The 72,089-nt window shown below is 49.3% G+C and overlaps 1 protein-coding gene across 2 annotated transcripts; it reads left to right on the plus strand.

Annotated features, from left to right (window-relative positions):
* The first annotated feature begins 32,050 nt into the window (after positions 1 to 32,050).
* On the plus strand, positions 32,051 to 52,917 carry LOC147718516 (myosin light chain 3, skeletal muscle isoform-like). Of its 2 annotated transcripts, none has more exons than XM_086918421.1 (3): positions 32,051 to 32,190; positions 39,693 to 39,866; positions 52,668 to 52,917. In XM_086918421.1, the coding sequence occupies exons 1-3, from the start codon at positions 32,082 to 32,084 to the stop codon at positions 52,670 to 52,672; spliced, it is 288 nt and encodes a 95-aa protein (XP_086774547.1). In that variant the 5' UTR covers positions 32,051 to 32,081; the 3' UTR covers positions 52,673 to 52,917. The 2 variants fall into 2 exon arrangements, 1 of the variants encoding a protein (XP_086774547.1); XR_015295291.1 differs by lacking the exon at positions 32,051 to 32,190 and adding an exon at positions 38,904 to 38,966.
* The last annotated feature ends 19,172 nt before the right edge of the window (positions 52,918 to 72,089 follow it).

Below are 72,089 nucleotides of genomic sequence, written 5' to 3' on the forward strand. Positions count from 1 at the left end.
AACATAAACAACATTCTACATTGGTAAGAATAAAAATAGAGAATGTGACAGCCTGTAAAACAGGGTTGGACTTACAACTCTTTAAATGTGGTACTATAATTGGGACAGGCTGAATTTCAAATATGCCGACAGAGTTAGTGGTTTGTTCAGAGATGCTGTATCATTCTAAAAATGCCTTTTGGACCAGTTATTGTTTCTAATGAAAATTCTAATGGGATTCAGTGAAATCACACTGACCACTTCAGTGATGGGTGGATCTTATTCAAGATTGTTGTTTGCAACGAAGACTCTAGACACTTGCATAAAGAGGCTGGTGAGTGTCTGAGCATCGCATTGCAAACACCACCATTTCAAATGGTCATAGTTCGCCTGCATGGTTGCCAGTGTTGAGAATAAAAGATGTACTTGTAATTCTGCCAATCGCTGCATTGTGAAAAGATTTCCTGTCAAGGCTCCAGAAATGTGAGCATGAGTGAGATTTGGCATCCCTCAGCATCATTTTCTAACGTGGGCGGTCGAGAGCGGTCAAGGTGAGAAGGCTGCTTCTTGGGTAGATTTGTTGTGATGTGGTCTAACAGCTAGGTCAGTCAACCTCAAATCTGGGGAACTGGGCTCGGTCAAGGTGAGAGGGTCGCTTCGCGAGTAGATTTGCTGGGATTTGTAATAACGGCTATGTCGGTCGACCTCAAATCTGGGGAACCGGGTTCGAGCCTCAGCAATGGCGCTCAACATCCTGTGATTCTTGGCAAATCACTTAATCTCCCCGTGCCTAATAAAATGAATGTGTCCTTGTGTAACGTAACTGGTGCTCATGGAAAGAGCTTTGATACCTGATACCTTCGGATCAAGTGTGTGCTACATAAAACTCCCCTCCCCCCCAAAAAAAGAGTTGATTTTCTACTCGAGTGTCAGCAAAATCAATTTGAGTGGCTGCATGCTCTTATGCACCGCCTGGTGCTGTGCGTGCTGATTATTCAGCACTGCTCACGCTACTAGCACATTTTCCCCCATTGGCAGAATTCTGCTAAATCTTGTGGAGTTTTTATGTAAGTCTGTAGAATTCGGCAGAGTGAAAATACTCAAGTTACACTCACCTTTAAAAAAATAGGCCAGTGAAAAGAGAAACTTGGTCAATCTAACTTGCTTACTTCAGAAAATGTGCAAGTTTGATTGGATCAAAGGAATTCTGCTGTTGTGGTGAATGACACATCCTTTTCACCATACTATTAGGCACTGTTACACGTAGTACGTAAACCAGCCGCAGCCCGTGCAGGCAAGAGGGATGGGGCCAGGTGAGGGTGGATTTTGACAGAGGGAAAATTATTAAATAAATAAATTATTTTCCCTCGCCGTCATCTGTTGAAATCCCCGGTCCCACCGCTCTTACGAGCATGGGCCTTAGCTGACGTAAACAAGTAAATATAGGCTTGGATGTTGATAGTTTGACGTGGATTGAGAACAGTGTATGTGGTAACACTCCGAGATAGTTCTAAAATGTATACAAATTAAACTGGGAGAAGATTACTTTGGCCCTCATTGAGATTGGACCATATTTTCCATGCAAACCACCGCTCACAAACCTACACCACACCCTCTGTGAAGGAATTGGAGCAAGGTCACCAAGGAGAACCTCAACTCCCCCCTCAACGATGATCCCCCGGCCACGACGACCAACGTCAACTCTGCAGCCAAAAAACTAAACAGATGGATCACCAACTGCGCAGACAATCTCCCCCCCCTCTGCAACTCCGACAGACTGCGCCCCATGAAAGCCACCTGGTTCACCACCGACCTCCGAGAATCCAAACGCACCTGGAGATGTATCGAGAAAGTATGGAGAAACACCAAAACCCGCAAAGCTGGTATCATTAACAAGAAGCCATGTCAGAATACCTCCAATGCATCCACCAAAAGTACTTTCATCCAGAACAAAATCTTCGCCAACTCCAGCAACTCAAACTAACTCTTCAGCATCATTCAGGAAGTCACCAAACCCCCCAGCGAAGCCTCAGACGTTACACCTTCGCAGGACCTCTGCAACAAACTCTGCTCCTACTGCCATCTCAAGATCAAGCCCCTCTACGGCAACTTCAAGGAACAGACACCAGATACCAAAACCCCACCTACCTCCAGCAATGCCAGCCAGCCTATCATCTCTGCCTGGACCCCGGTCACAACCGAAAACACAGCCACAACCATGAAGAACATCCACTCAGGAGCCCCCATGGGTCCCTGCCCGCTGCACATTTCCACAGAGCCGCCGCCGCCATAGCACCCGAGCTACAATGCATTATTAATGCCTCCTTCGAATCCGGTGACTGGAAAAGTGCAGAAGTCAAGCCCCTCCTCAAGAAGCCCTCCGCTGACCCTATAGACCTCAAAAACTACAGACCCATCTCTCTCCTCCCTTTCGCATCTAAAGTCACAGAGAAGATCGTCAACATCCAGCTCACAAACTTCATTGAAGCCAACTCTCCCCAACCTGTATTCCGCAGCAACCACAGCACCGAGACTGCCCTCCTCGCCACCACAGATGACATCCGCACTCTTGTCGATCAGGGCCACACAGTGACCCTCATCTTACTAGACCTCTCTGCAGCCTAAGACACCGTCATACAGGGAACTGCCCTCAACTGGCTCCGCTCTTTCTTCACTAGCTGGATCCAAGAATCAGACTCCCACCCTTCCTCTCCAAACCCACTGAGATCAACTACTGGGTACCCTAAGAATCATCGCTCAGCCCCACCCTTTCAAAATCTATATGGCCTTCATCGTCAGACAGCATGGACTCAAGCATTGTATCCTACACCGATGACACCCAGCTCATCCTCTCCCTCACAAAACAACCTGACACCACCAGACTCAGTTTCTAGGAAGAAATGAAAGACGATGCATTCTGGATGAGCAGCAACTCGGAGAAGACATAAGTCCTTGCCCTCGGACCCACACCCTCAGCATGGGACAACACCTGGTGGCTCACCGCCCTTGGCAACCACCCCACTCGCACGGACCACACCCCGGCATCATACTCGACTCCTCCCTCACCAAGACCCGACAGATCAACGCCATCTCCTCCACGTGCTTCAACACCCTCCGCATCCGTTTCCCCACCCTCAGAACCTCACGGGTGAGTAGTGCACTTCACAAATCCCTAATTAATTGATTGATGCAGTAATGTCACCCGTGAAAAATAAAACTTTCTTTGCGTTTACCCTGGGGCAAAATAGGCTCACAATCCTCAAAAGAGAGATAACTGGGGGAGGCAGGACTATTTCACAAGATTTCTAGACAGTTTCCCCCTTTCCAAATTATTTTCTCTGCCCACATTTCACCAGCTGCTACCTGGTGAATGTGTGCTCTGGGAAAAAATGTAGGTGCTCGAGATGGCTTCACTTCTTGGAATACAGGTGTAAACAATGCCCAGGATTTCTGCTTTATCTCACAATTCGAACTGAGGGTGTTGGTGTATCCTGTGGGTCACAAGCCCTAGTGCAAGAAAGGAAATGGGCTCACTGAGCTGCTGCTGTCAGAATTCTGAAATGCAGAAATAATCTGGGTTCATTGCCCTACACCTGCCGCAACAATGGAACCCATTGAAAGCCCTAAACTGTGTGCGAGATCCTGCAGCTCTGCCTTGTCGTGAGGGTGGATGGTAATTGTTAGATTTGGGGGTCTCTAGTTGGCAGAGGTAGGTACCTTTCACCAAATAGGGACCCTTGTGTCTAGTCAGGTTATGGGGGTACACTCCTAAATTAACCCCTGCTCACTCCCTTGGTAGCTTGGCACGAGCAGGCAGGCTGGCTTATCTCAGAGGCAGTGTGTAAAGCATTTGTGAACACATACAGTAATACAATGACAACACTACAGACAGACACCACACAGGTTGTATTCTAAAAATAAGTATTTTTATATGGACTTAACACAAGACCACAAACGACAAAAATCCACAATATTGTACTTTAAAATGGTCAAATTGTAGGAATAGCTTAGTTCTCTTTAGATGGTAAATGGGGCACTTTACGTTCAATGTACCTTAGGATGCGTAATGCTATGCAAACAAAAGGAACGTAGGAACGGGGATGCGTTGGTTCCTTACTTCGGGGGAGATGATTGGTCGGTTCCCTACTGCTGCGTAGGGGACGGGGATGCGTTGGTTCCTTACCGGAGGTGAGGTGATGTGTCTCTTCTTCTCTGTGTGGGGAGGTGAAGCGTCCGTTTCTTACTATGGCGATGTGACCCGCAACGCCGTGATGCACTGAAGATCCGGTGCAACGAAACAAAACTTGCGTCTTCTTCTTGATGCCATAGCGATGCGTGCACGCCCGATAGATGTGCGGCAACTCAGAGAATCTTCTGAGCCCCGACAGGCCCTGCAACATGATTCTCCGGTGATGCAACGGCGTCTGCTGCAACTGCGACACTCTTCTCTGGCGATGCGAGGTGCTTCGGTGATGCGATACAACAGCGGCAGCGGCGACACCCTTCTTCAGTGATGCGACGACAATGGCTGCAGCAACGTCACGCTTCTCCAGCGATGCGACGGTGTCTGCGACACTCTTCTCCAGCGATGCGAGGCGATTCGGTGATGCGATACAACAGCGGCGACAGCCTTCTTCAGTGACGCGACAACAGCAGCAGAATCACGCTTCTTCGTGAGTTGCGTGTCCAGCTCCTTGCCACACGCAGTCCTTCAGAAGGCCCAGCACAACAGTAGGCACTTCAAGTTCCCAGCAAGGGAATTCAAAGGAACTGGTTGGTGAAGTCTGTTATCCCTGAGACTTCAGCAGGAGGCAAGCTCAATTTCCAAGCCCTTGGAGATCCTTTTAAAAGTTGATGAGAGTAGCACAAAGTTCCTTTCTCCTTTCTTTGGCAGTCATGCAACCACTGCAGGCCAATCCTACAAACAGCACTCAGCGTTAGGGATAGTCTCCTTCTTCAGTTTCTCTCTGGTTCCTCTCCTCAGCAAAGGCTCTTCTTGTTTCCCAAAAGTAATCTAAAGTTCTGGGGTCTGGGTCCCCTCTTTTATACACCAAAATCCTTTGTCGCTGAAGGCAGAGAGTGTCTGTACCTAGTCCAAACCAGTTCTGGTCAGTCTTGGAGCACTTTGTTTACAGGACTCCTTCTTTCCTTTGAGAGTGTGGGCCAGGGACATCAGAAGCACCACAGTAGGTGGAGCACAGCCCACCTACTGTGCAACTCCTTCCACCATGCTACATGCAGATAGCTCTATTCAGCCCTCTGCTGACTCACCATGTCTCCTGGAATCCCCCAGCCCCTGTCACTCAAACTCCAGACAAGGAATACATAACATAGCAAAGGCAGGCTTGGATAGTTAGGCAAGAAAATACCTACTTTCTAAAAGCGGTATTTTCAAACACAGAATGTTAAAACCAACTTCCCTAAAATATGTATTTTATCATTCTGAGTTCAGGCATCCTAAACTCGGATTTCTACCTAGTTCCCTGAGTCAGTTAGGATTATAAGGTGTTATAATCAAACTGACCATTCTGGCCCACTTGCAATAGTGAAAAACGAAAAAGGCTGTAATTCACTATTAGGACATGCCACACACATCAGGGCATGTCCTACCTTTTACCTACAATGCACCCTGCCCTTTGGCCTACCATAGGGGTAACTAGGATCACTGAAATAATATCGACTGACAAAATATCGACTTGCCAAAATATCGTGGACAAAATATCGACAGTCAAAATATCGAGTTTGTATCTACAAACAGGTAAGTACAAAAATATCGAGTACAAAATATCGTTAAAAAAAATATAGATGTAAAAAATATCGACTTTATTAAAAACAGTGTTAAATTAAATTAATATTACATTTTAATTACTAAAATATACTTAAAACGACTTAAATTAAATTATAATAATAAAATAATAACTGAAAATAATAAAAATAATTTTTTTTAAATCTTATTTGTTGACCCTGAACCCTAAAAATACCCCTTTACCCAAAAACCCAAAACTGACCCTGAACCCTAAAAATACCCCTTTACCCAAAAACCCAAAACTGACCCTGAACCCTAAAAATACCCCTTTACCCATGACCTGAAAACTGACCCTGAACCCTAAAAATACCCCTTTACCCATGACCTGAAAACTGACCCTGAACCCTAAAAATACCCCTTTACCCATGACCTGAAAACTGACCCTGAACCCTAAAAATACCCCTTTACCCATGAACTGAAAACTGACTCTGAACCCTAAAAATACCCCTTTACCCATGACCTGAAAACTGACCCTGAACCCTAAAAATACCCCTTTACCCATGAACTGAAAACTGACCCTGAACCCTAAAAATGCTCCTTTACCCAAAATTTATCAATATTATTTAATTACCAATTAATTATTAATTAACAATAACAATAAAGTAAATATATTAGAACATTAGGTGTAATTATTTTAATAATTAATATTATTTTTTCAAAATTAATTACTTAAAAATAACACAAAATTATATATATAAAAAATGTACTCTAATTAATGTAATTAACTAATTACAATTAATTAATTAACAATTATTTACTAATACAAAATATATTCAAAATTATATTAATTAATTAACTAATTAATATTAATTAATTATCAATTAATTATTAATTAAAAATATTAACAAACATATATTACTCAATTAATTATTATTAAATTACTTCCCACCCTATTCCCCTATAAACCCACAACCCGCTACAGAATTACATTACGCAATTATTATCAAAACAAAATTCATGTAATAAAATATTTTATAACATTAATACACACTATTCACACATATTATTACATAAAAATACACTATAAAATATTATATATTATTAAAAAATCGATATTTTTGCTATCTATATTTTATACAGTCGATATTACTTCACTTACCTGAAAAACGATATTTTTGTAGTCGATATTATGTCCAGTCGATATTTTGTCCAGTCTATATTTAAAACTCGATATTATGTCCAGTCGATATTTTGGAGTCGATATTTTGTCTCTATACCGGGTAACTAATATGCAGAAAAGGGAAGGTTTAGGGCCTGGCAAGTGGGTATACTTGCCAGTCAACATGGCAGTACGAGACTGCACACAGGCTCTGCAATGGCAGGCCTGAGACACACTTCACAGGCTGCTTCTGTGGGTGGCACAATCAGTGCTGCAAGCCCACCAGCAGTATTTGATTTGCAAGCCCTGGGCACCCGCAGTGCACTGTACTAGGGTCTGACAAGTAAACCAAACCAAGCCAATCATGGAGTTACTAATCCATACATCAATTTACCATCGGGAGCACTTGCACTGAATAGCAGTGGCACAATACCCAACGCATCAAAAACACATGAGGCAACAGCCAAAAATGGAAGGGAGACCCACGCCAATGGTGCCAAGTCTAACAGTAATTCACTGAATTTATTAAAAACTCTACAGTTCTATGTTCTCGTTAAATATGTATATCAAGCCAGGGCGGAGGAAGTTCAATCACAGAATGCTATGTGAAAGTGGCCTAGGTTAACTCAAGGTAAGATGAGCACCATTGGACTGTGTGTTGCTAAACTAAGTCAAGCGCTGAACTAAGACAAACTGAGCTTAACTATGTCCGAGTCACTGATATAAGTAGTAATAAAAACTAAGTTGGCCTGGGCTACGCTGAACTAAGGTATTATTACTAATGTTATATAACTAACCTAACCCATACTATGTCAAAGTGAGTTAATTTAAATTCATATCAAAAAATGTTAAATACACGCAAAACAAAACTATGCTGTTTGGTGCTAAGGCACACAAAACAAGACAATACTATGTATGTAATAGTATCTAATGCTATTTTACGGCCTGGTGCGATATGGCGTCAGATGCTATTGTATGGTATGTATGGCACGTCATGGGATATTGCGATAAAGCATGGTCAGCTGTTGCATGGTTTGGTATAGCAGAGTATGGTATGATATGTCAGTGTGTGATATGTTATTTCATAGGATGGTACAGTACACTGAAAGGTATTACATTTCTCCGCATTCAATATGGGATGAAGAGAGCACACAAAAGTGTCACTGTATAAACACTAAATACAATCCATGCTATAATTTCCACAGATTCCTGAACGGTGGTATGGAGGACTGTGATCTCGAAGCCTTTAAATGGCCTGAGTTTGTCTGTCTAGCAACCCAGGGTCTTCTTTTAGATCCACCAAAAGCTGCCAGATTCGAGCTGAGAGCTGCTGCGCACTGACACTCTGTGCTTTATTTAAACGCGAAATTGAATAATAAATGTAAAGGGAATTAGTGATGAAAGACCTTCTTTACGCTGATGCATTCCCGGTGGAATAATTCGATATCATTAAAAGCAGCCGGCGAGAAGAGCAAGTTGAGGTTATCAGCCTCCCCACCTCAAGGTCGAAGCCTACGACAGGCGCGTGCCAGCAGCTGCAGCCTGCATGGAGAGGCTGCACCCAGGAAGGCCTAGACCCCATCACCCTGTGCTCATCTGCACCAAATTAGACTCTGCTACGATGGCACCGTCAACTTGGCTTTTCATCACAATCGGGCTGGACATTTAAACCATGGTCCTGGGAACAAGAAGGACAAGTGTGCTGCAGAGAATAGCGAATCACAGATGCTGGTTTCAGGTGGTAAGACTTTATTAAATGCCATCTAGTTGTAAGAGGCAGCCAAGGGAAGTCCCTTGGGTTGAATGAAACAGTGTCGGACAGCCTCTTGGCACCCACAGTCCAGTGCCACCTAACAAGGCTAAGGGGCAGTGAAGAGGGGCCTGTCCACTGGATTTACCCTGTCGCAGGATGCGGGGCCTGAAAGGACCTCTAAAGCCCGCAGCTCACTGAAGGCTACGCCCCTCTCTCCTCCTACTGGCAGCTCCTTCTGAAGATGACTAGCCATAGGCGCTAGACAGCCCATCGAATCGAGGCCAATAATTAAACGTTATTCTTCGGCCGACCTTATTGAAAGGATTTCAAAAGCAACTATTTGTGATTGGTTCTATTGTCCTTGCAGATTGTTTTATCTTTGAAGTATCCTCAATAAAGCCAGAACCAGAGCTTTTTAACATGCAGTCACAGCTCCCAGGGTGCTCCATAGCCACAGAGAGGCTCCCTGGCAATGCACAAACCCTAACATGGCATGCCAATATCCCAGCACTACAGAGGCTTGGCATCACTTCCCACTCCAGCTCCCTTCTCTGACCTGAGGTGTCCAGACTCCTGAACATGCATGGAGTTGTATTTAGAAACCATGAAAAGCTGCCAAGTTTATTTTGAGCATCGGTGAACATTGACATTCTGTGCTCTATTTAAAAGAGGAATTGAATAATTAATATCAGAGGAATTAGTGATAAAAGGCCTTCTTTTGGTCAACAGCTACCCTCATGGATAATTGAAAATCACTAAAAGCAGCAAGCAGTAAAAAGCATGACGTGGTCATGAGGTTCATCCTTCAAGGTCAAAGAGTACAACATTTACTTTTAGCTTTTTGCAGCTGCAACCGTGCAACTGTGAGGAACAGACTCGTTTCCCTTAATTTTAGGAAAAATCACACAATTGTGCACACACTTCATAAAAAGAATAAATTGAGGACTCGTCAAATCTGATCTCTTGGCAAGTGGGGTGGTGGTTCTGATTTCAGCAGCAGGTTCTTGGGCCCGGCCTGAATCATCTAAGATTCTGCGGCTCATACTGCAGTAGAGAGAGAGCAGTTGTTCACTTCATCAACCGGGATGCAATTTCTCTAGAACGGGTTCAGGTTGTGACACTGAGAAGGTAGAAAGGCCATCAACGTTGTGTAGATACGTTTATGGCTAATCTACACTCCCTCCTGGTGGGGGTTATGAATGTACCACAGAATCCCTTATGCATTTAGCACCATGCCTTCATCATGCCTCATTTGAACAAACACGCCGTAGTGGGGTGCTTTACTGTGGAATAGGATCAAATACTATTCCAACTCCAGTCTGCGCAACAGTAGGGAAGGTGTTGAACTTTAAATCCAACACCATTCAACCAATGTACCCCCTCTAAAGCAAGTTGTTGTAACGACTTGCGTCCTGAACGAATGCGGGCTTACGACGCGTTTGTTCTATTGCTGGCGTTGTAAAAGCACAGCCTGAGCCCGGCTTCGCCCTAAAGGACGTTTCCGAGTGCCAGAATCTCAGTATGCAGCTTCGTGGAGCCTACTGAGTAAACTTTGTCTGCACTTAATGGTTCTACAGAGACTTCTGGCGATTCATTCCAAGCCGCAATAGAGGCTGTGTTTGGTTCCCACATATAAAGCAGAGCTGTGATCATTGTATTTTCTCCTAGGAAATATGATGGCTATTCTCATAGTGAATGAAAGTATGACAGACTGGGCCATTCAGTTGCCTAAATTCAAACACCTATATACTGAGATGGGCAATGAGGAGTAAGGTTTCTGAAACCTTGCAGGATCTGAGGTTGCACGTGGGGAAGACACTTCACTGTGTATGATTCTTGCATTTCTCTTTTGAGATGGTTTGATTTTGGATTGGCATGTCAAGTTTTGAGCCAATCCACAGGGGGGGGGGGGGGGGGAGTGGCAAAATCATTTTCACTTGCTTATAACTTTAGCAATGCTTGATGAATTTCCGTCAAATGTGGCAGGCGGTTAGCAAGTTATACCCAATGCATGTATCTAAAGAGTCATGCAGATCCAATGAGTGGGGGCGGGTTTAAAGAGAGGGGCCGAAACATTTTTGATTTGACTAATGACTTTGGCGCCACCTGACGCATATGCACAAAATTTCGCAGAGACTTAGCATGTTTTGCTACTCTTGGTTTTTTCAATATCATGTAGGTCCAGCAAAGGGGGGAATCATTAAGATTTTAAGAAGGGGTGAAAGATGTGTTAATCTGATAATACATTTCAGTGATTGAAGAATCCACACAAAATGTAGCCATTTAGTAGGTGTATCTTATAGTTGTGATTTGAAGGTTTGAGCAGATCCTTTGAGGGGGCGGATATAAGTGGGAAGGTGATTAGAGTTTAATTCACTAATAACTTTACCACTGTTCAATTATTCTGTATGAAATTTGGCAGTTAGCAAATTAAGACGAGTGGAAAGCCAGGAAGCCCTGCAACCAACCTCGGCTGAACACTGGTGAAGTTGACTGGGCCCAGGGCCTGTCTGAAAGCTGTACTCAGCTCACAATGAGTACATGGCCAGCTGTGCGCAGTGGGGGTTGGGTGGGGTATACAACGTTTAGCACGCATTTTTTACCACGCACTACCATTACAACGCAGCATTACCACGCATACCATTACAACGCATTGCGCTGGGGGGCGCTCTAGGATAGGGAATAAGTTTAATTTTATATCCAACACCTTCCCTAGTGTCCACGGGGACTGGAGTTGGAATATAAAATTATACTTACCACTATCCAGCACCTCAAAGCGCTATGCGTTATAACGGTATTCGTTGTAAATACCGCGTTGTAAAGGTATGCGTGGTAATAGTATGCATGCTAACGTCATACATCCGTTGGGTGGCCATGGCAGGTTGGGCACAACCTAAGACTGTGCCAGCTGCATGACCTCCAAGGGATAGAAGCAGGGACTGGGAACAGACCCGGCTGTGCACTAACTCAGTCATTAAAAAACAAGGGATTTAATGCAATGACATAAAAAAAAATATATAGAAGGAAGAAACATCCTTTCCAGATGTTTGAGAAAGTATGAAGCAGGAATTAGAAATAATAACTTACTGCCACATAAAAATTAACTTTGAACATCAAACACATGCTTTGGAACTGAGACTGGTATGAAAAATGTTTGAGGACATTCTTTGATAGAGTGGAAGTGATTTTGATGAAACTGCTGGCACTTTTACATGAGCTACGTATTTAAGCAAAAGTAGCAAATTTTCAAAATTCCATCTCCCTGAGGAGACATTTATACTTAAAAGTGCTGAGAAACGAATTCTATGAAACAAGAAAAGCACTGTGGAATTATACATTTGACCTCAGGAAATAGCTTATGAGGGGAAGCAAACTCATGAAGAAAGTTCTTTATAATAAAACAATTTTTTGACAAATTAAATATGTTTATTCTTCCTTCTTGAAACACTATTGCTCCAAATAGGAATGGAGGGAGACTATTACTTGTAACAAGATAACATACTAGACATACTAGACATTTTAGACAATATATCTTTAGTGCTTCCTGTCTACATACAGCTGTTTAGCAATTGTCTCTGTCAGATGATGTGTTATGTGATTATTTTCAGTGAAACCTAGATTTGCATAACTGAGTCGCACTTCCAGAATATTTTAGAGGATAGAAACAGATTCAGTGGCGGCTTCTCCACTAAGGCGGAGGAGCATCGACCCACTGAGTGAGCATTTAAAAACAGAAAAATAAAACAAAAATAACTTAATATTATTATCATTTTATTTAAACTACTGGCTCAGTTAGTTGGGTGCGGGGTGGGCTGGGCTGTTTGGAGGCTGGGGGAATGGTAGGCACTTCCTAAGAGCACATAACATTTTGGCTGGCCCGACCCAGATTTTATGCGCACTTTGCATGTTCCCCACCCAGGCTGCATTACAGCCTGGGTGGAGAACATGACCAGACTCCCATTTCCTGTCTGGACGCCAAACCATGAACCATGGCACTCAGACCGATCACAACGCTGCATTTCAGCGTTGAGATTGGCTCAGGGGAGCCTGGGTGTTTCCTGCTTCCACAGAAGCCAGGAAGAGGACGGAATGGATGGAGGAGAGGCAGCGGCCAGTCGGCTGGCCGGCCGCTTCCAGGTAAGTGTTTTTTATTTATTTATTTTTAATTCCCTCCCCCTTCCGCTCCCTCCCACGCCCGTTTGGTAGCAGCGCTATTGAACAGATTGCTTCTTTCCACCAACATAACAGTGACACACCCTCTCTCTTTTTTTCCTCATATGTTCCTTGATTAATTTACTTGGAAGTTGTTTTTGTGCTTACAAAGACAGCCTTCCAAGGTGGTTTCCATTTGAGGAAAGAATTTGTGAGACTTTGAAAGCTTGAGCATTGTACCACCTCAAAGTCTCATTTCTGGTTGGTGCAATAAAAGGTACCATGACAGGAATTGTTTGTATCAATGTTTCCTATTTATCACTTTGAAAACAAACATTTTAAGAGTTAAGAGGAGCACACTCAAAGAAAAGAAAATCAGAGGTTCTAAATGCGTTTTGAAATAATCTAGGCATCTCTCTAGAGAAAGGAAACTGGTGTAATATTGACCTTCAATAACAACTTAAGGAGATCCAAACAAAGGGGCCGATTTACAAAGGGCACCTGCATGTATGGTGGAGGCCCCACAGTTGTAGCAGTGTCCTGACCAGGACTCCGCAGGCACACGCCGGGAGCACTTACAGACCGGAAATACTTTTAAAGTTGTTGTGATAACTCTGTGTTTTTAAAATCTAAACCTACCTAAACAGCTGAGAGCGTTCTTTAGCACACACCGGCTGCAACGATTCCCTGACGCCATTCTGGCGAGAATTCTGGCCACGCCCACCTTACAGGCCACGCCCCCCTAGCAGACTATTTAAGCGCCAAACCGAGCGCTGATAGCAGACCTGACCAGGACTCCGCAGGCACACGCCGGGAGCACTTACAGACCGGAAATACTTTTAAATTTGTTGTGATAACTCTGTGTTTTTAAAATCTAAACCTACCTAAACAGCTGAGAGCGTTCTTTGGCACACGCCGGCTGCAACGATTCCCTGACGCCATTCTGGCGAGAATTCTGGCCACGCCCACCTTACAGGCCACGCCCCCCTGGCAGACTATTTAAGCGCCAAACCGAGCGCTGATAGCAGACCTGACCAGGACTCCGCAGGCACACGCCGGGAGCACTTACAGACCGGAAATACTTTTAAATTTGTTGTGATAACTCTGTGTTTTTAAAATCTAAACCTACCTAAACAGCTGAGAGCGTTCTTTGGCACACGCCGGCTGCAACGATTCCCTGACGCCATTCTGGCGAGAATTCTGGCCACGCCCACCTTACAGGCCACGCCCCCCTGGCAGACTATTTAAGCGCCAAACCGAGCGCTGATAGCAGACCTGACCAGGACTCCGCAGGCACACGCCGGGAGCACTTACAGACCGGAAATACTTTTAAAACTGTTGTGATAACTCTGTGTTTTTAAAATCTAAACCTACCTAAACAGCTGAGAGCGTTCTTTAGCACACGCCGGCTGCAACGATTCCCTGACGCCATTCTGGCGAGAATTCTGGCCACGCCCACCTTACAGGCCACGCCCCCCTGGCAGACTATTTAAGCGCCAAACCGAGCGCTGATAGCAGACCTGACCAGGACTCCGCAGGCACACGCCGGGAGCACTTACAGACCGGAAATACTTTTAAAATTGTTGTGATAACTCTGTGTTTTTAAAATCTAAACCTACCTAAACAGCTGAGAGCGTTCTTTAGCACACGCCGGCTGCAACGATTCCCTGACGCCATTCTGGCGAGAATTCTGGCCACGCCCACCTTACAGGCCACGCCCCCCTGGCAGACTATTTAAGCGCCAAACCGAGCGCTGATAGCAGACCTGACCAGGACTCCGAAGGCACACGCCGGGAGCACTTACAGACCGGAAATACTTTAAAATTGTTGTGATAACTCTGTGTTTTTAAAATCTAAACCTACCTAAACAGCTGAGAGCGTTCTTTAGCACACGCCGGCTGCAACGATTCCCTGACGCCATTCTGGCGAGAATTCTGGCCACGCCCACCTTACAGGCCACGCCCCCCTGGCAGACTATTTAAGCGCCAAACCGAGCGCTGATAGCAGACCTGACCAGGACTCCGCAGGCACACGCCGGGAGCACTTACAGACCGGAAATACTTTTAAAATTGTTGTGATAACTCTGTGTTTTTAAAATCTAAACCTACCTAAACAGCTGAGAGCGTTCTTTAGCACACGCCGGCTGCAACGATTCCCTGACGCCATTCTGGCGAGAATTCTGACCACGCCCACCTTACAGGCCACGCCCCCCTGGCAGACTATTTAAGCGCCAAACCGAGCGCTGATAGCAGACCTGACCAGGACTCCGCAGGCACACGCCGGGAGCACTCACAGACCGGAAATACTTTTAAAATTGTTGTGATAACTCTGTGTTTTTAAAATCTAAACCTACCTAAACAGCTGAGAGCGTTCTTTAGCACACGCCGGCTGCAACGATTCCCTGACGCCATTCTGGCGAGAATTCTGGCCACGCCCACCTTATAGGCCACGCCCCCCTGGCAGACTATTTAAGCGCCAAACCGAGCGCTGATAGCAGACCTGACCAGGACTCTGCAGGCACACGCCGGGAGCACTTACAGACCGGAAATACTTTTAAAATTGTTGTGATAACTGTGTTTTTAAAATCTAAACCTACCTAAACAGCTGAGAGCGTTCTTTAGCACACACCGGCTGCAACGATTCCCTGACACCATTCTGGCGAGAATTCTGGCTACGCCCACCTTACAGGCCACACCCCCCAATTGCCTATATCATGTGTTGCCAGAGGAAGCGCAGCGGACGAGCGCAGCGGGAGCGCCGTTTGCGCGCCTAAGGCAAGCCCGTCTGCGCCCGTCCGCGACCGACCGGGACCAGGGGCCCTAACCCCTACATCTCCCACGCGCCACAGACAGTGTTACACAAGTAGGAGACTGAGAGACCTTTGCCCCGTTATACCTACCCTCTGTCATCATACAATGGAGCCACTGGACCTAGGTCCATGCCCTCATTGTTCATTTAGAGGAAGCTGCTTAGCGCCAGCTGTCCTTAACCCTGAAGCGACTCTTGTTAAGGGGGGTCTCCTAAACTGCAGATCCATCAGCAAACACACTCTTCAGCTATGGGATCTCATATTGGAGGAGGACTTGCAGATACTGTTTTTAACGGAGACCTGGCTGGGAGAACACTCTGATCCAGACATAGTGGACACTATCCCACCAGGCTACACCCTCCACAGACTTGACAGGATAAAAGGTAGGGGAGGCGGTATTGCCATTATCGTCAAACACCCGTTCGAGTGTGTCTTAAAGCCAGTAAAAATTGATGACAGCGAAGCAGGCGAATTCAGCATTAAAATGACTCAACATGAGAACATCTCAGGCATCCTAATATATAGACCCCCTGGGTCCCTGGGCAACTTCCGCAGTAGCCTACTAGAGGGGGTTGCTCAGACCGCAATCAAACACAAAAAAGTTTTGGTGCTGGGTGACTTAAACCTACACCTAGAGGATCCCGGACAGAAGGAGGCAGAGGATGTTCGTCTGGTCCTACAAGAACTACAGCTCAACCTACTAAGTGTCGCAGCTACACATCAGAGGGGTCACTGTTTGGACCCTATCTTTGCGAGCTGGGATATGATAAAAGTACTCACCCCTTGTCAGCTCCCGTGGACTGACCACTTCCTGGTCCCATTTCAATGCTTTTACCATACTGCCAAGACCATTGATAATGGGAAAGGAAACACTATGAAACGCAAATGGAGACAATACTCCAAAGAAAACTTTATAGACGCCATCCAGAAAGCACAATCCCTACGGTCCACGGATAGTGATCAGGCGAACAAGGATTTTAATCTACTTGTAACTGCCACCTTAGATGAGCTAGCTCCCATGTGCAAGGGTAAAACTAGAGAGGGCAGACAACGCACTGCCCCATGGTTCACTACAGAACTACAGCAAATAAAATCGAACTGCAAAAAGCTTGAAAGGACCTGGAGAAGGAACCTGAGTGTACAAGCAAAAAACAGTTATAGCTCAGCTCACCGGAGCTATCAGTACGCGGTGCGTAGAGCAAAAGCCAAATACTTTCAGACGCGTATTGAGGATGCCGAGTGCTCCTCGCGAGAACTGTTCAGAATTTATAAAGAAATATCTCTAGTCTCTAGCTCTAATACCCCTACTAAGACCTCCATGGAGGGATGCAATAAAATCGCTGACTTTTTTTCTAATAAAGTCAAGAAGATCTACGCCTCCTTCTCTCAACAACCAGAAAAGGGTATAGACTTTATAGCAGACAGCTCACTGAAGCCCCTGATTCCTCACTACGAAATTTCGATGTCCCCGCAGCTGACAAACTAATAAAGATCTGTCGAAGTGTGAAGTCTGGGTCCCCTAATAATCCGGGCCCCGGCCTGGGTACTCTCAGAGGGCCTAACAGCCCTGGAACCTCACATCAGACACGTCCTACAAACCTCCTTTTCCACTCAACGGGTCCCGATGGAGTGGAAGAAGGCCATAGTACTGCCAATAAGGAAAAAACCAACTGTAAGCTTGGAGGTACTGGAAAACCTCAGACCTATTTCCTTATTGCCGTACGTGGCGAAGGTGGCTGAGAAGGTGGTTAACGCTCAGCTCACAGAGCACCTGGAAAAATGGAATTTACTCCATCCCTCACAATCAGGATTCAGGGCGGGCTACTCCACGGAGACGGCCCTCCTAGGAGCTACTGAGACTTTAAGAGCAGGGGCAGATGCAGGTCATACTATGGCCTTGATTATGCTCGACCTAAGTGCGGCTTTTGACACCGTAGCACATTCCATCCTGCTACGGTGTCTGCATGAAGCCGGGGTCGCTGGTCCTGCGCTGTGCTGGTTGCAATCGTTTCTGACGGAAAGATGTTTCCAGGTACAGCAAGGGACTTGCCGCTCAGTGGAGATGTCACTAGACCAGGGAGTGCCTCAGGGCTCAGCTCTGAGCCCCACTCTTTTTAACCTATACATGGCCTCCCTAGCGAAAGTTGTACATTCTTATGGGGTGGAATTGGTGTCGTACGCTGACGACACCCAGCTGCTTATCTCCCTATCGCAGAACACCTCCAACACCCCTTACAACTTTAAATCCTGTATGCAGGCTCTAGCAGAATGGATGGATGCCCATTGTTTAAAACTAAATGGCTCTAAAACAGAGGTGCTGGTGGTAGGGGGAAAAAGCGAAAACTGGTCGGCTGAGTGGTGGCCTTCATGTCTGGGCCCTACCCCAATACCATGTCAGGAGGCTAAGAATTTAGGAATCTGGATGAATCCTGCTCTCTCATATGATGGCCACATCAGGCGTCTTGTGGGCAAATGTTTCGGAGTACTAAAGACTCTAAACAAAACTTTAGACCTCCTCCCTCTATCGGCCAGAAGGACACTAACGCAGGCACTGGTGACCTCGCGATTAGATTATGGCAACATCTTGTTCCTTGGGGCTACCGAGGGCAGCATAGGTCGCCTACAAGTCATACAGAACTCCGCCGCCAGACTGGTGCTAAGAAGGAGAGCCAACTCGAAAATGGCGCTGGATGCGCTTCATTGGCTACCTGTGAAGAAGCGTGTGCGGTATAAGTGCCTCCTCTTCTGTCACCGTAACGTCTGGGACAGGTCACCGACTTACCTAAAGGATCTAGTTAGCAGATATGAACCAACTAGGACCCTCCGTTCGGAGGGCGCCGGACTGCTGACAGTCCCTAGGATTAAGAAGGCCAGAATGGGTGGACGCTCCTTTGCACTCCAAGCAGCTCAACAGTGGAACAAACTTCCCTCTGCTCTGAGACTGGAGAGCAGTGAAACGCGGTTTAGGGCTCTGCTTAAAACTCATCTATACTCTTCATAAATCCTGGTAGTTTGTCTGCTGATCCATGGACAGCGTCTGCGCGGGGACACGCCGCGATGGCGTTACTGAGCGCTCTACAAACTATATATTATTAGTGTAGCCTGCACTCATGGTGGGGGTCTTGCACTTGTGGCAGGACCTCCGCAATGGGCAACTGTAGTATGGAGGGCCCGCCACCAGGGCGGGATCCCCGCCGCGACTTCAGAGCCTCCACCACAAGTGCAGAGGACCTTTGGGATTCAAGCCTGATGTGAAAACCCATCTCACCAACTACCATCATAGCAAACTCAATTTGAGGAACGCCGAATCAGCACAGACATCTTTTTTTAGTTTTAATGTGTTTTATTAATTTTTCCAACAAAAGCAATGATAGACATCTTGATAACATGTAAAAGCAGTAGGCATACAGAGCTGGCGGGACAGACAAGCATGTCTTCCCTAGGGACGAAATGAAAAGGGAGGTTTAGATGCCAAAAGGGAATAGAGATGTCAATACAGCACATGCTGATCGCTGATATGAGGTACAATAAAAAAAAACAACAGCCAAACCCTCCCCCCAACCACAGACTAGTCCCCCCTCCCCCACCCCATCCAGTGTGCCAAGTATCGGTATGAAGTCTCTCAGTAGGCCAATGCTGAATGGTGTAGATGATCAAATGTTTAATGAGGGTCGTGGTGAACGTCAGTGAGGCGTAAAACGCGAAGATATTTAGGGAATGTGACTTCATTGAATTCTTTGGATAAAAGAGACAGCAGTAGAAGCCATATTTTACGGAACGTATTGGTGTAGTACGTGAGTGTAGCCTGTATGCGTTCCATTCCAAAGGTGTACCAGAGTTTGTGTAGCCACCCTGTGTGTGTGGGCTTGGTGGTTGAGCCCCATAATGATAAAATGTGCTGTGCGGCTGCTTGCATGGCGATCCCCATTTGGCGACCCCTCGTCGACTTCAGTGGGAAGGTGAGTGCGTTGGGGAGGCCGAGAATAGCATAGGCCGGGAACCTTGGGATATCAGTATCAAAGGTGGAGTTGATGTCATCCAGTATCGCCTCCCAGTAGCTTCGGACTTCCGGGCAGTCCCATAGAAGATGGGTCAGTGTGCCCTGCTCCCCACAACCTCTCCAGCACAGTGCGCTACGCGCTGGGTTCCCTTTGTGAAGGCGGACCGGAGTGAGGTACCAGTACATTGCCAGTTTCACCGCGGCTTCCCTGGACGCCGTATTGCGAGTAGTGTGTGAGGCTCTGTAATACACATACCCCCATTCTTTAGGAGTCAATGTCCTACCTAGCTCAGTCTCCCAGCGCCTTTGACCTGGTGTCTTAACTAGGCTGGGTGGTGGTGTGAGCATCTTGTAAATTTCTGAGATGAGATGTTTGTCTGTGTCCTTGGTGAGGAGCCACTTCTCAAAAGTCGTCATTGGGCGCCCTACCAGGGTAGCAGTAGCAGGGTTGTTGAGCCAGTGTCGAAGTTGGAAGTACTGGAAGATATGAGGATTGTCTATTCCGTATCCTGTTTAATATCGGAGAGGGAGAGAAAGCCCCGTTTGTCAAAAAGATCCCCGGCACAACGACACTCGGTGTCGCGCCACTGTGAGAACGCATGTGGATCATTGCCCGGAGGAAATTCCGGATTGTTCAGTATGGGAGTGAATGGAGAGGGGAAAGTTGTCAGTTCCCTCTTGAGGGCAACACTATCCCAGACCTTCAAAGTCGTGCGGGTAATAGGTGTTTTCAATATGTAACGTGGCCGGTGTTGTTTGGCGAGGAACGGGATTCTCCAGAGTGGAGTTTGAGCCATGGCTCTATCCTGGAAGAGCCATCTTTTTTCTGATTCCGGTCTGTACCACTCCACCAGATAGCGGAGCTTAGAGGCTTGAAATACTGCATCAGATTCGGGATTCCAATGCCTCCCTCATCTATACTCTTGTACGCCAGCTGTTTATGGATACTTGCGCGCTGACCTTTCCATATGAAGTTGTGGAGATCAGCCTGTAGGTCCTTCAAGGTGCCCCCGGGGGGTATAACTGGGAGGGTCTGAAAGAGATAGAGGATCTTTGGCAGAATCGACATTTTCACCGCCGCGACCCTTCCTAATAGAGAAAGGGGTTGTTTCGACGACCGTGGGAGATCTGTCCGGATCTGGTTGGCCAGGGACTTATAATTAGTAAGGACCGTTGAGTCCGTCGAGGAGGTAAGGGTGATTCCCAGGTATGGGTTATGTGTGGAAAGCTGGAGACCACTCCCCCCGGCAATGGCCGGGTCAGTGGATTGCGTGTTCTTTCCCAACTGTAGTATCAGGGATTTCCCTCTGTTTATGCGGAATCCCGAAACGGAGCCAAATTTATCGAGCTCCTCCATAAAGGCGGGTATAGAGCGGGCAGGGTGGTCAAGGGCTGCTATGACATCATCAGCGTAGAGGCTGATCGTGTGGGGTTCGTGACCAAAGGTAATGCCGCGGATGTCGGGATTATCCCGGACCTTCTGTGCCAGAGGTTCTATGTATTGGGCAAACAGAAGGGGGGAGAGAGGGCACCCCTGTCTGGTGCCGCGCTGGATCTCAAATGGGTCCGAGCGAAAGCCGCCCAGTCGGACTCTGGCCTGTGGGTGACAGTAACAACTAGCAATCCAAGATTGAAAGCGGTCTCTAACCCGAAGCGCTTCAGGACTCGTTGTAAGTAGGGCCATTCTACGCGGTCAAACACTTTTTCTGCGTCAATGGCAAGTAGCGCGGAGTCCGAGGATTTAAAGTGGGTCTTGTCAATCAAATGGAGTAACCGTTTAGTGTTGTCACTGCACTGTCGATTGGACACAAAGCCCGATTGGTCTGGTTCCAAGATCCCTGGTAAGCAGGGGCCAAGACGCGCAGCAAGAACACCAGTGAAAAGCTTCAGGTCGAGGTTCAGCAGTGAAATAGGGCGGAAGGCAGAGCACTGCGTGGGTTTTTTACCCGGTTTGGGCAGGACTACCCCCTCAGCAGCCAGCATATCTGGAGGGATGGAGCCGGGGCCCTCAAAGGAATTAAAGAGACGGGTAAGCACCGGAGCCACCAGTTGATTAAAGGCCTTATAGAATCCTGCCGAGAAGCCGTCTGGCCCCGGGGATTTAGGCGGGCGTAGCCGGGATATGGCCGCCAGCACCTCGTCCTGGCGGATGGGAGCGTCCAAGGCGTCTACGTTTGCCTGGGTGAATTCGGTGACCGCTGTGGTGTCTAGGTATGCCTCGATGTTCTCGGGGGATGTCACCTCGGCCCCGTATAGCTAGGCATAATAGGATCGGAATGCTTCGGCGACCTGGGTGTCCTCCGTGAGAACGGCACCAGTGTCATCTGTGAGACCGGTGATCTTGGAGCGCTGAGTTTTGGTCTTCAAGGCGCTGGCCAGCAAACGGCCAGTTCTGTTACCCCCGACATAATAGGTATGTCGAAGGCGGAGTGCGGCGAATTTGGCCCTATCAGTGTCTAGGCTGGCTAGTTGGGCTCTGGCTGCCTTTAACTTTCTCCACACACGGGGAGCGCAGGTACGACTGTGAACCCTTTCCAATTCTGAGACCTGTGCGGTGCGGTCGTCTCGCTTAGCTTTGCGGTCTTTACCCTCAGCGGCGGCTATAGCAATAAGTTCGCCACGGACCACTGACTTCAGAGCCGCCCAAAGAGCTGTCATGGGTATCCCCGGCGTATCGTTGGTGGCTAGATAGTTAGTTATGCATTCGCCAATCCTTTTAGTGACCTCTGGCCGTTGCAGTAGGGTTTCGCGCAAGCGCCACAAGCCTCGAGGGTGAGGGGATGCTCGGATCTTGATCGACATCTCCACCGCATCATGATCTAAAATGGACGCAGGTATTATGTTGACCTCCTCTAGGGTGGCAAGCAACTCCGAAGAGCCCAAGAAGTAATCGAGTCTAGCATACGTATGGTGTACGTGTGAGTAAGATGTGAATTGTGATGCTTGTGGGTGAGTAACTCTCCAGAAGTCCACCATACCTCTCTCTTTCAGCCATTCAAGCCCTGTTGTCGAAATCGCGCCTGTCTCCCCATACCTGTGCCCCGACCTATCTGTGTGTGTGTCCATGACTATGTTAAGATCCCTGCCTAGGAGTAGAAGTGAAGCAGAGGGTTGAAGTGACTCAGAGATGGCGCTCTTTAAGAATGTCTCTTGACCCGTGTTCGGGGTGTAGATAGAACCTATCGTGAGGTGCGTGCTGCCAATCTGGAATGTATATGCCAGGAAACGGCCCTTAATGTCCCCAACCCTGTCCCCCCACCTTTTCTTTTTAAGTATTTCGATACTAGAACTGCCACCCCCGCCTTCTTCGTGGGGAGAGAGGAGAAGAATTGTTGTGGGAAGGCGCAGGAACGCATCCTATGCCAGTCTTTGGGCAAGAGATGGGTCTCTTGCAGTAAACACACATCCGCACCAGCGTTTTCAAGGTAGGAGATGACCGCCCTTCTCTTGATGGGGTTGTTCAGCCACTGAAGTAGTGTGGCTCACTGGTTAGAGGCGGCAGACCCGAGAGCAGAGGACGGCCCGGGACCAGGGTTCGATTCCCGGCGCAGCAGGTTTCTGGACCAGGGTCAGCGGACTCGATAATTCTCTCGCCTCGGTGCCCACTCTGATCAGCGATCACACTCGGCAACTCTGGGCATTAGCTTGCCTCATCTTCACTAACGGCCCCACCAGACCGCCGGGGATGCCTGGTCTCACCCTGGAGATACCCATTAAGGGACCATCTCTCAGGGAAGCCAGGAAGGGTTTCGCAGCGGTCGAAGCGCCTTGGGACCCTACGGGTAAGTAGTGCGCTATATAAATGCCTATACATACACTTCACATTGAAGGTCAACACTTTCAATGCGGTGTCAGCCATGGTAAGGTGAGCGTGTGGTATAGCGTGAGACTGGACATACAACTAGGCTATCAGTAAAGAATCCTGTTCGGCACACTGGATCCCACCTCCGGTCCCCCCGTACCCCCCAAACCCCCTCCAAACGACCCAACTCTGAAACATTTTGTTCAAGGCCCGCCCAACATCCCTCCCCTCCTCCTCCCCACCATACCCCAGCAGTCAAAGGCCTTGTCCAAGTTTAAACTCCATGGTTTCAAATCCACGTCAACATTTCCCCCCACCCACCTCCCAGCTCCCAAACCCCAAAACATGAAAAAGTATAGTCCCAGTCCTGTTAGTCCACACAGGGCTGTGGTAGAGTTTCTCATCCGGGTCATGTCCAGCGGCGGTCGTTCCGGCCCCCCGCCCGGATCCCTTCCATCATACGCGTATGATGTGAGCCGTTGGTGATCTCCCTGACTAGAGCTGCAATCAACCAGAGGAAGAAGTCTCTTTGGCCACCTCTGCCACAGCCGTTGTTCCTTCCTGCGCGACTACAGTCGCGTCCGGCCTTAAGCGATGTGAGGGCGACCGTCTGCGGCCCACCGTCTGCCAGCCTCCCCAAGATGGACCCTGTGAAGCGCTCGGCATAGGTTCATCATCGTCCTGTTCAAGACCTAGGAGGGTGCAAGTGTCTTTAAGGGATCGCAGTTGGTATAGCTTTCCATTTCATTTAAATATTAACCTAAATGGATGGCCCCAAGAATAGGGAGTTTCATGCTGTCTCAGGAAGTCCGTCGCCTTTCGTAATTCTTTAAGTTATTGCAGTGTGATGGCCGACAGGTCCTGGTACAGGGCAATGGGGTTACCCTGGAACTGAAGGGGCTGAGCGCGCCGGGCCTCTCGGAGAATCCGCTCTTTTAGCGGGAAGTCGGGGAGGAAGGCCAAAAAGTCCGGCGGCGGGGCGGAGGTACGTCTTGACAATCCAACTCTGTGGGCCCTATCGATACGGATCTCAAAGTCTGCTGGCTCTCCCAAGATGGTCCTGAACAGGGTTTGCAGGTACCCGGTGGCATCAGTCCCCTCCGCTTTCTGAGGGACTCCCCGGACCCGTATGTTGTTGCGACAGGAGCGGTTTTCAAGATCCTCTGCGTGAGCTGAGCCTGGAGATCCAGCTGTTGGTCCGTGAGTCGCAATACTTCCTGTTGGAGTTGCGCTAGTTCGTTGCTCCTGGCATGGTCCGCCTCTTCGACGGCTACCACCTGCTCCCTGAGGCCCTCCACGTCCCGCCGTAGCTCTCGTACCTCACCCGCCACCTCCTGCTTCAAGGATTTAAAATCGTCTCTGGGGGAGTTAAATAGCGTCTCCAGGAATGATCTGGTGATGGGTATTTGGTCGTCCGCCGGTGTAGAAGGTGATTTCGTGGTCGCCGGGGAGGGTGGGTCCTTGCTGGGTTTGGGTTGAGTTTTGGCCAGCAGTTCAGGGAGTGTCTGAATTCCCCTCTTTCCTCTCTGTCCCGCTATGGTGTAGCCAGCCCCCTGGCGGTCATCGAGCACTAGCAGCTGGGATGTCGGGTTCGGCGCATTAGAAACAGGAGTGAAACTTGTTATCACAGAGGTGGTGTTTTCTTTCCCTCTCGATTATCTTGCTTTGCGAAGGGTTATATAGTGTATAGCGTGCAGAGCCCAGCCCCTGTGTTTTTGCAGTGGTCAGTGGGGCGGCAGTGAGATTGTCCGCATCGGGGGGCAGCTGGGCAGTGGGCAGGTCCCTAGGGCGGGCAGCAGCTGCAGCTGGGTAGGTGCACAGGTAGGTTGAGCCGCAGGTCCCTCGGCTAGTGCAGGTCAACCATAGCAAGTCAGTGCAGACTCAGGTGGGGGTACGCTTATGCAGCTGTGCGTGCAGCCCAACCAGTAGGCCTCCAGATGGCCCCAGCCCCGGAGGCTCGATTATGCCCCCGAGTGCTCGTTGTGGCCCCCACCTCCACTCATCCTCACCTGCAGTACGTGGCCGTCTTGAAGGGCCTCACAGCGCCACTCAGCACACCTGCGCCGTCAGTACACCCTCCGGGTGCGCCTCGATCCTCGGTGGGCCGCCGGACCGCCGCTGTGATGTCGTCCAGCAGTTCCCAGGTATATAGCTGGGCGGGCAGAAGCTCCCGCGTCGGTGCAAGCCAGCGCCGATCGCCAAAGGCCAGGCCCGTTCCCGCACCGCAGGACGCGCCTGTTGGGCCGCGCCGGAGGGCCCAAAGTCGGTGGGTAAATTTTCGCGCCTCCCGGCGGGCTCACACCTCGCTACCGGCCGGGTCGCGGATGCGGGTGTGCGCGCCACACTGGGCCGCGGCGTCAATGGTAGCGGCAAGGGCTCCGCCACCCGGGCTCCTCAGGCAGCCGGTGTTCTATAATCCGCTGCTCCCATGATTGAGCGCCCCCCCTGTCGTTGTGCGCATGCGCACCAATGGTGCGCATGCGCAAATTAATTTTTATGACGTTTCAATACCCCGCCCATCAGGGACTGCACCCCCGGTTTGTGCGCACATGCGCATGCGCACATTAAGGTTTGTGCGCACATGCGCATGCGCACATTCATTTTCTACGTTGCCAGGAGGTGGACGCTCCTCCGTGAATGCGGCAGCCTAGGTAAGGATGGTCTCCCCTCCAGGCCTTGTACTTATGCGGCCCGTTTCCCTAGGCAGTGCCGCGGCCTCTCGTGGGTGGCAGATCCAACAGGCTCGCAGGTCGCGCTCCGTGGGAAGACGCCACAGTGGCGTCACTAGGGTGATGCGGGGGTGCCTCTCGTGGGTGGCAGATCCGACAGGCTCGCAGGTCGCGCTCCGTGGGAAGACGCCACAGTGGCGTCACTAGGGTGGTGCGGGGGTGCGGAGCTAGTTACTTAGATGTCCTAAATTTATTTATGCATTTTTATATAGCGCGGACTTTACCCGGAGGCGTCAGAGCGCTTCACATTAGGAACAGAAATGAAACATAATGAGAAACATTACAGAAGAGCAGATTACTAAAACATACGTTACTTACATAAGGTAATAGTGACAATTGTGAGCAAACAAAAAACATGAGGTAGTAAAAATTGTGAGCAACCAAAAATACATGAGGTAGTAAAGGTAATAATGACAATTGTGAGCAAACAAAATACTTGAGGTAGTAAAAATTGTGAGCAACCAAAAATACATGAGGTAGTAAAGGTAATAGTGACAAATGTGAGCAAACAAAATACTTGAGGTAGTAAAAATTGTGAGCAACCAAAAATACATGAGGTAGTCAAAAGTGCACAAGAGGAAAAGTGACAAGTGGGCAGTTATAAGAGAAAACAGAGTATAGTTTGAGGTATAATACTGCAATAAGTGCTAGGCACAAGAACAGGCGTTACGTAGGCAAGGTGGCACTTGTGCAAGTATCAAAGGTAAAAACATGTGAGAGGTAGCAACCGTGGGTTACAAGGGCAAAGTGTTGTGTGCATGTTACAAAAGGGCACCGAACACAAGTACATGGAAAATACTGCAAAAAGGCAGACACTCCCACCACAGGAAAACACTGGGAAGGCACTCCCATGGTCATGGAAAGTAAAAAATATCAGTAGTGGGAAGTCTTCCTCCGAATAGCAAGAGGACGTGAATTACTTTTGGAGGTGTCTCTGGAGGAGGAGAACTTTGAGGTCCCTTTTGAAGGCCTGGGAGGAGGCGGTGGTCCAGAGCTCAGGCGGAAACGAGTTCCAGATTCTCACTGCGTTGCCTGAAAAGGATTGGGCCATTGTTCTTTCCTTCTTGAAAGTGGGAGGTTCAAGCAGTAGATTCTCGGCATTGCGTGAAGGTCTACAGCCTCCAGAGAGTTTCAGTTTATTCACCAGGTAGCGGGGAGAGGAGGAGTGCAAGGCTTTGTGGGTGATACAAGCGGTCTTGTAGATAGCTCTAGCCTCGAAGGGAAGCCAGCGGAGGGTGGATAACAACGGTGTGATGTGATCGCTTCTTTTGGCCCCATAGATGAAACGAGCTGCTGAATGGAAGACAGACTTAAGTGGGGACAGGTGAGATTTGGGGAGGCCAGTAACAAGAGAATTGCAGTAGTCTAGTCTGGAGAGGACCAGCGATTGCACCAGGGTTATAAGGTCCTGCTCCGGGAAGAAGCGACGGATTCCCCAAAGAAGGCGCAGTTGGTAGCGAGCAGATTTTGCAATAGAATTGATGTGGGGAGTTAGATTGAGTTTTTTGTCTAGAATGACACCAAGAGATTTTGCGCTGTCGACAATGATGGGTTTGTTGTTTAGTAGATTCATCTGATCCATCCATGATTGAACCGGGGGAGGAGAGAGTGAGGAGGAGAAGAGGAGGAATTCAGTTTTGGAGGGATTCAGAATTAATTGATGAGATGACATCCAGTTTTGAATGGAGTCAAGAGTAGATTTTAGGATGGAGAGATCATGAGTGGAGGCAACCTTGAGGTAGAGTTGAGTGTCATCTGCATAGAGATGATAGTGAATCCCGGATTTGCTTAGGAGGTTTCCCAGTGGTTCTAAGTAGAGATTGAACAGTGTGGGTGCAAGTATAGAGCCTTGGGGAACACCTTGATCCACCGCCACAGGAGACGAAAGACTGTTCGCTATTTTGATCATTTGAGATCTGTCAGAGAGGAAGGATGCAAACCATTTAAGCACAGTGCCCTCCATGCCCATTCTCTGTTGAAGAATATTGAGGAGGGTGTTGTGATTAACAGTGTCGAAGGCTGCGGAGAGGTCAAGGAGAATTAGCAGACAGGACCCCCCTGAGTCGAGTATCCTCAGCGCATCATCAACCACTTGCAGTAGGGCTGTTTCAGTGCTGCAGTTTTGGATGAAGCCGGACTGACAATTGTCAAGAAGATCATTGTCCTTGATATGACGAGAGAGTTGTTTGGCTACACATCTTTCCGCTATCTTTGCAAGAAAGGGAAGGTTAGTGATGGGGCGGTAGTTATTGAGGTCATTCGCATCAGCAGTGGGCTTTTTCAGCAGAGTGGTGACCTGCCCAGTTTTGAAGGGGACAGGAAGGGAGCCTTGCCAGAGGGAGAGGTTGATCAGAGTGGTCCAACAGGGGAGGGAATGGGCATAGAAGTCAAAGGCAATGGCACTGGGGATAGGGTCAAGCGAGTGGTTGGAGGGCTTTGTTTCGCGTATGCATTTGAGAAGGGCATCTTCAGATATGGGGTCAAAGCTCTGCCAAATGGCTAAGGATTTGCGCTCCTCTGGAGGTGTAGGATGAGCAACCTGATCCACAAGTGATTTCACCTTTCCATCGAAGAAAGTAGCGAAATCCGCTGCTCTCTTTGTAGAATCCTCCACCTTGGAGGTTGGGGGAGAGCAGCTCGGAGTCTTGATGAGATCGAATAGTTTTTTGGGTCTATTTTTGGCGGAATCAAGGAGGGTTTTGAAGTGCGTCGCTTTCTCAAGGAAGATGTGCTTGTGGTATTTGGATCTTGCTGTGCGAAGCAAGGCTAAATTGTCAGTGGAAGGCAATTGCCTCCATTGCTTCTCCAGGAATCTTAGCTGCTTCCTTTCCTCATAAAGGGATTTGTTGAACCAAGGTGCTGAGGGAGTGGGCCTTATCCTTTTGCTTTTGAGTGGAGCGACGTTATTAATTTCAGCTTCAAGAACTGTGAGGCATTGGGAGGTGAGATCGTCAACAGCTATGTTCGGGTCTAGCCTTGGAAGTGAAAGCAAAGCTGATTCACAGAGGGGACCGACATCAATGTTTTTGGCATCACAGAACCAGGAGATGGCCCTCTTGGGTTGGCCAAGAGTTATAGAGTGTGAAAGTTGAAGAGAGAATGGGATGAGGTAGTGGTCAGACCAATCTACATGAATAGGGGTAGTAGTAGAAAGCATGCCTGCTTTAGAAATAACAAGGTCCAGGATTGCGCCCTTAGAGTGGGTTGGTTCAGTGCAGTGTTGGATAAGATCATTTGCCGAGAGGAAGGTGGCCAGTGAGTTCGCAGAGGAGTCTTGTGGTGCGCCCCAGTGGAGATTGAAGTCACCCACGATGGTCTGATTGTCACTTTGAGAGTATTGGTCGCTGATGAAGTCTTTGAGATCTTCTATAAACGAAGAGCTACTGCTACAAGGCGGGCGGTAAATGATATGGAATCTGAGCGGTGAACGGTGTTGCAATTGAAGCTCAAGAGAAAGGCACCTGCTCTCTGACTCATCACAGCGCGGTCACGCGCCCTCCAGGGAGTGGACTGAGGTCGCGGAGACCGTGCGTGCGCCGCAGTGGTGAAACACAATACCTACGACGACATCAGACAGAGGCCACCACCTTCTTCTCTGTGATATCGCGTCGCAATTCGCCTTCGAATTTGGGATGCCAGGGACGACTGTGAGACCAGAGAGAAATAATATTTACATCAGATAGATGCCAAGTTTCAGAATGCTTATGTGTGAATTTTTTTTAATTTCAGTGTAATTATGAGTGACACGATTCGGCCACTCTTTCTCGCGAGCAAATTCAAGCAATGAAGACCAGGGTATTAGGGTCCACACTCTGCTCCTCAGTCAATCATAAGTCTCTTTGCTCGGTCGGTTGCAAGGCCGTCCATTTTAGTACCTTGCGAGAACCACTGAGCCTGTCGCCATTTCTTACATCCCTCCCTGATATAAACACTCCCCGATAATGCTCCACTCAGCCCTTGGTCCATCTACCAGGCCCAGAGGGCTGCCCAGGTCATGCCCAGGTCACTGTCCATCTGTCCCTGCATATACTTGGATTAAGGAGTCTGCTGTCCACATGGGTAAAGATTTGCGTATTAAAAAGGCAAGTCTCATCTGATGTGGTTAATCAGCATTTGCTCTGTTTTTTAAAGGAGGCATTTGATCCCACCTCTACTGCTCTCAACTTATAATACCTAGGAATTGGGGAGACATTCAAGAAAATAGTAGCGATGCAAGTGGGATTGGGGAGGGACACACGCATAACCACCCGTGGTACCCTGTTACTGCTCTCGTGCCCATGAGGATTTATACTGCTCAGATGCTGTCCCACCTTAACAGATGTATACTCTTCAATGGTGGTACTGCGAGAACATGCCCCTGCCCATTAAATTGCACACTCGTCAATAGCAGTAGTACCAGATGTTCTCCCACTAGCAGGCTGCATACTCTTCGATAGTACTATTGCCCAGACATTTTCGCGCCCAGGAGGATACATACTCCTCAACGGTGGTACTGCTCTGATGCTCTCCTGCCCATGACAAAGCAAGCATACTCCGATTTGAAAGGATAAATGCTGGATTTAGATCTCCGGACGGTGAGAGCCTAACTTAATGGCGGCCATTCACCAGTGTACCACCTAGCGCCTAAGAACTTAAAACCTGAAATTCTTAACGAGGCATAGCTCTCTCAGTGATTCCTATCATAATGTCGGTCTGATGTTTCCACTGCATCTAGTGCATATTTTAAGCAGGTATTGGCGATGCTCTTGCAGGGCCGGACTGGGAACCAGAACCGGCCCTGGCAAAGTGTGTTAAGAATACAAAACTATTGAGTGTTCTTAACTTCTTTATTCCGACCAACACGTTTGCTCCTAACATGGAGCGAAGCGGCAGTCAGCTCGGCGATCAGCTGGTAACTGTCATATGTGACAGTTATCAGCTGGTGACCTCACTGCTAAACGGTGTCCTCGCAGGGACACTGGGAAGCACGTCTAGTAAGGTGTCCTAGGAGGAACACAAGTATTATAAACACAACACATCCCCCTCCTTTGGGGGTGATGGGAACAGTAGAAACAGATAGAGAACATAAGGTTCCACTATCCACAAATGTAGTCCTTAAGTTTAGCTGGCGGTCCTAACAGTCTGCCGGTCCTGCTAATGTCCACCGGTCTCGCCCCGTCATGGGTTGGAACGACAGGTAGTCTGCGCCTTGCGCCTGCAGGTTTGGATGAAGGAACAGAACGGTCCGCTCGCTGGGTGTTTTCATGTGTACCTTAATCGCTCCCGTCCCCAGGGGTGGCAGGAAATTCAATGTCGGATTCGGTGTCAGAAAAATAAAGTCCTCCCTTACTCTATCGCCCTCCTTCCCTATCTTATCTATCGCCCTCACTCTATCTATCGCCCTCCCTCTATTTATCGCCCTGTTCTCTTCTCTTCTCACGTGCTGATCTGCTGCTCTCTTCCACCCCACCTCCTTCTTTAACTCCCTGTTCTTTTACTGTGCTGATCTGCTGTTCTTTCACCCCGCCTCCTTCTCTAACTCCCTGTTCTCTCACACACAACCACACCACACACAACCAAACCACACGCACAACCAGACCCAACCACACACATGTTTATAAGCATTTTATCTTCTTTATTTCTCAACTCACTAATGCAAATGAAAACCTGTACAGCAGTGTCCTTGCTGCAGTTTTCATAATTGTACCCAAGAAGTATCTACACCTACCAGAATGGCAACAACTGCTGCTTAGCCTACGAATTCCTTGACCACCCAACATTGGTTCTTGGATTATGCCTGCCATTATTATAAAACTGTTAACACATTTTTGGACACCATGTAACTTGCCTTATCTGCATACTCTCTGCTAATTTTATGTTATCAATTTGCAGGATTATGGCGGTATTCAGAGACCTGGAATTGTTGTCTACTACCAGAAAAGTCTGGTATTTGGTGGGCCTGCTGGAAGGTGGATGAAAAGAAAGATGATGCAATCGCTTAATAAACCCATTGGAGGGGCGTTTGTCGGCAAAAAACCTAAATTGAGAAAACCTGGATCAAATGGCAATGCGGTCAAAGAAGGTATGTTTCTAGATAGACAGCTTCTGTTTTTTAGGTTTCGCCTGGCGATCCGCTGCATAGCAGTGTTCGCGCAGGCGAAAACTTTTGTTTAGCAGTATGGGTGCTTTGTCCCGCCTGCTCTTCCATTGGCTAGCTCCATAAATGGAGGCTAGCCATTGAAAGGGACATCTGTCTGTTATTGCCCTCCAATCTATCTCTCGCACTCCCTCCCTCTATCTCTCGCACTCCCTCAATCTATCTCTCGCACTCCCTCAATCTATCTCTCGCACTCCCTCAATCTATCTATCGCCCTCCCTCTATCTATCGCCCTCCCTCTATCTATCGCCCTCCCTCTATCTATCGCCCTCCCTCTATCTATCGCCCTCCCTCTATCTATCACCCTCCCTCTATCTATCGCCCTCCCTCTATCTATCGCCCTCTATCTATCTATCTATCGCCCTCCCTCTCTCTATCTATCGCCCTCCCTCCCTCTATCTATCGCCCTCCCTCTATCTATCGCACTCCGTCTATCTATCGCACTCCCTCCCTCTATCTATCGCCTTTCCTCCCTCTATCTATCGCCCTCCCTCTATCAATCTATCGCCCTCCCTCTATCTATCGCCTTCCCTCCCTCTATCTATCGCCTTCCCTCCCTCTATCTCTCGCCTTCCCTCCCTCTATCTCTCGCACTCCCTCCCTCTATCTCTCGCACTCCCTCCCTCTATCTCTCGCACTCCCTCCCTCTATCTCTCGCACTCCCTCCCTCTATCTCTCGCACTCCCTCCCTCTATCTCTCGCACTCCCTCCCTCAATCTCTCGCACTCCCTCCCTCAATCTATCTATCGCACTCCCTCCCTCAATCTATCTATCGCACTCCCTCCCTCAATCTATCTATCGCACTCCGTCTATCTATCGCACTCCCTCCCTCTATCTATCGCCTTCCCTCCCTCTATCTATCGCCCTCCCTCTATCTATCTATCGCCCTCCCTCTATCTATCGCCTTCCCTCCCTCTATCTATCGCCTTCCCTCCCTCTATCTCTCGCACTCCCTCCCTCTATCTATCGCCTTCCCTCCCTCTATCTATCGCCCTCCCTCTATCTATCGCCTTCCCTCCCTCTATCTATCGCCTTCCCTCCCTCTATCTCTCGCACTCCCTCCCTCTATCTCTCGCACTCCCTCCCTCAATCTCTCGCACTCCCTCTCTCTATCGCCCTCCCTCTCTCTATCTATCGCCCTCCCTCTCTCTATCTATCGCCCTCCCTCTCTCTATCTATCGCCCTCCCTCTCTCTATCTATCGCCCTCCCTCCCTCTATCTATCGCACTCCCTCCCTCTATCTATCGCCTTCGCTCCCTCTATCTATCGCCCTCCCTCTATATATCGCCTTCCCTCCCTCTATCGCCTTCCCTCCCTCTATCTCTCGCCCTCCCTCCCTCTATCTCTCGCACTCCCTCTCTCTATCGCCCTCCCTCTCTCTATCTATCGCCCTCCCTCTCTCTATCGCCCTTCCTCCCTCTATCTATCGCCTTCGCTCCCTCTATCTATCGCCCTCCCTCTATCTATCGCCTTCCCTCCCTCTATCTCTCGCCCTCCCTCCCTCAATCTCTCGCACTCCCTCTCTCTATCGCCCTCCCTCTCTCTATCTATCGCCCTCCCTCTCTCTATCTATCGCCCTCCCTCCCTCTATCTATCGCACTCCCTCCCTCTATCTATCGCCTTCCCTCCCTCTATCTATCGCCCTCCCTCTATCTATCGCCTTCCCTCCCTCTATCTATCGCCTTCCCTCCCTCTATCTCTCGCACTCCCTCCCTCTATCTCTCGCACTCCCTCTATCTCTCGCACTCCCTCTCTCTATCGCCCTCCCTCTCTCTATCTATCGCCCTCCCTCTCTCTATCTATCGCCCTCCCTCTCTCTATCTATCGCCCTCCCTCCCTCTATCTATCGCACTCCGTCTATCTATCGCACTCCCTCCCTCTATCTATCGCCTTCCCTCCCTCTATCTATCGCACTCCCTCTATCTATCGCACTCCCTCTATCTATCGCACTCCCTCTATCTATCGCCCTCCCTCTCTCTATCTATCGCCTTCCCTCTCTCTATCTATCGCCCTCCCTCTCTCTATCTATCGCCCTCCCTCTCTCTATTTATCTCCCTCCCTCCCTCTATCTATCGCCCTCCCTCTATCTATCGCCTTCCCTCCCTCTATCTATCGCCTTCCCTCCCTCTATCTCTCGCACTCCCTCCCTCTATCTCTCGCACTCCCTCTATCTCTCGCACTCCCTCTCTCTATCGCCCTCCCTCTCTCTATCTATCGCCCTCCCTCTCTCTATCTTATCGCCCTCCCTCTCTCTATCTATCGCCCTCCCTCCCTCTATCTATCGCACTCCGTCTATCTATCGCACTCCCTCCCTCTATCTATCGCCTTCCCTCCCTCTCTCTATCGCCTTCCCTCCCTCTCTCTATCGCCTTCCCTCCCTCTCTCTATCGCCTTCCCTCCCTCTATCTCTCGCACTCCCTCCCTCTATCTCTCGCACTCCCTCCCTCAATCTCTCGCACTCCCTCTCTCTATCTATCGCCCTCCCTCTCTCTATCTATCGCCCTCCCTCTCTCTATTTATCTCCCTCCCTCCCTCTATCTATCGCACTCCCTCTATCTATCGCACTCCCTCTATCTATCGCCCTCCCTCTATCTATCGCCCTCCCTCTATCTATCGCCCTCTATCTATCGCCCTCCCTCTCTCTATCTATCACCCTCCCTCTCTCTATCTATCGCCCTCCCTCTATCTATCTATCGCCCTCCCTCTATCGCCTTCCCTCCCTCTCTCTCGCACTCCCTCCCTCTATCTCTCGCACTCCCTCCCTCTATCTCTCGCACTCCCTCCCTCTATCTCTCGCACTCCCTCCCTCTATCTCTCGCACTCCCTCCCTCTATCTCTCGCACTCCCTCCCTCTATCTCTCGCACTCCCTCCCTCAATCTCTCGCACTCCCTCCCTCAATCTATCTATCGCACTCCCTCCCTCAATCTATCTATCGCACTCCCTCCCTCAATCTATCTATCGCACTCCGTCTATCTATCGCCTTCCCTCCCTCTATCTATCGCCTTCCCTCTATCTATCTATCGCCCTCCCTCTATCTATCGCCTTCCCTCCCTCTATCTATCGCCTTCCCTCCCTCTATCTCTCGCACTCCCTCCCTCTATCTATCGCCTTCCCTCCCTCTATCTATCGCCCTCCCTCTATCTATCGCCTTCCCTCCCTCTATCTATCGCCTTCCCTCCCTCTATCTCTCGCACTCCCTCCCTCTATCTCTCGCACTCCCTCTCTCTATCTATCGCACTCCCTCTCTCTATCGCCCTCCCTCTCTCTATCTATCGCCCTCCCTCTCTCTATCTAGCGCCCTCCCTCTCTCTATCTATCGCACTCCCTCTCTCTATCTATCGCACTCCCTCTATCTATCGCACTCCCTCTATCTATCGCACTCCCTCTATCTATCACACTCCCTCTATCACACTCCCTCTATCGCCCTCCTTCACTCTATCTATCTATCGCCCTCCCTCTGTATCTATCTATCGCCCTCCCTCTCTATCTATCACCCTCCCTCTATCTATCTATCTGTCTATCTATTGCCCTCCCTTACTCTATTGCCCTCCCTTACTCTATTGCCCTCCCTTACTCTATTGCCCTCCCTTACTCTATTGCCCTCCCTTACTCTATTGCCCTCCCTTACTCTATTGCCCTCCCTTACTCTATTGCCCTCCCTTACTCTATCGCCCCTCCCTTACTCTATCGCCCTCCCTCCCTCTATCTATCGCCCTCCCTCTATTTATCGCCCTGTTCTCTTCTCTTCTCACGTGCTGATCTGCTGCTCTCTTCCACCCTGCCTCCTTCTCTAACTCCCTGTTCTCTTGTCTTCTCACGTGCTGATCTGCTGCTCTCTTCCACCCTACCTCCTTCTTTAACTCCCTGTTCTTTTACTGTGCTGATCTGCTGTTCTTTCACCCCGCCTCCTTCTCTAACTCCCTGTTCTCTCACACACAACCACACCACACACAACCAAACCACACGCGCTACCAGACCCAACCACACACATGTTTATAAGCATTTTATCTTCTTTATTTCTCAACTCACTAATGCAAATGAAAACCTGTACAGCAGTGTCCTTACTGCAGTTTTCATAATTGTAGCCAAGAAGTATCTACACCTACCAGAATGGCAACAACTGCTGCTTAGCCTACGAATTCCTTGACCACCCAACATTGGTTCTTGGATTATGCCTGCCATTATTATAAAACTGTTAACACATTTTTGGACACCATGTAACTTGCCTTATCTGCATACTCTCTGCTAATTTTATGTTATCAATTTGCAGGATTATGGCGGTATGCAGAGACCTGGAATTGTTGTCGACTACCAGAAAAGTCTGGTATTTGGTGGGCCTGCTGGAAGGTGGATGAAAAGAAAGATGATGCAATCGCTTAATAAACCCATTGGAGGGGCGTTTGTCGGCAAAAAACCTAAATTGAGAAAACCTGGATCAAATGGCAATGCGGTCAAAAAAAGGTATGTTTCTAGATAGACAGGTTCTGTTTTTTAGGTTTCGCCTGGCGATCTGCTGCGCAGCAGCGTTCGCGCAGGCGAAACCTTTTGTTTAGCAGTATGGGTGCTTTGTCCCGCCTGCTCTTCCATTGGCTAGCTCCATAAATGGAGGCTAGCCATTGGAAGGGACATCTGTCTGTTATTGCCCTCCTTCTATCTATCGCCCTCCTATCTATCTATCTCCCTCCCTCTATCTATCGCCCTCCCTCTATCTATCCATCGCCCTCCATCTATCCATCGCCCTCCCTCTATCTATCTATCGCCTCTATCTATCTATCGCCCTCCCTCCCTCTATCTATCGCCCTACCTCTATCTATGGCACCGATGGGTGAGGCGCACAGCCTGGGATGATGACGGGCTGGGTAGACCGGGTGTGTGCGCTGCTACCAGAGGGCGACGTTCGAAGATTATGTCGCTGGCGGGCAGAGATGGGGTCTGATGGCCAGGGTGCAGCTGGCATACGTCTGTGGCTTTCACTCGATTATTGTGCACCCCCTGCCTGCCATGCTCTTCTGCGCTCTTCTCCCTGGCAGGCTACGGCAGCCAGGGCAATGCCTCATTGTCTTTTGGGAGTGGTTGGCAGGTTGGCGCTCTCTTGTAAACGCCAGGCACGCCGCCCAGCGGCTGCTCTCTGAACTGCCTCCTGTTGAGTTCAGACGGAACCAGCCATTCCCTTTTCTGCCTGAACCTGGTGCCCAGAGCAGGCGCCCGTGGCCCGCCCGCATCCATCCCCCCGAGGCCTGGGCCGAGGCTGCGCCGGTGGAGCCGCATTCCAGAGGAGCCAGACCCGGCCGGGCCGGCTCCGAGCTCGGATTCCTTCAGAATGCAACTTCCGGTTGGGCGAAGTTTGTTGTGATGGAGCGCAGCAGCCAGGTGTTGTAATTACTCAGTGAGTGTTTGTCTGTCGGAGGCGTCCTGAGCCGGGATATGGCGGACGGAGAGCTCACCCCCTCGCTGCCACCCCTTCGGCTCACGAACAGGTGGGCGCTGGATTATTTTGTAATACTGGGCGGGTGAGAAGCGGAGTCGGTGCTGGATGAGAGCGAGGTTTAGACGAACGAGTGGCTGGGATGAACCTGAATCTCTCACCCTGCACTGGACCTCCACACCCATCACTCACACTGGATAACGGCACCCGTCACTCACACTGGACCCGAGCACCCCTCATTCACCCCCGCACACGTTATGCACCCCCGCGCATGTTATTCACCCCCACACTGGTCCTCGGCACCAGTCATTCACCCCTACACTGGACATTGCCATCACCACAGGACCTCTGCAGGAATCACTCACAACTACACCGTGTCTGCCTCCCGCCACTAAACACTGGATCTGAACACCCCCACTCACCCCTGGATCTGAGCACCTGCTACGCACCCCTGGACCAGAGCACCCGCCACTCACCCCTGGACCAGAACACCCACCACTTACCCCTGGACCAGAGCACGCGCCACTCACCCCCTGGACCAGAGCACCTGCCTCTCACCCCTGGACCAGAGTACCCCTACTCACCCCTAGATCTGAGCACCCGCCACTCACCCCTGGACCAGAGCACCTGCCTCTCACCCCTGGACCAGAGTACCCCTACTCACCCCTAGATCTGAGCACCCGCTACTCACCCCTGGACCAGAGCACCCGCCACTCACCCCTAAACCAGAGCAACTGCCTCTCACCCCTGGACCAGAGCACCCCTACTCACCCCTAGATCTGAGCACCCGCTACTCACCCCTGGACCAGAGCACCCGCCACTCACCCCTAGATCTGAGCATACGCCACTCATCCGTGGACCAGAGCACCCCCCAGTTGAAAATTAACTTGGGTGAATCTGAAGGAGCTACATTTTAAGGTGTATTTCAGAGTGCACAGTCTGTTACGATGAGACCCAGGGGCTCATTATGTCTGTGGTGCATTGAACCTAGGGGGCAAGTCAGAAGTGCTCACTATATCCTCGTTGGCTATTATTACTAAACCTTAGGCTTGCATTAGAGTCTAATGGGCCTCTTTCACTTGGACGCGACGTGCTGCTTGTATCTGATTTAGGATATTACATAAAATGTGACAATCGTGGCAGATCTGGTATTAACATTGTTAAATACTTCAGGAGTTACTGGCGATTAAATTGTGGAAACATGATTTCTGGTATTTATGATGCAACTCTTCCCCCCAGCAGCAAAGGGAAACTGGAAACCGTCTCGTAAATTAGGTATATATGCGCGTTTGCTGTCCTACCTCCAGGCTATTTCAAGCAATAATTGTTTAATAAATAGTTGAAATATTGATTTGTGACAGGAGGAACACGCTGTAGAAAATGTGACTCTAGTATGTAAGGCATTATGTATTGCGATAGGAATGGGGAGCTCACAGAAGTCCGCACATACTTCTTATCCTTTGAATACACACACACACCCACTAAGCAATCTGTATCCTGTGCTCTACTCATTCCCAACACGCCAGATTTCTACTCACCTTTCACCCTCAGCTCTTACCCCTTTGCCCTCAGCTCTTACCCCTTTGCCCTCAGCTCTTACCCCTTTGCCCTCAGCTCTTACCCCTGTGCCCTCAGCTCTTACCCCTGTGCCCTCAGCTCTTACCCCTGTGCCCTCAGCTCTTACCCCTGTGCCCTCAGCTCTTACCCCTGTGCCCTCAGCTCTTACACCTGTGCCCTCAGCTCTTACACCTGTGCCCTCAGCTCTGACCCTGCCCTGTGCCACACATTGAATTGGAGATCTCTGCCTCGTTCACAGTTGCTAGATGGACCATATCAGTAATATTCATTGGCAGTCTGGGATGGGACAAAAACCTGACTGGAGGTGGTTGGGGTTTTTTGGGGAACTTGGACGATCACATTGTCACTGTTAATGTGTACTCTCCAGCCTGGCACGCTGCTGCAGCCGGTGACCGCTCCTCTGAACTCTTCTCTCCTTCCCAGAGCTTAACACCAAGAAGCTTGGCTTTGACGAGTTCTTGCCCATGCTGCAGACAATTGCGAAGAACAAGGACCAGGGTACCTACGATGACTTTGTGGAGGGGCTGAGGGTCTTCGACAAAGAAGCCAATGGCTCTGTGATGGGCGCTGAGCTGCGACATGTACTAGTCACTCTGGGTAAGAGGCCATTTTGGCACAGTACTATTTTCAAGGCAGAGAGTAATTGACTGCTGAACTCCCCAGCCCCCCTGCAGTATTCAGGGCCCCCCTTTCTGATTCCGAGCTTAGATTTCTACCCGCGTCTGGATATTACAGTTAATGTGCCCTGTTTCAGCCTTACAAAGTGTCCTATCAATCTCATTTAACTGTACATTCTTTTGGGGCGAGGGAGGACGGGGACATGGTTGGGTTACAAGTGGTTTTTGGATTGCCCATTCTACAGGCTAGAGCTTTGACTGACTAATAGTTAGTCTTGGTGAGCCATGTCCTGGAAATTGGTGGCGCCCTTGTCTTGTGGGTAGCTGCCTCTTCAGAACATCTGCTCTGTCTGGTTTTACCCTGGTGGCTGGCTAGTCTCACCAGCCAGTGCTGCTTCTGTGGCGGAAGTGTATTTGGTGGGTAAGTGCTGGGTCTGAAGCTGTGCGTGCTGCTGCATTCTTGGCAGTTAATCTGGAAGGTGTTTGATCGAAGCCTGTGTGCATTTTTGTCCTTTCCTTTGTGCAGGTGAGAAGATCTGTCTGTGTGTGTGGCTCTGTCTGTGTGTGTGGCTCTGTCTGTGTGTGTGGCTCTGTCTGTGTGTGTGGCTCTGTCTGTGTGTGTGGCTCTGTCTGTGTGTGTGGCTCTGTCTGTGTGTGTGGCGCTCTGTCTGTGTGTGTGGCGCTCTGTCTGTGTGTGTGTGTGTGGCGCTCTGTCTGTGTGTGTGTGTGTGGCGCTCTGTCTCTGTGTGTGTGTGGCGCTCTGTCTGTCTGTGTGTGTGTGGCGCTCTGTCTGTCTGTGTGTGGCTCTCTGTCTGTGTGTGGCGCATAGCGCTCTGTGTGTAGCGCTCTGTGTGGATAGCTTCTTTTGTCGGCTCTGTGTGTGGGTGGCTCTGTCTGTGTGAGAGTGGCTCTATATGAATGTCAGTGCAACCCATCACGTCATTAACAATTACAGACCTTCACATCGCCAACACCTTGGCATTGGTTTGATAGTTGAAATAATTGGGCAGTGTGGTGGTTATAATATTAATTATGGGTATCTCAAATAAAGGCTTTGTCAATGTGAAGGGCATGTCTTTGAAATTGGATGGCCTCTTCTCCCTATTTCATTTTTTTCCAAATCCTTGGGCTCTCTCATTGACCAATCTGTGTCCTTCAAAGGGCATGTCCTGAAAAGAGCACAGACATCGGAGTCCCAGCTTACATTAAAGCACATTATCTGCTCGCCTGGTCTCTTGGCTGTGCTCTTTTCCCCTTGGGGGTTTCAGGTCACGGCCTGCTTGGTGGGGTTTGATTGCTTGCTTGTGGAGGGAGCGAGATTGCGGGTCATTCCCTAATAAGAGTCCCTGGTATTTTTTAAACGCTTATCTGGCACACCCTGGTGGCAGAGTAGTTTCAAAAGGGTTTCTGTCCACATTGAATGCCTTCTCTTCTAGGTTCCAACCAAGTTATTGTAGTTGAACTAGCAGTATGTGTATAAATTAACGTTTATTTATCTAAAAAAAATTCCAGGCTTACAAGGAACAAATAAAAAGGGAGAGCGTACTCACTGCTACAAGTATCCTAAACAACCCAACAGTAAAGTCCCGGTACGAACAGTATGCAACGGTAAGATTTTTAGGAGCCATATCTGAAGACATTGAACCTATTGACTCAAGTTGAATAATTGCTTGGCCAGTTAAATCGGCAGTCCAACTTTTTCTATGAGAGTTACCACAATGGTGAGTGACCATGCCTTCCAGAATTATTGTTCTGACTACTCAGATGTCTGTCACAATTAAAGTTTTACAACCCACTGAAAATGCCAAAGGTTCCAGGGACGTTAGTTTCATTTTTACCCACACAACCATAGAAAAGTCAGCACTTAAAATTTTAATAGGTTTTTAAAAAAAAGCAATTGCCCATGAGGGGGTCCCTCCATGTGTCCTATAGGTTCAGGATACCTGTATCCTGACTCGTGTTTTCACACTGTCAAACCCCCAATCTTCCAGGGTATTGGTGAGCTGCCAGTAGATTCAGAGCTATCCGTTGGAGATGTCTGCTTTAAATATAAATGTAATCCAGCAAATTCTTTATTGGTATTTCTAGTAAGTATATTTCTGTTGCAGTCTTGTATTCAACCAGAAATATGGCCATTCTGCAGTTCTACTTAAAAGCGAATTTCACACCACACATGGGTAACCCTTCAGCCACAGGCATAAAAGCATCAACAGCTTACCTTCTCTTTCAATAAAACTTCTCAATCTGCCCAATCTACCTTCTCTTTAGGAATGCTGGAAATCTCACTGGATGGAAAGCAATTTCCTCCAGCTGAACGCTGCAAAAACTGAGGTTCTGCTCTTTGGAGATGCCCCCTCCTCTGGTCACCTTCCTGGTGGCCCCCAGAACTAGGCACACCCCCGACCCCGGCAACCACAGTCAAAAACCTGTGTTCACCTTCAACAGTCCCTAAACATGAAGAAACGCGTTACTCACACAGTCTGATCCTGCTTCCACACCCATGGCTTACTAAGGAAAGCTTTTACTTATGTCCCCGACACAACAAGGAAAACCCTAACACAGGCCCTGATACCAAGCAAGCTGGACTATTGCAACGCCCTATTGATTGCAGCAAATGAGTCCTCCTTAAACCAATTGCAAATGATACCAAACACAGCCGCCTGCACGGTTCTGAATGCTCCCCCCAGATCAGCTTCCTCTCCCCTCCCTCATCAGCTACACTGGCTGCCCATACGACAGCGCGTGAAATTCTAGATCTGCTGTCTCACACACAAAGCTATCTGGGGCAATGGCCCTCCCGATGTAGTAGAGAAACTTCGCCGCTATTACCCGGCTCGGACTCTGCGCGCCAGCTCCCAATCGCTCCTCAAAAGCCCCAACATAAAAAAGGCTAGACCCGGAGGCAAGTCCTTCTCGCACCCTTCATCTGGAATCAACTACAGCTGGCCCTAAGACAGTGTCTGGACCATCTTAAATTCGGAAGACTCCTGAAAACTGCCCTGACAGAGTGAGGGAGTGAGAGTGGGAAAGGGAGACAGTGAGGGAGTGAGAGGGAAAGGGAGGGAAAGGAGGGAAAAGGAGTGACAGAGTGAGGGAGTGACAGGGGGAAAGGGAGACAGTGAGAGGGAAAGGAAGGGAGGGAAAGTGAGTGAGGGAAAGGGAGACAGAGTGAGGGAGTGAGAGAGGGAAAGGGAGACAGAGAGACAGAGTGAGGGAGTGAGAGAGGGAAAGGGAGACAGAGTGAGAGGGAAAGGGGGGAGGGAGTGAGAGAGGGAAAGGGAGACAGGGGGAGGAAGACAGAGGGAGGGGAACAGAGTATGGGAGAGGTAGGGAGAGTGAGGGAGGGAGACAAAGAGAGAGCAAGAGATGTGTGTATCCCGGGTCTGGTGGCTCAGTGGACGAAGGTGTCCGCTGCAGGGACCAGTGATCAACCTCATGGTCAGTTGTGTATTTTTATGTTGCTCTAGCCCTGCCACCTCCCCCACTGACCCCGCCCCCACTGGTGCGGCCCTCGGACACAAACCACAGTGTAAATTTGGCCCCTGAGAGAACGTTTGTGAGTACCCATGACCTATGCTGTGCTTCCAAGCGCTGAGATACCCCCCTGGGGGTGATTCAAGAGCTATACAAATTAAATAAAATCATTAATTAAATCAAACAGGTACACATGCTGCAAACTGATAAGTTAATGACCATCAACTGCCCCCAACCTCACTAATCTTCCTCTTGAATCCCAGGTTAATGCTATCGGCACATGGCTCTCCTCTTCGTGCGATCTAGTCGCCCCGCTTAGAAAGATCAAGGCGGTACGTCCATATGACGCGCACAAATGGTTCTCCCCAGAACTTAAAACACTTAAACTCGACCTTAGGCGGTCGGAACGCCACTGGAGACGGACCTATTGCCCCTCTTTGCGCGTCAAATACAAATCACTCCTTACTGAATATAAAAAAGCGATCCTAGCGGCTAAAACCGCATACTTCACCGAGAGAGTAGCTCTCGCGGCTAACAAACCCCGTGAAATCTTCTCTCTGGTCCACAACCTCGCCACCTCTGATCGCTCCACTCCTAGTTTAGTTCCCTCACAGTCCCTCTGTTCTTCACTTAACGACTTTTTTATCGACAAGATCGTGAAGATTAAAGCCAACATTCCCACAGTGCCTCAACCCCGTCCCACCTGCTCCCCTATCTGTCCCTCTTCCTCTTTCGCCCTTTTCCCTCCCATCTCCACCGATTTATTTTTAAAACTTTTGGTCAAAACCAAGTCCGGTTCTCCTGCGGATGGCGTGCCAGCACGCATTCTCAAAACTCTTTTCACCAATTGTCCTGCCCCCCCTCTTGCTCTTCTTAATTCTTCTTTGGCTCTTGGATCTGTCCCCTCTTCCTTCAAATCCGCTATAGTCCTTCCTATTCTAAAAAAAACTGGCCTAGATCCCTCTCTTCCTTCCAATTTCCGCCCCATTTCTCTTCTTCCCTACCTCGGCAAGATCCTTGAAGCTCATGTCACTTCCTGCCTCTCCACCTATATAGAGGAGAACGGCCTCCTTGCATCCCACCAGGCGGGATTCCGCCCGGGCCATTCCACGGAGATGGTGGTCCTCGCAGTCTTGGATGAGCTCAAGGGGAAGGCCGATTCTAACCTCCCCCAAGCCCTGGTCCTTCTCGATCTGTCCGCTGCGTTTGACACGGTTGACCATTCCATCCTTCTCGACCGTGTCAGCGCAGCGGGCATTCGGGGCACGGCCTTCTCCTGGCTGGCGTCCTTTCTGCGGGACAGGTCCCAAGCAGTCCATCTCCCCGGTTTTTCTGCTCCCCCCAGCCCTGTCACTTGCGGCGTTCCCCAAGGTTCTTCTCTCTCCCCCCTCCTTTTCAATCTTTATATTCACCCCCTCATCACCTCTCTCCTTGAGCTGGGGGTCTCGGTGTACAACTACGCAGATGACCTCCAGCTCGTCTTTGATCTTTCCTCTTCCCCTGATTCTCTTCCCAAGTTCTGCTCCATTTTAGTCTTCATCTCTGACTGGATGAGCGCTAACCATCTGAAGCTCAATCCAGACAAGACGGAACTTGTTCTCACTGGTGGCCCCTCCAACCCTTGGTCCCCTGCACATTGGCCCCTTTCTTTTGGCCCCCCTCCGGTGCCCGCTTCTTCTGTTCGCACTCTTGGTATTAAAGTCAGTCATGACTTATCCATGCACAGTCAGATCAGCTCCGTCGTGTCCTCTTGCTTTCTCTCTCTTCGTTTAATCCGGAAAATTTCACGCTTTTTTTCTACCGATGCACTTAAATCCATAGTCATGGCCCTTGTCATCTCCCGCCTTGACTATGGGAATGGCCTGTACGTGGGCATACCGGCTTACGAATCCCGCCGCCTACAGGCCATTCAAAATCAAGCTGCTCGTCTTATCCTTTCCCTCCCCAAATCTTCTCACATTACCCCGGTTCTCAAATCACTTCATTGGCTTCCAGTTCACTTTAGATCCTTTTTCAAATTGGCCTGTTTAGCTTTTCGGGCTCATTTCCGCTCTGCGCCCCTGTTCATCACTTCTCTTGTTTCTTCTCATGCCCCGGTCCGCACTCTCCGCTCTTCTTCTCTTTCTCTTCTTCATATTCCCCGCTTCCGTAAATCCAGAACGGGGGGCACTCGGTTCTCAGTCCTGGCCCCCCAGTTCTGGAACAGTCTTCCTCTCTCTATCCGTTCCATTCCCATCTACACTCACTTCCGCAAAGCTCTTAAAACTTTTCTTTTCTCTCAGGCATTCCCTTCCTAATCCTCCTTGGGTTCCCTCTGCTGAGCTCTGATTAGGTCCCCAGCGCCAGGAAGCCGTTCGGCCACCGTGCGCTTTATTAAATACTTTATTCATTCATTCATTCATCAACAATTAGCTTGCAGCCTGTAATGCTGTGGATGCACTTCCACCCTTCCTGCCTCCAGGGCTCACACTGCATATTGAATGTTCAGATCTGTTTACTCCTTCCTCAGCTTTGCAAATAACACTTCTTCCGTACTGAGTTTCACCCAAAAAAATTGTAGTTTCGCAGGAAATTAATTTCTTGGAAATGTGATGCCCACCCTCAATATTCCAGTCACCGCCCCCTCTGTACAAGGACTCCTCAGAGCTCATTTTTTTTTTTTTTTTTTTTAACATCATTTTTATTGCATCACCAATATAAATGTACAGACAATACAATTATCAGTTATAATACAGCATGTACAGACTCAGTACGACCCAGTCGATCTCCATCCGGGGGGTCACCTCAGCCGTGTTGCGGGTGACCTCATCCCTGCCCATTTCTCGTAGCTCCTTACAATGTCCGATCGCTTTCTTAGGCAAATAACCCTGGGTTGCTTGTGGTTTTCACCCCTCCCCCTCCCCAAATTTCGGTACCCCAACATCCCTCCAAAACAGCCTCCTACCCACCCTCCCCCCGTGGTCGCTCTGCGCTGGACTAACAGTGTAAAAGTGTCCGGTGTGATGCAGGAGGAAGTAATCTTTCACTAAGGTGTGTTCTCCTGTGTAGTGACGGGGTCCGCCCCGCCCAGTTCGCTCTCGCCATCCTGCCCCTCATCGTCCACATCCCGGAGCGCCTGCACCATCACTTCCCATGCAGTCGCCCTTTCCAGAGCTTTCTCGTCATTCAACCTCCAGGCCATCTGGTACCGTAAGGTGCTTTCACACGCGGCCCATCTCAGGCATTCCCCATACCATCTTTTATACGTGGGCCCCACTTTGGACTTCCAGTTCCTTGTGATCTCCCGCTTGGCCAGAATAAGCCCCAAGTCTATAAATGTACTAGTCATCTTGTTCCTAGGCGTGTACGGGAACCAATGAAGAACACCAACCGCTTTGGTAAACTGGATATCCCTATCCGTCGCGACGTTAAGGGCCCGCCCAACTTCCTGCCAATAGTCTCCCAGAGAGGGGCAATCCCACAGCATATGGCACAAATCCGCCCCAATTGCATTACATCTGGGGCAAGCAGCGTCGGTCGCCCCAAAATACTGTTGGATTTTCCCGGGGGTGAGGTATGCCCTGTGGACGATATAGAGATTAATCAATTGAAACCTGGCGTTTCTCGAGCTCTTCCGTGCCCGCCTGAGCAACTGGCCCCAGGTCGTGTCTGGAATCTCCACCTGAAGGTCCAGCTCCCACTTGGCCTTCAGGGCTGCCAAAGGCTGCAAGGCCTCCCGCTGCATCCTAGCGTACAGGCACGTGACAGCCTTAAAGGTTCCCGCCGCCATCATGGTGTACTGGCAGGCCATCGAGGTGCCCGGTTCCTGCAGCCCTTCCCCCCAGTGAGCTTACATGGCGCCTGTGACTGCTGCGTGCAGCAAGTAGTCGCCCCTCGGAAGGTCAAATCGCTCCTGCAGGCCCTGGAACGGCAGCAACACCCCATCTTCGTAAAGGTCACCCAGCATTTGTATTCCCGCCTCCTCCCATCCTATTAAGCGCGACCAGTCGCCTCCATGTGGGAGGGCGGTGACCATCCCCAGCGGAATTTCGGGGGCATACATAAAGCGGACCCCCGCCCGCTTACGGGCCCGGTCCCAGCAAAGCCGGAACGTCTGCTCCTCGACCGTCAGGTCTCCCACCCGGAGCCTCTGATGCAGCGTAATATACGCCAGAACATGTCGCGGGGTACCTTCCACTCTCGCGTCTTCGGGGCCTCTGTACACCCTCGCCACCTCCTGAGTAAAGGTTTGCAGTTGCGCGGCTAAGTAGTATCCTTCAAAATCCGGCACCGCCATCCCTCCATCATCTTTGGTGCGCAACAGGGTGTCGAGCGCTATGCGCCTCCTTCCCGTGCCCCACAAAAAGGCTATGACCAATGACCTTAGGCGTCTGAAAACAGAGCTCGGGACCCATACCGGGAGCGTCCTAAAATAGTACAAAAGCCTGGGCAGGGCTATCATCTTAAGCAGGGAGATTCTACCCGCCAGGGACAACGGCAGAGTTGCCCAGAAGTCCATGGACCCCCGCAGAGCGTTGATGCAGCGAGTAATATTGCCATCCAGTAGGTCGGACGGGGTGTGGTATACATAGACCCCCAAATAATGCAGGCAGCGCGGTTCCCACCGGAGTTCCTGAGCAGTGAGTGGGCACGGTTCACCCGGTCTCAGGGGGAACAGACAGGACTTAGGCCAGTTAACCCTCAGGCCCGACAACCGGCCGAATTGCCCCAGTAGCTGCCGCGCCCCTGAAGTTCGGGGCCCGCATCGGCCAAAAACATCAGCAGGTCATCCGCGTACAGGGATATGAATTGCGGTCTCCCCCTAAAAGATAAGCCTGCGTAGTGGCGGCCCAGTCTGGCTTCCGCCGCGAAGGGTTCCATCGCCAACGCGAATAGGAGCGGGGATAGGGAATAACCCTGTCTAGTGCCACGTTTAATCGGGTATTGTCCCGAGATCAGTGTGCCCACCCGAACCCTCGCTACCGCCTCGGTGTACAGGACCTTGGTCCATTTTATATATCCGTCCCCCAACCCGAAGCGACGCATCACCTCAAACAAGTATCCCCATTCAAGGCTGTCAAATGCCTTCTCAATATCAATGGAGAGGACAAATGGGGAGACGGCGTCAGGCCAGTCCGCTCCCATCAGTCTCGTGAGCCTACGAATGTTATGAGTGGTGTTGCGTGTCGGTATGAAACCACACTGGTCACCGTGAACCAGGCTTGTCATGTGTACCAGCAGTCTGTTGGCCAGAATTTTACTGAGGATCTTGTGGTCCGTCGTCAACATAGACAACGGACGATACGAGGACAGAGCCGCACTCTCTCTGCCCGGTTTCAGGAGCGGGATCATGAGGGCCTCGCACATGGAGCCCGGGAGTCGGCCCTTCGCCTGTGCCTCGTTGTACACCTCGCGCAGCCGTGGGGCAAGGTGCTCTAGGTATTTACCATAAAATTCAATAGGCAGTCCGTCGAGTCCCGGGGTCTTATTTCTAGCCATCTGCTTTACAGCACAACCTATTTCCCCAAGAGAGATGGGCCGACCTAGCTCTTCCGCCTCCGAGTCCTCCACTCGCGGCAACTGTAACCCATCCAGGAACTCTTCAAGCTCGTCCGCCCCTCCCGTTCCACCACTCTTATAGAGCCCCTCATAATAAGCACGAAACTTATTCAGGATCCCGGGTTGAGTGTGGCAGGGCTCCTCCCCTGGCTCCTGGATCCCCATGATCGGCACACCCCTCCGGATGGGGTTAGCAAGCCAAGCCAGCATCGACCCCGCCTTATCACCTTCCGCATGCGCCCTTGCCATGTACTCCTTATGATCAAAGCTGCGCAGCCGCTCTAGTTCTACCGCCAGCCCCTCCCGTGCCCCGCTAAGCCCCTCCTGCAGCTCAGGGTGATTCGGGCGCCTCTTCTCTAAGTCCCTCAGCCGCGTCTCAGCCTTATCTAAGTCATCCAGCAGTGTTTTCCGAGCCCCTGCCGTGTGGCCAATGCAGTGTCCCCGCACTACCACCTTAAACGCATCCCATTCGACCGCCCTAGTGGAGGCCGAGCCACTGTTCTCCTCAAAATATCTCTCAATGCGCTCACCCAGGGCCTCCCTGAACAGCAAGTCATCCAGGGTGTCAGGTTGCAGGCGCCATGTTGGCACGCAGTTAACAGTCACCATCCATTCCAGAGACATCAACAAAGGGTTGTGGTCCGATAGCGTCCTGGCCAAGTATTCCGCCCCTCCCACCGCGGGGAGCACACACGCCGAACAAAGAAACGCATCCAGCCTCACATGCAGGTCATGTAGGTGCGAGTGAAAGGAATAGTCCCTAGTGGTGGGGTGCAACGCCCTCCATGCATCCGTGAGGGCCCAGCTTTCCTGCCATTCCAACCTACGCTTAGCGACCCTATGCACTGGGGACGCGCGCAGCGGGGGATGGGACCTATCTAGTAACACATCCTCAACCGAGTTGAAGTCCCCCCCCAAGAGGACCGGCCCTGCCAAATAACCCGCCAATTTGCCCGAGATAGTAGACAAGAAGGCGGGTAGGTCTACATTAGGAGCATACACATTACAGAGAGATATCACCCTGCCTCTCAGCCTCCCCTCCACCGCCACATATCTGCCCTCCGGGCCACCACTGACTTCGAGACCTGGAAGGGGACCCCCGCCCGTATCCAAATCAGTGCCCCCCTTGCAAAAGCTGAAAATGTCGTGTAAAATAACTGCCCCCTCCAGCGCCTCTGCAGGGCAGCCCCCTCCTGCTTGTTAAGATGCGTCTCCTGCAGGAACGCTATATGAACCCCCCTACGCTTGAGGTACGCCTGGACTTTATGTCTGCGCGTCATGGACTGCATACCCCGCACATTCCAGGTCACACATTTCAGCGCCCCGGTACTAGCCATCCCCCCCTACACAACCGGACCAAAGAGCAAAAAACATTGTCCGCAAAAGTCCCGCGACCACGGGTCCACCCACCCACCCACTCCAAACAGGAAGCCGAACCCCTCCAACAACAACTACCCCCCGAGCAACCCCAACTGCTCGCTTCTCCCACCCCCCCCAGGACAGGCCCCCCCGCAACTGGAAGTACCCCCATCCAAACCAACACTCCCAACCACCCCTCAAGGAAAGGCGGTAACAGTCGCAGTCCCCACTGCGGTGACCTTAGGGGCCAGTAAGGCGTGGCTCAATGCAATGTAACCTCAAAACAAGTCAGCCCCGTGCACTCCATCCCACAATCCCCACCTTACAGCTCCCCAAAACCTCAATCAATAACGTTCCATTGCTGCGGGCCCAGTGCCCCGGTGTCCAAACAACGAGTTCACTCCACCAGTTCAGTTCAACACGCCTCCAGTATCTCCACCGAAGTCTGCGGCGTCACGATAGGGCCCCGGGCTCCACCAAATTCCGACTGTCCCGTCTCTGAGCCCGTGCCCGGGTCTTCCGATTCCGTGCCCTTCCCGGACCGACTCCTGGCGGTCCTAGATAAGTCCACTACCGCCTGCAGTGCCGCCTGCCTCTCCGCCTCCGTCTGCGACACCGATGGTTTTCCAGTCCTCTTGCGGTTCCTCCTGATCCGTTGGGATTGCCTGACCGGTTGCGCCACCTTAGCCTCCTCCTCCCTGGCCTTAGCACCATCCGTGCCCGCTTTATAAGTGTCCCACCAGTCCCAAACGTCTGCGGAGGTCGTGAAGAATAATGTTTTCTCATCCACCACCACTCTTAGCTTGGCAGGGAACAACAGGGAGTACTTGATGCCTTCCTGGCGGAGCTCCCGTTTGAGGGACAGAAAGTTTGCCCGGAGTCGCTGCGTCTCAAATGTATAGTCCGGGAACATGGTGACTCTATTGTTATCCACTTGAAATGGCCCCGCTTCTCTCGCCCTCTGTAGGAGCCAGTCTCTGTCCCGGTAGTGGAGCAACTTAAACACCACTGGGCGAGGAGGAAGGCCCAAGGCTGGCGGGCGCGCTGGAACTCTATGTGCCCGCTCCAGGGAGAAGAAGGGGGACAATCCTTCCGGTGCCACCTCCGTCCGCAACCAATTATCGAGGTAGCCCACCATGTCGTCGCCTTCGATTTTTTCCGGCAGGCCCACTAGGCGAACGTTGTTGCGCCTGTTTCGGTTTTCCGCATCTTCGGCCCTCCTTTCTAACACCTTCAGACGGTCCATCACGTCCGCCATCTGGGCCTTCATTGTGGCTTGGCCCGGGGCTAATTCTTTAACCGTGGTCTCCACGGACTTCACCCTGTCCTTAAGCTTGTCATGGTCGGCCTTCAGGAGGCCCAAACCCGTCGCCACCTGAGCTATATCCTGCTGCAGGGCGTCCTTTGTGGTGGCGATGGCCTCCAGGATACGATCCTGCATCCGCTGCAATGCCGCTTGGTCTCGCTCCGCTCCCTCCGCGGCCTCAGTATCGGTCGCGCCATCTCCCTTCCCTTTCGTCTTCCCCATCTGGGCCGGCTCGTTCGGTGGCCTCCGGGTACTTTCCTGGCCGTCCTCCGTGTGCCGTTGGGTATCGCCCTCCGGCAGGGCTCCCGGGCCCGAAGTTATCTCCAAAAAGCAGGAAACACTGAATGACCGCAGCCCGGCCGGCGCCAGTCGTGCCAGGGGCCCAGGGTTCTCGTTGCTGGGTCACTATCGCACTGTCGTCGCCCCTACCAGGGGGGGTCCCCAGTCTCCGCCCGAGGGCGCGCCCAAAGTCCGCTCGGCACCTGGGGGGAGAGGCGCGATTCAGCCGGCAACACCCCTGTGTCGCCAGGGAGCAGTCCTTTGCAGGTCTCCAGGCAGATGTCTCCGTCGCTTCAGAGTCTCATGCCCTCGCCGCCATTTTGGGATCCGCGACTTCTCGCCTGGGTCCAACTTTCAAAGCCGAAGTATTGCTGCGGAATGGCTCGGTGTCGTCTTCCGTGGGCCCCGGGCCCTCCGCAGTGCCTTCCAGTACCGGATGATACTGGTTACACCGGGGTCCGATCAGATATTCAGGATATTTTCCGGGATCGGGCACGGAGCTCCGAGCTCACGCTGCCTACCTCCTCGGCATCCAAGCCACGCCCCGACTCCTCAGAGCTCATGGGCGTTCATAGACATGGCATGGATTTTTCCATCCTATGGCCTGTCTGGACATACTCTAAAATTTAGAAGTCCTGCATATGTTCTCCCCGTTGTAAGATGCCTTTTCTAATAATACATTCTTTCTGCTTTTTTGTGATCTGAAATCTGAGTTCTTTACTTGCACTGTACACAAGACTTTTGCTGTTACTTTTGTAATAGTTAGTGTGCATTTGTTCTGCAAAATTTTGCTAAAGATGGTTTAAAACTTGTGTTTACTTTTAGGGTGAGAATCCCTTTGAAATCGTTGAACAAACAGGAGAATCGGTAGTTGAGGAAACAACTGATGCGAATGATGAAGACAATGAGCAAAACGAAAAGGAGGACATTGATGGTGAAAACGATGAAAATGAGGAGCAGATAATGTGGAGGCAGAAAGTGCAGATGCGGATGATGCTGCTGACCCAAATGATTACTCTGGGGACTTAACCACCACTGATGAAAACTAGTTGAGAAACTGCCCTGAAAGACCAAACACTTTAGCACACTGCATTGGTGGACTTAAAGAACAATTTTCCGCAAAGTTGAGCAGTTCGTTCACCCTGCATGCATTCCACTTCTGTTTTAATTGCCTATGGGCAAACCGGTTTTATGTTTTGTTTTTTTAGTATATTACGCACAGCAAATGCTTCAGTATTCTTCCAGTGTAAATTGATTTGTTCATGGTTATGTTTTGAGTAATTTTGAGCAGTTGGAGTTCTAAACATTCCAATGTGAATTTTTCCAGTTTTTAGCGCCCAATGTAGTGTTGTATATAATTCAAGCTGTTGTAGCAAAGAAACCCTGATTATGTCTTGCAGTAATAAAGGCTTACAACAAGATTATACACTTATTTTGCACCTCTCCTATGTGGTACTGTCTACCTCAAAGAAGGGGTACACTCAAGGTGGTGTTTTATGCCCGGAGGTAGCGCCCCAGGGGGGAGCACTCGCCTGTTTAATGCTGATCAAAGGCTCTTTGCTGAGGTGTGAGATTGGAGAGGGTGCCGAGGGTATTCTGGGTGACGAGGTGTCACTGTAAGGCCTGGTAGCCTCTACATAATCAGCAGAGGTGAGGATGGCAAGAAACATCCGCTCTGCCTATGGGGGCCTTGTGACACCAGCTGGGTGATTCACCCACCGAGGTGTTCCTTTCTTGCTTTAAAGCGTTCGATTTGTTTTGTGTTTTTTCTGCACTTTTATTTAGCGCGAACTCTATCGGAAGGTATTGCAGCGCTTTAAATAAACACTAGTTACATCACACAAGGTCACTTTTTAAACAAGAAAAACAAGCATTTTCGGAAATTATGTAGAATATTCCATTTGTGGAGTGCTGCAGTCGGGGCCGGAGCTGAATTTTAATCAGGGGGGGACTGCAGTGATGGACTGCAGTGTGTCTGCTGTTATACCAATGGCATAAATCACGCCGAGCCAGACTCTGCACCCACAGGCACCAGCTCCCGACTGTCAGGGTGGTCGGGAAGCAGCAGGAAAGGTCAGAGGTGCCAGGGAGAGGGGGCTGGACACACAGGAACGGAGGAACCAAGGAAGCAAGAAAGAGCGGGGAAGACGAGGGAGGAAAGGAGAGGAGGAAGAAAATAATATGATAAGGAAGAAGGAAGAGGGGCGAAGACAGGGATAAACGGAGGAGGGGGTTATGAGGGAGGAGAACAGAAGTGGATTGACAGAATAAAGACTACGGAAGTAAAGCGCGAAAACAAAGGAGGCAGTAGAGGCGGGCATGCAGGGTGGAAGGAGTAGAGGGGAAAGATCAACAGGATAGAAAGAAGAGAATGGAAGGAATAAAGACTGGAAGCTGCACATTGGGGACAGAAGAAATAATGAGCAGAAGTAGAGACGGAGAAAGGCAGACGGACAGAGAAAGAGACTGAAGAGGATGCGGCAATGTTGGAAAGAACGAGGAATGAGGTAAGAAAGAGAAAACCGGAGCGAGAACAAGGAAGGTGGAATGAAGAAGAGGAAATCAAATAAGGAAGGCAGTAATAAAGAAGATATGAGAATACAGGTGATGAAGTTGTAGAAAATATGGAGGAAGGGGAAGAAAGGAGAAAGTACACCAAAGCATGTAAGAAAATAAAAGATGCATCGAAGATGAAGAATGGGAGACAGGGAGATTGACAGAGAAATACATGAAGGAGGAGACTGAGAGAAGGAGATAGAAATGGGAGGAAAGTGAACAAGTCAGTGTAAAGTGGTAGGTGGAATGAAGCACCAAAAAAAAGCGAGAAAAACTAGCTCTGGCATTGCGCGGAGTGGGGCGGGGGAGCGGCTTCCTTTCAAGTCTGATGCCGAGGCATGGTGTGGGATGTGGCTGGCGATGTGCACGCGCCTGGCTCACATGAACTGAATTGAATCCGCAGTTTGGGGAGACTTTTCGGAAGCCTTACTATAATCTCGCCGAAAAATGCTTACGCATTGGTTTAGCGAGACCTAACAATTAATGTGTTCGTCTCTAACACAACTGGTGCTCATGTAAAGCGCTCTGATGCCTTCAGGTCTAGTTCGCGCCCCCCCACCCACAAATGTATAAACTTCACACAGGATGACTTCCTTCAGGATGTCCTGCACTGCTGCAAGCTCCTCAGTCCAGGGCGGCACCTCTGAAACTCAATTCTTGCAAGAAGAATTGACATCCACCTCAAATTGTGAAAGCCTTCAAACCTGGCTGTTTATAGTTCCTTGAAGCTGTGAGACAGCATGCTGCTGAAGCACAGGGGATACGGGTTTGCAGTCACAGAGGTGTAGTTTGGTCAGTAAGATTGGGGGTGTGAGCTTCAGATTTCCCAACAATTGCGCTGGCATTTAATGTTATAATACATTATACAACAAGCAGGGTGCATGAGAGGGGCTAAAGTGGCAGTGGAAAGGGAGACAAATGAGGATGGGTAGCGGTACTAAGTGAGAGAAAACACAATATTTTGTAAAATAACCAACATTTATGAAGACTTTTAAAACAGAGAGGAGACAGTGTATTTTTTGTCTGCATGTATGCAAACATTCCTGGTGAAATCCGACCGACACCTCACCATACCCGACTTAAAGCATCTGTACCCAACTATTTACCAGAAAAAGCATTTATTAGGGGGCTGTAGCACCACAAACACCCCTCCAAAGATACGGGCCCAGATCTCAGGATGGGACCTAAAGAGGTCACCAGGCAATCTATCCAGCCCCAGTGCTTTACCCAGTGCCAGTCTCTCTATTGCGCTGACCACCTCCCCAAGGCTAAATTCCAATCCGTCGCCAGATTGGGATAGGACGGCAGAAGCCACATCATTGGAACCTTCGAAGATATCTTCGTAGAGCTTACCAAAGTGGTCTTCCCACACAGAGGCTGCAATGTTGGGCTCCACTGCAGTTTTTGGTTCGCCAGTACCAATGTTTACCAAAGACCAGAATCTCCTAGAATCCCTCGTCTCTAGGGCGAGAGAGAGATCCTGCCATCTGTCCCAGTCCCACTCTGACCTTGCCTGCGCCATCATGTCCTTATATTCCCGCCTAAGCTCAGCGACCTTGCCCCTGTCTGTTCCAGCTTTTATTGCTGTTATTAACTCAGACTTGGACTTTTTACAGTCTGAGTTATGCCAGGTAGAGGTTCGAGTCTTTTGCTTGCGCTGCACTACTTCCGGGAAAAGAACCTCACCCAGAACGCCCACTAACTCTTCGTGGATTAAAGCTAATTTATTATTAAAGTTTTGAAGTCTGGGTTGGTTAATTAAATTATCCAAGTCCTCTAACTTGGGGAGTGCTAGCTCATACAATTTCCTAATGCTTTCTTGCAAATTTACCAGTTTCTCCCATTTTACCCTACGCCTGTTGAAGGTGAGAACCAGGTTACTTAGGTCCTCCCTGGTCTCAGCGGGCTGCGGTCCCACTGCAGCTACAGGATACACCATGTCTAATAAAAGTGAATTGTGGTCACTGTCCGTTCGTGCAACTACTTTAAAATCTTTAACCTTGGACCACAGGCTAATATCTACGAAAATGTAGTCCAGCCGCGATTCCTGATCCTTCCTGTTAAAAGTACATATTGAAGGGGTGTCTGAGATTGTTCGCCCATTGCAAGCCCTTAGAGCAAAATTAAGTGTCAAAGACATAATTTGCACTGCAAGAGGAGACCAAGATTTGGGATGTGGAGATTGACACACCGGAACACCCCAAAAGTCATTTTCTGCTGTGAGTGCCCCTTCCCTCAACCCTTCCAGTGGTTCGAAGTGACTATTGAAGTCTCCACCCATCAGTATCTTACAGTCTTTGGGTAGTTGGCCCAGAAAGGACGAGAGATCATCAAGTGTAGGTGACTCCATGGTGGGACCAACTGGACGAAAGTACACATTTATGATTGCTAACTTAGGGGCATTGGGCCATTCGAGCAAGACACACTGTATGTCCTGGGAGGACGTAACTACATTCTCCACAGTGCATCCAATGTGGCTGGCTACCCACACCGCCAAGCCGCCCGAGGGTCTCCCCTTGCCACTCCAACTGGCCTTGATTTCAAAGGTAGCATATCCCATTCTGTACAGGGGTTCCCTAGCCCAAGTCTCTTGAAAGAGACAAACATCACTATTAGCTACTAGGACATCCCAGTCATCAGTATATATTTTGTTGGCAATGCCCGCAACGTTCCAGGACAGAACCTTCAAAATTACGAGTAGAGTTTTAGATTTGGAGGCCAATGACCTAATTTTAGCGTGATGAGTGACCACTTGCGCAACAGAGGAGCCTTGTGATTGTGTTAGTTCCTGATTATGTGAGGCAGAAGATATTGAAAACGGATCAGGCTGATCTGTGGGTATCAGAGCGTGGGCATGAGTACTACCAGGTAAAATGTTATCTTGTGCCCACGCACTGTAGAGGGTTGGATTATCTACACGGGGCATTTCATGTTCCCGAATGGTTCTGACAGCACTACTTCCCACAGTCCCTTGCCCTTCGACATTCACCTGAGCTGAAGACTGAAGAATCTCCCTTGTGGCCAAGGAGTGACCACCCTGGGCAACCAGGCACCATCCAGCGTTTAGTTGCTTCGACAGTGAAATGGATCCCAAACAAAAAAAATAAGCTCCTGAGTGGCGCCGTGTCTGGCTGCCATAATTGAAGACACATGGGCTTTGGTGCGCATAACAAACACCAATAGGCCGTAGGCGGAGTTAAGCGACCGCCTATGGCCTATTGCGTGTTTTGTTATATAACAGCACGCATGCAAAGCCCAATCACAATGGACCTTGAAATGCACATGCACGACCTATGTGGAATTTCAAGGTCCATTTTTGAAACCCTAGTAAAAGTGCTTTTCGCTCGCTTCGCTTGCAAGCCCTAAAAAGGTGAAAAAGATATCGTACCTGATGAGAAGACACTGGGGTAACACTCTTTTGTCCAAAACTGAAAAGATAGTGCAGAAATTATATGTTAGAATGATTAAGGAGCTGCAAAGAGGGTATACAAACACCATCACCCTAGTCAAAACACACTGTCAACCAAGATTAGGCCTGTATAAGTTCCCTTTTGACTTAGGGAGTACACAAAACAACGGGGAGCAGAAATACTACCTGCTACCCATCAACGCCAGCAAAACCCTAGTCAACGCACACTGGCAAACTAGAACAGGCCTGTATAAGCTCCCTTTTGAGTTAGGGGGTACAGGAAACAACAGTGAGCAGAAATACTACGCCAGCCAAACCCTAGACAACACACACTGGCAAAGTAGATTAGGCCTGTATAAGCTCCCTTTTGAGTTAGGGGGTACACAAAACCACGGGGAGCAGAAATACTACCTGCTCCCCATCCACACCAGCCAAACCGTACACAACGCACACTGGCAAAGTAGATTAGGCCTATCATCACTGGATAGTATGTATGAAAAGGCCATTATCAATAAGGGAAAGTAGAGAAAAACCCTTCCCCTGAGGAATATTCTGATTTGGGAGGGAGTGAACGGAATACCTAACGAGAAATATTGGCTCAAGCCTATCCATTCACCCTCTGTTGGAAAATAATAGTCTAAAACCCGGTCCATTGGAAAAAACCGAGCGAAAAATCAATATGCACACATTTGGTATAAGAGCGCCCACCATGTGGGGAAAATTAACCCCACAGCAGAGTCCTGTGTCATATATCCACCAGCTAACCTGGCACTCCCACGTTGAATGAATCGCAAGGGACTGAAGAACCTGGAGTTATAGGGGAGCGCCAGCACGCAGTTAAGCGCCTGACAATTTTCAGTTGTTATCGGAAACCCTGAACCCAAAAAAGGTGATTGCTTACTTGACGGCGGACATGCAAGAAACCTTGGTAATCAGGACACAACCCTTGGCCATGGGTGTTGAAGTCGGCATGGAGGTCTTCATACATCAGAAATTATAGGATCTGTTTCTGCTGACAGTGAAGGTGTAATAATAATTCACATTGGCAAAGCGCAAACGATCACCCGTAAGGGTCTCGAGCTGTAAATGTAAATGTAAATGTGTTTCGATTTATATAGCGCACTTTAACCCAGGGGCCTCAAGGCGCTTGCTTAGGGAACCCGTCCTGGTATTCCCCTGTGAGATACCCCGGCCGGGTATCCACAAGGTGAAAGCCAGGCATCCCGCCGCGAGGGGCCGTAGTGGAGATTTAGCAAGCTATTGCCCAGAGTCGCAGAGTGTGACCCCGTGAGTCGAGTAGGCACCAGAGCGAGAATTGTCGACCCCGTGGAATTTTTTTTTTTTAGCCCGAGACCCGCCGAGGCGGGGAATCGAACCCTGGTCCACGGCTGATCTCAGCTTCTGGGTCTGCCGCCTCTAACCACTGAGCCACGCTTCTCCACTCCACCCCTCCACTGTAGGGGTCGTCAGGAAGATTAAGCAAGCTATTGCCAGAGTCACATGGTGCCAGGCTAATCTGGCGCCGAGGATCGAACCGTGATCCCCAGATTCCAGCGTCAGTCGCCTTAACGCCACACCCCTTTCCAATATAAGGCCTTAGAAGGGTGTCTAAGGGAAAAGGAGTCAACCCCTCCTTTAGTAGGAGGAACAGGAACCTCCTAAGTTGGCGGTAGCTCCGTTTACAATATATTGGAAAGAGCCAAAGAGGCTAATGGGAACGAAGGTAATAATACCAGCACACCAAAGCGCCTGAAGGAACCCTTGCACGGAGAGCTCCAGAGTGAGCTTCAAGGGGAAGTATGTGAAGGATTGCACCCTCAGACAATGCCAGAGAACGAGATAATGGATGAACCCCCTGAGGCATAGGGGAACGGAAGTGCAGCTGGAACCAGCCCTGATATTGTGTATTCCCGAAAAGGGACCGGAAGCAGAAACCCTGAAGCATAAGGGGTTATAGGCGAAAATGGCGATAAGAAGGTGCAAACGTAAAGGACCGTTATTATGACGTATCCCCGGGGGTCTAGGGGAAGGCTAAACTTGCCCCAAAAACTCCAGATACCTTGCCACAAAGTTAATGGTGAACGACCCCCCATGTGGCATGGATAAATCATCCATTTCCCAGAAAAGGGATTTACATCTCTTGGAGGAGAAGGGGTGAAAAACTTACCCAAAACCGTATCGTGGACCCTGCAACCCGCGGAGTCCCCAGAGAGACCGAACTATCTAGTACGACAGTGCTGGATAAATCCATCGTATTTAAGATCTAGAATCAGGCGGGAGTGGATGTCAATGGTAGGAAGAAGACCGACCTTGGCGGTAGGAGAAATGAAATAGGAAAAAAGAAAAAGGATAAGAAACAAGACAAAACAACAACGCCCAAAGGATATGCGTAAATAATAATGATGGGCGGTCATAGGGCTTACCACACCGTGTTGAGGACTGTATACCTGGGGCCCTGGTGACCGACACTGGGATGGAAAAATCCCGATTGGCACCAAGTGCATTCTGGGGCGAATGCTCCTTTAATGTACGTTTCATCCTCCTTGTAACTCACCCAGCCTTGTAAGGGTGTCCGAATGTAATATTGTAGTGCCAAGCACCAATCACGCCCGTGTAAGGGTGTCAGAATGTAATATTGTAGTGCAAGGCACCAATCACGGAGAAGTAAGAGGGGGAGCCAACCCTTTGCACACCAGAAGTGAAATTAATAATATAACCGGCTCCTCAGCAGAGCTGTAGTCGAAATCATTGCAGCCCACAAGGGCGTAAGAGCCATGTCTAGTTATAAGGAGCGTGTGCGCACTCCGAGGGCCCTCCTGTTGTTACAGCCGGTAAGGCGTAAGTCAAAAAATTGCTCCGTCTGAACTTGAAGCATTAGGAGCCTAGGAGCAATTTGGGAACACGAGCGAAGGGCGTAATCCAAACTGGTATAAGTGGAACCTGATTGGGTTACGCCCCCCGGCTCGTAATCGTCTGTAATCCGCACTCAGCCACTTGGGAAGGCCTGTCGCGGATACGCGAGAAACTGCGCCATGATAGGAAGTAGTCCCCGATGTACTCATGGAAGTACATTGTGAAGGTACTAGTTTGGGACAATATATAGTACCTACCTGCACTGAATACGTAACCCTTGGCATTAGTAAGATACCTTACCATCACCCGACAGTGGTGTAGTAGTAACGCTGGAACCCCAGAGCGGGGCCAAGCTCTCCCAGCCCCGTCTGGATTTAGCGTCCAGTTGGGCCATCGTATGTAGAGTCAATCTATAACATGAGAGCACGCCATCTCCACACCAACGTGAGCGTCTTAAGGCTGCGTGACTGGAAGTGTTAACCATTTCGTGTTATGACACAAAGACATCGTCTAGCCAGTTGAGGCATGAAGCTTATAATGCAAATTGCACAGGCATTGCAACTAGAAGCGCACATTGGTAAAACTCCACCGGTCAAGGAACATTTCAAGTATCCCGCCCGTGGGCGAAAACAATTCCTGTCGGGAACACTTAGTAAGCGTGAGAAACCAAGGGACAGTAAATAACACAGAAAAGCTGCAAGGTCCCTTCTATTACAGGTGGAAATACATATGAACACATATAACAGAGATCCGTCAGGCCTTTATTGTAAAAGGGGTGTAAAACGGGTATAAAAACTAAGTCTAATAAGGCCACCCGCGTTGAGGATAGACCGCCGTATTTTGATCTTAATTTGATTTTGATTTTGACTTAAGACTGACTGCTCCTCCAAAGACACCTCCAAATCTAATTCACACCCTCGCTATCTTCTGAAGGAAGACCTCCCATTATCGAAAAGTCTATTGTCCTGGACTATGGAAGTTCCTTCCGAGTGTGTTCTGGTAGTTTGAATGTTTACCATTTTTTCCAGTATTATCCTTGTACCGGTGTATGGTACCCTTTTGTAACTTGCACATGTCACTTTTCTCTTGTAACACACTGTTTGCTACCTCTCACATTTTGTTTGCTTTAGATACTTGCACAAGTGCCACCATTGCCTACGTAACGTTTGTTCTTGTGCTGGAGTGTCTGCCATTTATTGCAGTATTATACCTCTACTTGTACTTTGTATGCTTTTGTAGCCTATACACATATCACTTTTTAGGTTTCGACCTGGCGAGGGGCACACAGTGCCCCTCCCAGATCGAAAACTTTTGTCTACAGTAGGGATGTTCGGACCGCCTCTGTTTCCCATTGGCTAGCTCCATAAATGGAGGCTAGCCATTGGGAGACAGAGGCTGTCAATCACGCTTTCTCGGGAAAACGCGATTCGGGGGCGTTTCTCGGGCTTTTTTTAAGTCCCGCCCCTTTGTCCCGGGCCGCGCTGTGATTGGCTGCCGGCCCGGTACACCCCTGTGACATCATTTCACGGGCCGCGCTGTGATTGGCTGCCGGTCCGGGACACCCCTGTGACGTCAGCCAATCACAGCACGGCCCGGGACCTGACTTGTTTTATTATCTCGCCCCCTCACCAAAGCAGGACCACCTTACACTTATGACACATCTCTAGTGTGTTAGGAACTAGGTTTAGCGCCATGCCTCCAGAGGACTACAAACTGGTAGAACATTAATGCATGGCCAGGGATTGTGAAATCCACTGATGCGAGTACTTTTGAGATGGTCCCTGAGGCTCGTAACAGGCCATCTCCTACGTAAGCCATTGCTTGGCTTACTGTTCTTGACACGTGACCACGCCCCCCTTGTTTCATTTTGGTTCCTGGTTGCTGCGCGTTTGGTGTATTGTCCAGCTCTCCGTCCCGTCTTTAATTATGGGTTTATCCAGCCTTGGCCCCGGACTCCTGCGGACCTCCTTGGCCCCCTTTCAAGAGAGGTACATTCCTGTTGGCGTGCACGTCGCTGTTCCGCTCCGCCCGCTTCTAAGCCGGTCAGTGCACCACACCTTTAATTTTGGCATCTCCCTTTCGCCTTTATTCGAGTTGCTGCTCCGCTCCTGTGAACTTGGAGCCGGCCAGCACGCGACCCCCCCCAGCCTCATATTTCTTTGCTCGTGAGCTCTGCCTGCAGGCGCATTGCTGCTACGCTCCTAATTCCTGAGCCGGTCAGCACGCCGTGTCATAGGTGTCACTCCTCAGAGTTCCCATCATTTCTTTTTATCGTATGTTTTGCTGCTCCGCTCACGTACTCAAGCTGAGCCGGCCAGCACACTACGTTTTGGAGAATTGTTTCCTGTACACACTCACGTTGTTGCTCCGCTCTGCCCGCTACTTTGAGCCAGTCAGCACATGATTTTTCAAAGGCACTTTTTGTGTAGTTTCCCAGTCATATTATCCCATTCCCTTCGGCCCTATAACTCATCTATAGAACCTTGAACCTTCCCTATCCCTCTCAGTTGTTTTATACACCACCACCCAATATCCTCCTACAAACCTGGCAGAGTGATGGATGAGAGTATCCCCTTAGTGTAGTACATGCAAAACAGAAACATCCTAGATACATCAACTACTGGCTCCTGTTTCTTTCACGATGTTCAGGGATTTTCCTCTCTCCCTTGGCCTTGTTTTTTTAGCCGTCTCTCTCCCGCCCGCCCACTGTCCGTGCCTCCTCCCTCCCGCCCGCCCACTGTCCGTGTTCGATGCCTTCATAAATAAAAGAAATAAATAAAATCCCCCTCCCTCCCGTTGTCCTGCCTTCTCCCTCCCGCCCGCCCACTGTCCGTGCCTCCTCCCTCCCGCCCGCCCACTGTCCGTTTCCGATGCCTTCATAAATAAAATCCCCCTCCCTCCCGTTGTCCTGCCTTCTCCCTCCCGCCCGCTGTCCGTGCCACCCCCCGCCCACCCACTCTCCGTGCCACCTCCCGCCCTCCCACCCACTGTCTGTGATGCTGTGAGGAGAGGGGAAGGTGTGTGGGAGGGGCAGGCGCGAGACGGCGCGTGCCGTGCCTGGAGAGAGGAGCGTGGTGCGCGAGACCGGGGGACATGCACTTCTCCATCCCAGAGACCGAGACCCACAGCGGGGAGGGCGGGTCCTCCTACGTGGTGAGTGATTGGGTCCCTGAGGGCGCCCGTGCCTCTCACCCCTCTGCTTTACTCTGTGCCCTTCTCACCCCACCTATCTCTGGCTGTCCCGCTGTCTGTCTGCGGGTGTTGTCACCCTCTCCTCCTGTGTCCAGCTGGCGGTGCTCCTTTTGATTTTGATTATCCTGCATCTCTCGTGCCCGTCACCCCTCTTCTTACCCCGCCCCCATCATGCCGGTACATGAGCATCCTCCTGTCTGTACCCCCACTCCCCCTCTGCAGGGCCAGTCTCCCCTTCTGCCTACAATAGACTAGAGTCGACTCTGCACTGGCATGGCTTCCGTTCTGTTGTGCCCGAACACCATGCAGCAGCCGGTGCCCACGTGAGGGCCACAGTGCCCGGGAGGCTCTCAGCACATCCCTTGGCGCCTACCTACCGACTGCCCCCAGTGCCACGTTAAGGAGGCGGAGTCATCCCCCACCTGCCCCCCAAGTCTGCCCCGTTCGTCAGAGCATCAGATGCATTTTTAATATTATTTACATAGCGCTACCCGTACCCCCTTGTGGCCTGAAGCGCTTCCTCACTTCTTAAGTGGCTACTCTGTGTATGTCTAGCGCTTCCTGGCCCTGTCCTGGTCACGGAAGCGCTACCGTTTTCACTGACCCCCTGGGCGCTTTTCGTGGTGCAGGATTCGTAGCCTGTTGCTTGTACATTGGCCTCTGTGGGGTAATTGGGTGCAGCATGGAAGGTTTTGTATGTAGTGCTCACAGCTACAAGTTTTATCTTTGAAATGCTGCAAAGAGCGAGTCATCTTATAATACAAACTTGGAGCGCAGCATTTTATTAGCCTCAGAAGGATGAAAGGCCCAAGTGGCTCCTCCAGCGTGTAAGCTGCAGGTTGCAGATACATCTCACTTTCAGGCGCATTAACCCACTGAGCTATGCCGACGGGCTTTCCTGCTGTTTCTGTTTAGAGATCGAATGCCTGATGGTGAACTTTAACTGCAAGTCCTGCCTGGCTTCCTCCCGCCACACTGGCCCCGGGGATCTCACGGGCCGTTTACAAAATATGAACCAAACAATGCAATCCACTAAATATACCATAATGCACCTTGACACCACGATCTTCGCCCTGCTCACCTGGCTCCGGCCTCCATCCGGAAGGCCTGTCCTGCAGCGCTCCGTGGGCCCCCTGCCGGGGCTGGCCCCCTCCTTCTGAGCCCCTCCCCCCGTCACTCACCTCTTGGTGGGAGCTGATTTAGAGGCTGTTTCAGTTTATTTACTGCCTTTCACTGAGTGAAACGCAACCTTTGACCCCGCGCACTCGCCAGGATCAACAGGGGACGACCCTCACCTGGGAGGGAAGGAAGGAACAGGGGGCTATAATTACAAGGAAATGGCGCAGCGGGGTGTTGCGGCCAATTTAGCTGTGCCATGCCGCGTCATTTAAAACAAGCGCTGGCGTTGCCAATAGGTTTCGCATTTGGAACTATTGGTTTTGTAAATGACATTTTATATTTATATATCGTTATTGGCATGGTCAATAACAATATATAAATATAAAATGTCATTTACAAAACCAATAGCTCCAACTTTCCAAAGGCGAAACCTATTGGCAACGCCAGTGCTTGTTTCTCCTGTAATGTACCGATTGCTACCTCATGTATTTTGGTTGCTCACTATTGTCATTTTTTATCATGTAACTTAACGTTTGCTTTTGTAATTTGTTAATTTGCAATTGTTTCCTCTTGTATCATTACTGGTCCTAAAGTGAAGCGCTCTGACACCTTCGGGTAAAGTCCGCGCTATATAAAATCGCATAAATAAATAAATACATACATAAATAAAATAAAAATAAAAGCCGAAATTGCAACTATGCCGAACCCGGGATTGAACCCGGGTCCTCCAGCTCTGCAGTCAAACGCTCTCCCAACTGAGCTATTGAAGCGTGCTTGAAATATGAGGACTCACGCCTGGACTTGTCTGGCTCCGCCATGAAGCCTCGTGCACCGAGCCTTCCACAGACAGCTCCGCCCCCGTGACGTAGGGGGGGCAAACCGCCATGGGGGAGCGAAGGATAATAGCTTGGTTCTGAGAATCATTGTACCCTGTGACGTAGGGGGGGCAGCCACTCATGGGGACCCAATGAATCTCAGAACACCGGCAAGTCCGCAAAAGACCGGGGAGATGAACACTCGGCCGTTCACTGTGACGGAACGGCCGCCATCATGCGGTCGCGGTCGTACGGTCGTGGCGTCCGGCGCCTCCTCTCCAAAACCCAAAGCGGCAAACGGTCCCGATGAAGCTCAGCTGACGTCCTCCGCTGGTTTCGTGCCGCAGGGAGATCAGGCGGTGCAGAAAGGTGCTATTAGACGGGATCGGGCAGGCAGCCTCAGAGACCTGCGTCCGATCACGCCGCCTTCTTAGACACGCCCCCCACAGACATCTTTTTTTGACAAGCATTTGACTATTACGGGTTAATCAAGGAAAACAGATACAATGTCACTAACATTCTTGAATGTTGTTTCTGAAACATTGTAATCACTCTTATGGATAGATTGTTACGCAAGAATCACAGAATCATCAACAAAAATAGTGAATCAATTTGATGATGAGGAGGAGGAATTCACTGATGAACTGTCATGAATTAAGATCCACCCAATAAGTTCCACACAAGCCGGATTCTTCGGATGCGTAGCTGAAAAATGCATATTTAAGTCAAACACCTCTTACGTAGCAGATTAACACCAGGTTAGGACTAGGACTTCTGTATGAGATATACTGGTAGGCACTGCACTTGGAACCATTGGATCCAAAATAGTTCTGGTTACGGATTTTACCCTACTCGTGGACAATCTTTGGAAATAATGCAGAGTTGCATTTCTTGAGCTTCAGCCAACTTATGATCTGCACCATTCAAGCAAGCAGCATACTCTTTGACCATTATTCGCAAAGTAACAGACCGATGAAGACAAGTCTCACAGACCAACCTCAAATGTGGCCAGATTACTCCCTAATTGTTTCTAGCTTCTGAATATGATATAGGTCTCAAAAGCAGTCAAAGTATGCTCTGCGTTCTTTGTTTGATTGTGTTTTTGTATACCCCCACTACATTACATTCTTTATATTACATGACAAAAATATTGTACAACATCCACCTAAACATTAAATAGATGTGAATGTAAGTTAGTTATATACTTAAGAAAAAGTTTTACTTTTAGCTGGAAAAGCAAGCCTTGAAGTTCCAGAATGCAATGTACTGATGGGCAGAACACAAGGACCGGCTGTTGTTTGGGCAGCTATGTGTCATGGAACATCTGTGATGGTAGGGCACTTGGCATAGATGGAGGAAACTTGTTTTCACCACATTCTCAGAGTACTTCAAGAAGGAATAAGATTTTTTCAAATTCTGATATGCCTGAAACCTGTGTGAATTTATTGGGCAGTCTGTTGTCTTCGCAGTAATACTGAGCTTTGAATTAGGTTTGGAAAGTAGCAACATTTACCTATTGCCTGGACATATATTATGTTTTTGATTTGATTGTATCTGTCCAGGTTAGGCCCATGTAGCAATGCTACACATTTCCTTACATTGTCCTCTTTCCAGCACAATAACAGTATTACTGTGGCCTTTTGCACACATTCGCGTTCTTCACAATTTTGGATTAGTGTGTTTGAAAAGACTACTGTGTACACATCTGGTTTGGCACAACATCACCATGATGCCTCAAACACCAGGTACGCACGATTTACAAACGTCATTCTATCTTCATCCACAGGGTACAGGGCTATCTACATATCAATAACATTGCTAATCTATACGTACATCGCAAGGATGCTTTTTATTGGAAATATTAAGCATTTAAGAGGATTAGCAGAGGAGCACTTCAGCTGACACCGAGGGTCCCTGCAATCTGAAACTTCACCAAGCAGTGGTGTGACATCTCCATGAGGGGTGTCCAATTCATGACCAAGAAGGGGTCCTACATTCTCTCCTGCCAGGTAATGGGTCATCCCGTGGGGGGATTCTTGGCTCTACACCTGCATACACTCTAGACATACACAGAGTAGGGCTTTCCTAGTAGGAGTACACCTGCTCACTACCTTTTATTATATGCCTGCATATATGCACTGTCTTATCATCGTGGTAGAACTATATCTTCTATTTACTCTTTTGGTACTTGTAATCACTTTCATCTTCTTCTGTCTACTGAATATCGCAGCAGATGTATTCTATACAAGAATAACGTAGGTACAATAGATATATTGAAAACGCCCCACTGTCTATTCTCTTTATATTTCTCTGCAAACAAGTAAGCATGAGTGACTGAGCAAAAAGTTTCTAGATTTGCTACCACGACCCCTGAGGGAGCAGGGTTGTCATGTTCAGTGATTTCCAGAAACCATTTGCTCCCTGTTGGAGATAGGGGGGCTGGTGGTGGCACTGTGAGCTAGCTGGTCTCTAGGCCAACATATCCTGCAGGGGTGCCCGGAATTAGTCTAGGCACCTCGCCCAAAATGTATGTTGTCCGACAAACGTGCATGTCAAACGGATAAGTAGGAACAATTTCTCATGAATGGCGCATACATTGCATTCTGTACTTACTTTAAAATACTTTGAGTCAGCCTCCTTCAGCCCTCTGCTTCATTTGCTCTGGATCATTCAGCTGTCACTTTCATTTTGGAATAACCCAGGAGTATTTTATTCTAACCTTTTTTCCTAATGGCTGATTGGGTAAGGCTTTCTGAATGCATTAATCACAGGATAGACTATTTTTCTATCTGAAATCATATAAGGAATGGCCAGGCAGCTAGGAGAGTGAGTTCTGGCAAAAGGATCTGAGGAATGGCATTTTTCTGCATCCATTTTTCAGGTGCTTTTGTCAGCACTCGTTCCCCAATTCTGCTGTGTCACGTGTCGAATGATTATAAACATGGGAATCAAAAGTACTCTTCATACTCTATTACTAGTTTACCGTTCCAAGATGGCCACCATGTCTATAATGAGGTCAGCAAGTGAAGCAGCAGCACTGGGGAGTGAGCGCTGACAAAAGCATATAAAAAATGAAGGCTACGGAAAAGAAGGTGACCTATGTATCCATCAAGACAGTTATTTGTTGAAAACTGTCTATTGCACTGTTTTTAGGTTTGAGCATTGAGAGATAATAATAAAGGTTTATTCTCTCACTGCTCAATTTTAATTCACGTTTTCCTCTCATTTTTGCACTGCACATTTTATTCCTACACAAAATAATTGCTCATATCTGTAGGTCCATTAGTAAAGCGCTTTATATTGAGTGTGTAATCAACAGCTCTTGATAAAAACATCAGCGCGCTCCCCTTTCCTTTTGAAAGGGTTGCAGCCCTTTGTGTCACTAGTGTGACACTAGGAGGAGACCCAGATGATGAAGCATGTCACCATTGGTTAGTGTTGGGAATCCGTCCCTTTGAGAAGGACTTCAAAACATTCTTTTCAAGAGAATTTCTTTTTCTTTTCGTTCATAGTCTGTTAGAGTTAGAGAGGTCAGTGATTTTTCAGGTCTCTTATGTTTTTATTCAACTGTTTAGACCTGTGTGTAGAAGTGTTTTGTATCTCACTTTTTTTCTGTAACATCTTTTTGGCAAACGCTTTTTTCTCTACTCAATTCTCAACGCTGCCAGGCAGATCAGCATTAGCAAAGCCACTTGTTTGGATGTTTGTATGGCATGCACACTCCTGATCAGCATGTCATGGACAGTTTCAATCCTATCAGTATTTCCAATGCTTTTTTTGTAGCCAGTTTCTGCTTTCAGGTGGCATCAGTAAGCATGCTGAGATCTATTGCTACATACGTCGACAGGGGATAGTGAAACTACATGTTTCAACATGCTTAGAGCCACTGTCTGGAAACCATGGGTTGCTACCTCCACGACATGGAGCAGAGCGATAGCAATGGCAACAACCTGTTAAATAAGTAAGGGTTAAGGACATAACTTTGCAACACATATGTCTCATTTTAAATTTGCTTTAATTGATTTGTTGTGAAGAGGAATTTTGTTTGTAATGTTCAAAGCATAGGATCAGGTGTCTCCATGATGTGAGAGTTTTCCGCCAAATGGCACCAAGGCTGCTGAGTCGTAGGTTGGTAGGATTCACAATACAAAGTGAACTCAAAGTTTCAACAAGCATACTAGTTAGGTGAACATCAACGGCCGGTTTAGGTCCTCCTCATGACATGGGACTGGTGGACCTCTATTTTAATGTGATGTGCTGCTTTGCCCTTTAGATGGTTGTCTTTCTTACATATGTATTTTTGTCCCTTGGAATGCTGTTCCTAGGAAATTTAAGATGATGCATTTGCTGTGTAAATATTGCAAAGGTTGTATGTAGGCTTAGAATGAAGACTACATTAATATTTTTGAATTAGATGATGGAATTGTAATTAATAAGTACAGTTGATAAAGAAGAATTTGCGTGTTTGAATGGCTGCCTCATTATCTGCAGATAGCTTTCAAAATATGCATCCAAAGATCAACACAGCAGCCTACGCACTACAACTCAACCTGAATGACAAATGGTGTGTGAAGAACAACAGGAAGGTAGAGACATCATTATAATTAAAAAGTCAATCAAAATATGTCATAAAACAATACATCTCTTTTTGAGAAGGCTTTATTGCCGAGTGGCAGCATAATAACTTATATGTTGCATAAATCTCAGCATGTGATACACAATTGCGTTAGGAGCTGTGGTCTTATAGGGTTATTGGTGAATGCGGATTGTTGAGTAGCTTAGGACAGGGTTCTTCCCTCTGTAGAATCACTGACTAGGATCAACTCCTGTTGGGGGAAAAGAGACACCCACTCTCACATCATCTGCTGGTTTCATGGTATGATTCCATGAACTATGGTTCAGTGCAGCGGCAGAGTCTGCACAAAACAGCAATGCTGAGCAAGTGTCCATGTCTCTCTCTCACAGGTACACACATCTTTCAAAGTGCATTAGCGACACTTTCCTAAAACATGATTTCTGTAATATCAGGAACAGGGGTTTGGTAAGGCTAACAGGGTTGGTTTATGGTTCATGTGGTGTGCGTGCATATGTCTGAAGGTGATTATTGAATGATGAGTTGAGCTCTGTATGATCTGGGAGCATGGAATGGTTGGAAGTATAATAGTAAATCAGAATGTGGGAATTGAAATTGAGTTTGGTTTGGTGGATAGTTAGATGTGGTTGCAGTGAGCATTCACATACATCTGTATTCTAATAAAATGTTTACCATAATACAGTTACTGTAATCATGCTGGCTGAAGACGGCTGTAATGCCAGAAACCGGTCTAGGAAGCTTGAATCCGGTCCAGGGAAGGCATGGCCTGGCAGTTCGGGCTGGACTGTTCCCATGAGGCACAGGGTCAGACTGATTTGCATATGGCCATGTCTGAACTGGGGTGGCAGAGTGGGCTAAAGAGCGGTGATGGATTAAAACCAGATCTGTTGACTGGGTGTGAGTGTTTGATTGGTTCAGATGCTACGTCCATCACCACCCCCTTTTGTACCGCTTTGGCCGCCATAAGTGTGGCAGGGTATGCTCAGACATGAGTCCCTTGCTCATTTTGCCACTGGATTCAAGCAAGCCTGGCTGAAGACGGCTGTAATGCCAGAAACCGGTCTAGGAAGCTTGAATCCGGTCCAGGGAACGCATGGCTTGGCAGTTCGGGCTGGACTGTTCTCATGAGGCACAGGGTCAGACTGATTTGCAAATGACCATGTCTGAACTGGGGTGGCAGAGTGGGCTAAAGAACAGAGATGGATTAAACCCAGATCTGTTGACTGTGTGTGAGTGTTTGATTGGTTCAGATGCTCCGTCCATCACCACCCCCATTTGTACCGCGTGAGTACCTAACAGGAGGGATGATTGCCAATATCTGGGTTACATTGCCTTCATCAGTTGTGACACATGAAGAGTCTGTATGATTAGCTTGTGCCTGAGTGAGTGAGTGAGTGAGTGAGTGAGTGACCAAGTGAGTGAGTGACTAAGTGAGTGACTTAGTGATAGATAACGTGGTAAATGGTGACATCCAGCTGGAGTCCTGTGTGTACTGCACAGGGTGGTAGCTGTACTTTGGGAAGGCTAGCACTGGGATTTTTTAACACGCCAGTGTGCACATATTTCTTATCAGGTCCCTCTGTCCATAGCCTATTTAATGTATGGCGGAGATTGCCAGCCAGTTATTTTGATCAGACTAGATTGTCCCCTGCTTGACTGAAATCAGACCTCCATCCTCTTCCGAGGTTTCCAATTGTTTTCTAGGGAGC

Source organism: Lissotriton vulgaris, chromosome 4_1 (genome assembly GCF_964263255.1).
Source record: "Lissotriton vulgaris chromosome 4_1, aLisVul1.2, whole genome shotgun sequence".
Lineage (NCBI taxonomy): Eukaryota > Metazoa > Chordata > Amphibia > Caudata > Salamandridae > Lissotriton > Lissotriton vulgaris.

Excerpts from the sequence above, each read along its gene's own strand:
- LOC147718516 (XM_086918421.1), top strand. The coding sequence starts at position 32,082 with ATGAAAAGAAAGATGATGCAATCGCTTAATAAACCCATTGGAGGGGCG. Across the intron at positions 32,191-39,692 it reads TGGCAATGCGGTCAAAGAAG|AGCTTAACACCAAGAAGCTT; the intron begins GTATGTTTCTAG and ends TCTCCTTCCCAG.